This window comes from Juglans regia, chromosome 8, assembly GCF_001411555.2.
Source record: "Juglans regia cultivar Chandler chromosome 8, Walnut 2.0, whole genome shotgun sequence".
In the NCBI taxonomy this organism is placed as follows: Eukaryota; Viridiplantae; Streptophyta; class Magnoliopsida; order Fagales; family Juglandaceae; genus Juglans; species Juglans regia.
The window spans coordinates 4,595,676-4,656,410 of record NC_049908.1 but is presented as its reverse complement, the minus strand read 5'-3'; the positions used below and the strand labels follow the sequence as shown (position 1 = coordinate 4,656,410).

General features: G+C 32.3%; 5 protein-coding genes across 7 annotated transcripts; 1 reads left to right on the top strand and 4 right to left on the bottom strand.

The window, feature by feature from the left end:
- Positions 1–1,649: 1,649 nt before the first annotated feature.
- Positions 1,650–3,691, bottom strand: LOC109003823. The gene is made up of 3 exons (XM_018982131.2): positions 3,519–3,691; positions 3,267–3,341; positions 1,650–3,187 (listed from the first exon to the last, which is right to left on the bottom strand). The coding sequence occupies exon 3, from the start codon at positions 3,175–3,177 to the stop codon at positions 1,996–1,998; it is 1,182 nt and encodes a 393-aa protein (XP_018837676.2). The 5' UTR covers positions 3,178–3,187; positions 3,267–3,341; positions 3,519–3,691; the 3' UTR covers positions 1,650–1,995.
- A 9,439-nt stretch (positions 3,692–13,130) lies between these two features.
- LOC109003824 (TPR repeat-containing thioredoxin TTL1-like) lies at positions 13,131–17,704 on the top strand. Its single transcript, XM_018982133.2, has 7 exons — positions 13,131–14,309; positions 14,422–14,617; positions 14,740–14,912; positions 15,983–16,316; positions 16,413–16,617; positions 16,933–17,033; positions 17,201–17,704. The coding sequence occupies exons 1-7, from the start codon at positions 13,312–13,314 to the stop codon at positions 17,351–17,353; spliced, it is 2,160 nt and encodes a 719-aa protein (XP_018837678.1). The 5' UTR covers positions 13,131–13,311; the 3' UTR covers positions 17,354–17,704.
- Positions 17,705–18,647: 943 nt separating this feature from the next.
- Positions 18,648–19,957, bottom strand: LOC109003828. The gene has a single exon (XM_035692931.1). The coding sequence runs from the start codon at positions 19,796–19,798 to the stop codon at positions 18,791–18,793; it is 1,008 nt and encodes a 335-aa protein (XP_035548824.1). The 5' UTR covers positions 19,799–19,957; the 3' UTR covers positions 18,648–18,790.
- Positions 19,958–27,152: 7,195 nt separating this feature from the next.
- On the bottom strand, positions 27,153–33,901 carry LOC109003825 (endoplasmic reticulum-Golgi intermediate compartment protein 3-like). 3 transcript variants are annotated; one of them, XM_035693368.1, is made up of 14 exons: positions 33,075–33,434; positions 32,860–32,927; positions 32,547–32,620; positions 31,995–32,078; positions 31,583–31,663; positions 30,199–30,279; positions 29,748–29,840; positions 28,932–29,111; positions 28,713–28,780; positions 28,529–28,580; positions 28,267–28,320; positions 28,083–28,175; positions 27,854–27,920; positions 27,153–27,748 (listed from the first exon to the last, which is right to left on the bottom strand). In XM_035693368.1, exons 2-14 carry the CDS (start codon positions 32,882–32,884, stop codon positions 27,657–27,659), a joined length of 1,044 nt encoding a protein of 347 aa, XP_035549261.1. In that variant the 5' UTR covers positions 32,885–32,927; positions 33,075–33,434; the 3' UTR covers positions 27,153–27,656. The 3 variants fall into 3 exon arrangements, with proteins under 3 accessions (XP_035549261.1, XP_035549260.1, XP_018837679.2); XM_035693367.1 differs by having other exon boundaries at positions 32,860–32,977; positions 33,075–33,095; XM_018982134.2 differs by lacking the exons at positions 32,860–32,927; positions 33,075–33,434 and adding an exon at positions 33,496–33,901.
- Positions 33,902–49,692: 15,791 nt separating this feature from the next.
- Positions 49,693–53,017, bottom strand: LOC109003829 (probable trehalose-phosphate phosphatase D). The gene is made up of 11 exons (XM_018982143.2): positions 52,826–53,017; positions 52,567–52,707; positions 52,395–52,466; positions 52,201–52,293; positions 52,022–52,078; positions 51,532–51,633; positions 51,332–51,409; positions 51,104–51,173; positions 50,165–50,235; positions 49,920–50,012; positions 49,693–49,755 (listed from the first exon to the last, which is right to left on the bottom strand). The coding sequence occupies exons 1-11, from the start codon at positions 53,015–53,017 to the stop codon at positions 49,693–49,695; spliced, it is 1,032 nt and encodes a 343-aa protein (XP_018837688.1).
- Positions 53,018–60,735: the final 7,718 nt, after the last annotated feature.

The window sequence follows — 60,735 nt, the reverse complement described above, 5'->3', positions numbered from 1 at the left end:
AAAGAGAGAAGAAAGGATCATCATTGCTAAAAACCAGATTATTCCCTGGCAAGGGGCCACCGCGATTCCAAAGGAAAGAAAAAGGAAAAGAAAAAAAGATTACTAGATCTCATGTCACCACATGATCCTCTCAACGTACGTGTCCTGATCTCATTTATATACGAAAATCGATCGGCCTACATATGGCAGGCCAATAGTCTCTCCTCGATCGGCCTCCTGATCATCACCATCATCATATCGTTTCTTGGATATATATAGCTAATATATTTTCCAACCGATGATCATGATTATCGTTTTCCCTCATTTTCTCTTATGCTTAAATTAACATTCAGTCCTTTAAAAAAAAAAACACATTGGTCAGAATTGATTTCTAGGTCATGTGGCTAGTAGCTTGATATATAATTTGTTAACTATTTTATAATTAGACAATTAATCCGTACACAAAACCTTATAAAAGCAATATCTCTTCATCATGAACTGTGTTTGATCATATCCTCCATTAATATATATATATATATATATATATATTGACTTCACAGGCAGAGAAGTTCTCTATTCTCCATCGAATTGGATAATTTGCGCGCTGCATGTGGATGACAAGCTCGATCATGATCATAATTCCGTGCACTAATGGCAATATTTCATTCTAATTAATGCCAATGCGCACCGAATGATTTTTTTTATTATTATTATTGTTTTTTGATTGTCTCTATATATGCATGTAGTAGCTAGAAAGCTAGGTTTTAAATTTTCTAATTACTAATTAAATTTTTCATTCAAATAGTAAACAAGGGATTAATGAATGCTGTGGTGCAAATGACGGAGCTAGCTAGGCACCCCCCGATCGATATTCAGGGTTTTTTCTTTCCTCAAAAGCTCGGTACCACAGGCGGTCGATGATCTCAAACTCACTTGAACATAAGCTAGACCTAGCTAATATTAATTAATTATGAGATCCTTATGTATAATTAGAAATTAGTAACAATAATAAGTGGAAGCTCCAATTAATATCCTGTAAATTAAAGATTCTACGTACGATAAACCAGCGCGCGCGCACACACGCATATATATATATATATATATATATATATATGCAATAAGAACATGACATATTGATCAGCTGAGAAAAAGCTCATGATGATAGCTAGAAATGTAAAAACTTCATCCGATGATGAGCCCGTGGCCCGTGATTCTTGTTCTATCTCATTAAAAATAAAATTAAAAATAAAAACCCAAAAAAGATCGAACCATATATGTAGGGAGTGGGCACAACAGTGATATACATATATAGCCTTTTAATTTGCCATAAACTCAAGAGCAAGCTAGCCGTGCAATTTTCATATATAGCACCACGATCTCAAAGAAAGTTAAACAGTACTACTTGGACCACCCTTGATTAGAAACTTTTTTCTTTCTTTTCTCTAACAGATAGAGACCTTTGAGTGTGTGTTTGTGGTGTGAGATAAAGGTAAAAAAATTTACAATCTGAGGTCCTTGAATGAACGGCACCGGCACAGACGTGACAGTACTGTTCGTCTTCTTCTCCAGGAGATGAAGTACGTACGTACGTATGAGGAAGCCATGGATATATCCAAGAAAGGTGAGAAATAAGAAAACAAATTACAGACAAATATTAAGAAAGCGATAGAGGCCAGAAAACTCAGTTTTATATGCATCCGGTGCAAATATAATCTCAATTACAGCAAAGAAAGACGTAATATATATCTACGTACACAATTAAAATAATATGATGCCTTACATAATATTATTCTTTGACTAAAACTGAAAAGAAACATTAAGAAAGACATGAATATGATGCCGCAAGTTGGCTAAGGTCAAGCGATGGGCGGGTAATCAGGTTACTATATATCTCAAGCTAAAATGATTGACCAATACCACCACTACTTTTATCGCTGCAGCAAAATTAAACCTCTTCGTATCGTGCTTTTATTAACAGTACTACTGCATGTGATTCGTAGCATTCTATATTCTAATTTAATCGGAAGGACAAATCCACGAATCAACCGTACCTTCATCCCTTGCAGACATATTCAGAAAAACCTTCTCATGGTTGATGAAACCCGATGATGGAGATGCCGAGTAGTTCAACTTACAGCCACCAACACTGGCCGATTTACCGTAACTATCATCCAAAGACCTCAAATGATCTTGATCACTGGCATTGTTCGATCCAGCTAATACATGATTTGGATGCCCACTAAGGTTTGCATTGACACGTCCATGTCTCATACCCAATTCCTCAAGAAATGGTATCGCCACACTTCCGGGAGACGGTGCACCAAATCCAGACACATTAAGTGAAGGATGAAGATCAGATGGCTGTGGGAGAGACTGAAATGCCAGAATTGGGGTTTGGACGTTCCGCATATTTCGAGGCTGTCTTGAAAGGTTATTGTTAGCAGTACTACTAGCAATAGTAGAAGCATCACCCAGTGTGTTGCTCAACAAAGAAGGAGAAGAGGACAAAAATGAAGATGGGTGCGCTCTTTGGGGAGAAGGACGCAAAGGGTAATGAAGTACTCCCACTGGTCCCAAATTACCAGAGGACCGCAAGGCCGAGCTACTGCCAAAAAGATCAGGTCGGCGAGAGTAAGGTGAGGCTGAAAAGGGTGGTGAGGGAATCCCAGTGAATTCTTGCACCATCGCTCTGAAATTCGAGGTATCGGTGGTGAGAACAGTGGTGGGAGCTCGCCTTGTAGCTCTAGTTCGCTTCTTGGAGTTGCGGGCAACGTTGGGTTGTGTTGTAGCTCGTGCAGTACCATCGTCATGAACGGGTCTTATCTGCAGCGATGATGGACGTGAACCCTGCGAATGGAATTGGCCTGATAGTGATGAGGCTGCGGCTGGTAGGTTTCCAATGTCGTCTGTGCCATTGGCTTCAGATCTTAGGCCTCTGCATGGAACCGCATCGAGATTTAGCATGGAATTGGGGTTTGAGTTCACTTGAGATTGGGAGAAAGCATAATGATAATTAGATGAAAGATCCAACAAATCGGATTGGTGGTTTTGAGAAAAAATCAATGGCTGTGGGTTTGAGATGTAACTATAGTGGACAGGAGGATTCATGAAGGTCGGGGCTGACTCTGCCCGTGAATCGTACTCTTCGTCACCACCACTAGAAGACTGCATACAGCTTCCACTATCACCAGAATCCATAGCTAACGGCCTGTAACTTAAAAGTAAAAAAGTTAGGGTAGTGATCAAGGAAAAGGAAAACAAATATGAAAGCTAACAAATAAAGAAACCTGGAAAGCGAAGAATTAGAGGTTTGATGTTGGCAAAGTTGCAGAGAGAGAGAGAGAGAGCAAATTATGAGAATCCTGAAGCAAAAGAACCCAGGAAGTGAATGAAGATCAGAAACATCTTATAAACCATGGTTCTACATATATTTGAATCCCGGATCTGCAATGGAAGCGAATCTTTCCCTTGCAGTTTCACTAGGAACAAAAGTTTCTACAAAGATAACGGAGAATATGCGAGTAGATGTTAATCATCACCATAAGATCAGGTGGAGGGTCTCCACGAAGGCTATGTAAGATATGGGAGGATCTCGTTTTGTTCTGCGGTTTTTCTCTTTATTTCCCTAATCTACTGAAGTAGTACTAGGGTTTCAGAGTGGGAAGGAAAGAGAGAGAGAGAGAGGAGAGGTTATTTAACATTTCTGCTTCAGAAAAAGAGGGCTCAACTATAGATAGATCCTCTCTAGTCTCTAGAGAGTGCAGGGTGGGGTCACCATTTGAGTAGAGAGAAAATAGCTGCCGGTGGCTGGCAACGGGTCAAACTCGAAGTGAATGTGAGAGAGAGAGAGAGAGAGACCAATATGTTACGATCAGAGAGTGAAAGGGATCCAGAAAAAAGATATAAGGTAAAGCAGCCTCTAATGGATAGTTATAACAAAAAAAAAAATTAAAGCGAAAAATAAGCTATTCGAAAAGGAGCTGAATGGTATGAAATTATAAGATGGTGGGCGGCTAGCAATTAAAACGTCTACGCTACCACGGCATGCCACTGTTTAAATAAAAGATAATTAATTTTTAAATGAGTTTCAAAAAAGATTATAAGCGTATCATTATTTAATTAAATTTATTTGTTTTAGGTGTTGTCAGGCCTTAACCTTATCGACCACTACAGTCACATACGCTTCTTCTCTTTTAACCTCTATTTTTTATAGTAATCTTATATATAATTATAAATATTGTACAGTTATTTTTAAAAAAATAATCAAATTTATTATTAAAAAAATAATTTCTTTTTATATGAATCTTATATTTATTTATTTAATTTAAAATAATTACACAATATTTATACACTCAATTACAAATATGATTTCTCCTCTCCAATACAAACTGATTTATTGCTGGCTTGGATTTCCGGATCAGATTTCGCGGGTCGGATGGGTGATTTAACTCAAATGACGAAGATGTATGTTTAATTATTTATATTATATTATTATTATTCGTTATTTGTTGGTTATATTTCTTTGGATGAATGGATTTAATACGTTGAATATTTAATTAAGAGTTAGTTTACATATAATCTCAACATTATTCATGCAAATCTATACAGGGATATTTTTAAAAAAATTAAAATTATAATAATATATTTTTTAAAATTATGTTTTTTTTTTTTACCTCATTCATCAATGAGACTGTACACACAATCTTTTATTCAGAACTATAAATAAAATTTCTCTTTAATTAAATAAGATAGAGTATAGAAACAAAGTTCAAACTTATTATTTCTACTCTAATATCATGTGAAATCATTACTTGTCTCAAAAAATAAAATTGATAAGAAGGGGTAGATTTAGGTCTAGTTTGGTTTCACAAACTTTTAAAACCATCACATCTCATCTCAACATCTAAATAATTTAAACACGAATACTTTTTAATTTTTAATTTTCAACTTTTTCATATAATCATAAATTAATCATTACAACTTTCTCAAACTTTCAAAAAAAAAAACAATACAATTTTTTCAAATCTCAAAATAAAAATAAAAATAATACTAAAATTTATATTCCAACCTTCTTTTGACTTTGTAATTTTTTTATTTAACTCTTTCTCTTTCATTTTTCAAAATCTCATAAAAATTTTAACTCAAATCATTTTATTACTATTCATAAATTACTTTACTACTATTCATAAATTTCTCATCTCATCTTATTTGTGTAATCAAATCAGACCTTAATTATTTATATTATATTCGCACGGTATTGAGTAAATAATTATATAATTAAATAAGGTGAATGGTTTGCCTGTCAAATCACACTCAAATTGGCTATTAAAAATATTAATTAGTAGCTTAGCTTTTGTTTCTCAATCATCCATTGAGAAGTAATTAATGATAATAATGTAACTAATGAAAAGCAGGTCCAGGTTAATTAATAGAAAGAGGTGAGCAGGCCGTGCCGTGGAGGTGGACGGTGTGTGGTAGAGGTCTCTTTGTCATCGAATGGATCATGGACCGTGTCAATTATTCAGTTCTGTTTTGGTTGTGGGCCTGTGTCTATTAATCGGCCATGCCCTATTTGACCTGACCTGACCCATTCGGCGATTCTCATGGCCCCATAGATCCAAACCGAAAGAAACTCTCTCTCTCTCTCTCTCTCTCTCTCTGTAATATTCATTTAAAAACACACTCAGCCTTACTTGTGCAGCATTTGCTTCCTCAGATTTGGACATTTAAGATTTTTCTTAAATGTATTTTTAACGGTTTGGATTTACAATTCATCTCAACTTATCTCATTACTATTCATCAACTTTAACTCACAAATCTTATTACTATTCATAACTCATTTCACTACTATTTACAATTCATTTCAACTCATCTTCAAATTCAAACGAGACAACTTTTTCTAATATTTTTTACACCCATCTTCATGTTATCCCCCTAACATTGCATATCGATCCGAAGTGAATTACAGTTTGTTAGGAGAAAAATGGATTTTGTGATCAATAAATTATGCTACTTATAAATCCATGTGTAAATACATTATTTATTATAGAAAAAACTTGAATTTCAAAGGAATATGAGTAACGTGCATGTACATTTCCAATAAAAGTTGGATACTGGGTGATCATATATAGTTTCATAGTATTGTTTTTCTGTTTCATTTTTTAAATCAGAAATTTCTGTTCATTTAAAAAATAAATAAGTTTGCATTTTACACTACTTAAAATCTATTTCCGGATAACAAGTCTTTATGTGAACCTCTTCCCAACCAGACCAGGCCGAGGCAAAGCATAAGTGTTTTGTATGCTTACTTTACCTACTTGACGAGAGGGAACAAACTTTGTTCCGTATCCGACTTGTTGGATTTGATTCAGTCAGCGTGAGGACATAATCAAATGGAAGGAGCGACACTTTGGTTACCGGTGAACGCTTCAAAAGGCGACCACCTCGACGGTTAATGCTCTGTTTTAGAATTGTAATCTAGTCGATTTGAGTCGGTCTTTGACTTACGAATTCGGTTCAACTCAAAATACTCGAGTCCCAATTTGAGATTTTTTTTTTATTATTTATTTTTTGTTCGAGCTCGACTCGATAAGTTAAACTCGAGTTCTAACTCGTCCCACAAATGAGTTCGAGTCGAGTTGAGCCGAGCTCGAGTTCGAATTGTTTATTTTTTAATTTTTTGAATGAGATTTAATAATTAATAAATTAAACAAAGAAAAAATAAAATATCTAATATTGAATTTATACAATTAACAAGTAGAACTTCTATTGAATTATAAAATTTTAAAAAATTTATAAATAATTTATGTCTAACTAGTTGATATTTATCCAAAATAATAATATATTATATGCCTACATATATTATTAATACATATCATATATCATATATCTATTTCATATATGATTCACACATACTAGTATATGAAATTATTAAATTTTATCGACTAATTATTATACAAATTATATAGACATAAGTAATTAGATTATATATCATATATTTAATTATAAAAGTTGTATCCTTATATTATTAGCTAATACATATATATATGTATATATACATAGGTATATGTATATATTTATCAATACATGAATAAGTTTTAATCGAGTTGACTTGAGCATAAATGAGCGAGTCTTAACGAGCCTTAGCCGAGTCAAGTCAAGTTTTGTCGAGTATGCGTCGTTTACAAATCGAGCAGATATTTACTTTCATGAACGAGTTTTTTTTTTCACGAGTCGAATTCGATTTGATTTTAATCGAGCGAATACCAAACGGGCTATTCAACAAACTGGTTCATTTACACTCTACTCTATTTGAATGTTAAGAGTATTTCATATGATTTGAGTTTATCTGTAAATAGTAGTAAGTTAAGATCTTTGAATGAGTTTTTTGGATCCCATTAAGATATGTTGAACTTTTTTTTTTTAATGAATAGTTAAGAAAAATAATAGATGTTATCAATGATTAATTTTTTGTTGTAATTATAGAATAATAATAAAAGTCACATCAATAAATAATATTGAATTAAGATGAAATAAGTCGTTGGTGTTTAGATTGAGAGTATATTGATTTGTACGAAACTATATCAAATGATTTGAGAACACCTTAATACCCAAATGTGCCCTTTTAAGTAAGTAAAGAGTTTAAAGTGTCAAATTTTGAGATCACATTCAGGAGCCCATCCTTCGCTTTGATTACCGAAAGATTGGCCACCTTCAAGATCGGGCTGTCTGTCACAGTCTGTAAATTAACGAAATCTTGGGCCACTGATAAGAAATCGTCTTCAGGAGTCCCTCTTGGGCCGCTTGGGCTTGGGACTCTTGAAAGCCAACCCAAATATGAAGTCTCTGGCCAGATATAGGGGTGTAGTCTTTGGATTAAAGCATATCACGAATGCACATTTCTGCTTTTAGAAGGACCCAACCCATGGGTTTTATAAGCCGCTTAGCCTAAATGGTCATGTTCGCAAGGAATTTTGCATTAATTCTGCTCTGGTCTTTCTGAGTATTTTGTGGTTGAATCAACAGATGCATCTTCCTGATATTGTTGAAGACCTCGGTCCCACATGAATTTAGACCTCGTTTGAAGACTTTTGCGTGTGTGAAGGAATGATCTCTCCTAATAGTGTAAATAATTAATTACTCATATTATATAAATATCTATGATGAAAGTCAATGATTTTGGTGTTATTATTTCCCGAAAAGCTCAATCCATTAGAAATCATGTTGAAGCACATGGACACACCTCCACCTGTTTATTCTCATGTCATGAGTAGTAGGACATAAGATGTCCAAACCCTTACTAGCTAGCTGTCGAATTTTATATGTATATATATATATATATATATATATTTATATCGATCAGGATGATCAGGTGCATCATTCACCCCCTCTACATTGTCATTAATAATGAAGATCGATCGACCCCGATGAGAATTGAGATATATATGATTTGGTTTGGAACCTATGTTCCATTGATGTGACCACCTTAATCAATTATTTAAGATATCGACAATTTTAACATTTAAATGTTAAATATGTTTTGGTTTTTTATTATTAAACTTAATTTTTTAGACTTGTGTAGTGCACCCATTTCATAAAAATCAGATAAATCATCTGTTATTCGTTATCGGGATATGATCCCTAAGATTTCTCTTATTTAATTGCATCAAAGAATTCAAACTTTAAACTCGCAAATATAACGCAAGATGAAAGCCTAGCTTTACCAATCAATCCAATGCCTAGGGATTAAGATATAGCAATTCTTTTTTACGCATGGAATATTGCTAGTTTCTATAGATTTGTTGAGATTGATCCAAGGAGAGCTAGCAACCTGTTACAAGAAAATTACTTATTTGTTATCAGATATTTTTTTTAAAAATAATTATTTTTTAATTCATCATAAATACTATTTTTTTTTATATACTGAGTCCTAGTTGGGGCAGCTTAAGTTATGTTTGGATGTTGAAATGAGTTGAGATGATAAAATATTATTAGAATATTATTTTTTAATATTATTATTATTTTTAGATTTGAAAAAATTGAATTATTTATTATATTTTGTGTTAAAATTTAAAAAAATTATAATGATGAATTGAGATGAGTTGAAAGGAGTTAAAGAACCAAACGAAGCCTTAATTTCAAGAGAAATGATAAACTATCAACTAATTTCTAACTCTCAAATTACTATAGAATAAAATAATATTTTTTTAAAATTTGATTTTGCTTTTTGGTTTTGATTTGATGTATCTAAAATTTGAAAAAATTATATTTTATAAGAAAGTAATAGATAAATTATAGATGAGTTGTTAGTAAACGTAATTTTATAAGAAACTAATTTCAATGACCTTGGATCACGTAAGCACCTGTACGTACGTATTTCTTGATGTAAAAGGCAAAATACGAGGCGCTGTACGACCGTCAGGTGAGACGTACCTGTCACTCATCTTCCTCCTGAGCCTTGAGTTCCAAGCGGCATAAATGTGCCTGATGACTTTGCACAACATATACGGATCAGTTGCCCCCCTCCTACATTTCCACGTTCTTTCTTTCTCTAATTTCAAAGCTATTCCAGCGTAGATATGAAGCTCCTTGAATAAGAATTTCCACGACTTTTCCTTTTATAAAGGGGAAATGCTATGTATCTGCCCCACACCGGCATACACTTCATATTATTTTTTTTTTTTTTTTTTTTATACTCAATAGGTTGAGTGTGTGCCGGTGTGGAACAGATGCATATATTTTTCCTTTATAAAGACCATATATAAGATTTTTTTTCGTAATTAATGTGCTCATGAGGCTCGATCTTGGCCCAAAGGCTGGCTGTGCTTGACAACGTTGAATGGAATTGATCCCACCCATATTTTGTTCCGACACTATCCAATTAATAAGTTGTATAAATATTATTAGTTTTACATAGAATAAAAGGATCGTGCGCTAGCTTGTGATTTAAACACATGCGTGGCTCAGGTGGCCCTTGCTTGACGTTAATGTCAATATTCAGGTGCATTTTATGTAGTTTGGTGCAATAGAGAAGACATCTGTGATTGTGGTCGACAATCGAGAAACAGGGATGATCAGTATCCATGCCTCCTTAATTTATTGCATTATTATTCTGATTAGCTTAAAGGGTGGGAGGTCACGTTTTTTTTTTTTATGAAGAGGATAAATACTCTAATTTAGTAATTTTATTGATAGTCTTTATTTTTTATGGAAAAAAATTGTGGTTACAATCAGATATCTGGAAGTTCCAAATAAATATAAAGACCAAAACTCAGGTATCAAAAATTAAAATATCTAACACAAATAAGAAAGTCAAAAAATTACAAACCAAATAGGAAGAATAACTCTAAAAAACCAACATGTAAGAAATCACACATATAAAAAAATAACAAAGAGACGAGAAACAAAAACCAAGTGCCTCATTTTGATGACCTCAAATAAAAAAAATCAATTTTATCCATGTGAAGAATACCTCTTAACTGACTAGATAAAGTATCTCTATCATTAACTCATTCCGTACTTAAACCCCTAACATTACATTTGCGATAGATATGAGTAATTTTATAGTTAATGCGAAGAAGGCAAGTTTGGATCTCATCTAAATCAAGTTATTTATGTCATATAAGCATTTAATTATGAAAAATTATTCTCGTCAGTCACTATTCATTATCACACACCCTACATCTTATGAAAAATATCTTTACATTCTATGGAAAAAAAAATTATAAATATGAAATGTGAGAATAACTTATGCATTCCTTTTTAATTATATGTGCTCTGTCAACCTGCACGGACTTAATAATATAACTTTTCTTCAAAATTAGCAAGCAACCGGCGATCGTGAGGTTCTGATTTCCACTACCAAATGTCGCATGATCTTGGTTTAGAGGCTTAGAACCGTTTTAGCTATCTCTATTCTCTTATCTGTTTCGGCATTCTGTACATCAGTCTGCTACCGTTTTTGTCCAATTGTTGAGAAAAAAAGTGTAGGCACATTATAAATTTACATGGAGAATCGATACCGATCTCTTTCTAAAAAATTGTAAACTTAAACTACATTAAGCTTTTTCTTTTTCTTTTTTTAATTTTTATAATTGTGTATAAGAACTAACATAAATATTAGTTGAGTACGGTCGAATATCTCTTGATGTTAGTTTATGCGACAGACTTCTATATAAATAACGTGTTTAACGAGTCAATATGTAATCGAACTTGCAAATATATATATATATATATATATTTTTTGTTAGGATAAGATACAGCTGCAAAGAATGTGTTTTAGCTTGAATCCAAGAATTGAAAGGAACATAATAAACACTTAAATGTTGCCGTCTAGAGCTGGATGGTTAGAGACTTTATGAGTCTGTTATTGAGCGTTACAAGCCGGCACCGACTAATAGTACTGAACCAGACATGGGGTAGGTACATGAATGATCCATACACAAATAGTTTACTAAACTGTTCCAACATCTTTGCTTAAAGTAAGTGGTCCTAGAACATTGTATCTGTCGTCCTAACATTCACAAAACTACAATCTTATCACACAAAACGACATTTAAAAAACTGCTACAACCCCGAGAGAGAGAGAGAGAGAGAGGAAGGGAAGGTGCTGGCGGCAGGGGAAAGAAACTGGTCCATAATCGAATACAGCTGGTGCTGATCGTTCCAATTTGGGGTCCATGCCAAACAGTCCCTTGCTGGCGGTGCCTTACTGTTGCTAATAGGCTCCTAATCCGGGGTTATTCAATTACCCTTTTTCTTCTTTTTTTCAGTTGACTCACGCAATCCCAACAGGGAAAGTTGTTATAATCTTTCACAGAAACGTGCTCATCAATTTGTTTTTACGTCTTGGGGGAAAAACACTGAATAATCATTGAGTTTTTTGTGTTTTGGACAGTGGATTTACCAAAACATGTCATCGGGATCATCTCCACATGTTAATGTATCTGTTTAATTTTCACTTTGTTGACTATATCAGTGAAATATAATGCTTAATCTTAGCAGTTTAACTAAATAGCAAACATACGAAACTACGTAAATTGGATCATCGCATCAACTTCTGTGATCGAAAATGATAAAATTTAGAATGAAGAACGGTTTACCCATGTAGCTAGTGAAACACAATCATTATGGGCTATTATAACATTAATGAACACATTGTTTTTTTTTTTTTTTTTTTATCCTCTTTTTCACTTCTTGGGTAAAATGTTCCGAATTTTAGTGATTTAGGCAATGGATCTACAACATGAATCAAATATCATCCCATCCCAACTTCCAAATTTTCAATTTTCAAATGAATGACTGCAAATTTTCTTGAAAGGGATGACCATAGCAACCTAAAAAGTTAACAGTGTGAAATCACTACTTGTCTTAAAAGTTTAAGTCGATGAGAAGAGGTAGATTTTATTATTTGTATTATATTCTTAACATTCTCCCTCATGTGTAGGCCAGTCTCTTCTTTAATAAGTAGGTCCAACACGTGGAATATTTAATTAAATTGATAGAATGTAGAGTTATGGTTCGAATTCAAGATCTCTATTCTGATACAATGTAAAATCACTATTTATTTCAAAAGCTTAAACTGATGAGAAGAAATAAATTTTATTATTTGTATTATATTCTTAATAGACATATGCATCTTTTTCTAAGATAAGGCAAATCACAAGGAGGGGCTTGGTTTTGCAAAACGCCAGACAGGTCGGTCATTTCAACAACAAATATACAATTAATGACAAGTGCACGTTTCTATTATTTTCAGATCAAAGAACATAAAAATATAAATCGGGTGATTTATATTTGTTCAACCCATGTCCCTTGTCTTCTTTTATATATGTTTGAGGTTTTATTAATGAATATATTGGCATGGCATGATAATCAAAAACGGATGAACCTATACATATCACTTGAAGCCACCAAAATAGGCTAAAGAGGTATCTTGATTATAAGTTGCTTAGGAAAAATAAATCAATCAATCTTAGCTGTAAAAACTTCCGGTTCTCCTTTTTGTATCATGTGGGCATTATGATATTCATTGAAGTGATATTTTAGGCATCTTTATTTATACAGGGATTTGATTTTTTAATAATTTCTTTAATATGTGGTTCTTCCTTTGTAAGTCTTGAGCCCTCCCTACCTCTTCCCCCTCTCAAAAATTCCAAAGTTGTTTTCTTGGAAGCCACACTACCAGGCTGCGAGCTTTTATATACATACATGTTAATCGAAGTCTGCCTTCCATACAACATCCTTCATTTTCAAGCCTTCATTTGATTATTTTCTCTCCTTTTGTAATTCTTTCCAGATTCCATAAAATTTGTATACGATTTTGACTCCTCTATGGCGGAAATAAAGTGCAAAGTAGATGGTGATCACTTGGGTTGTGGTTTTATAGGGGGAATCTTCCAACGCCGGAGCTACTGGCCGAGAAGAACTTCTGTGCATTCACTTCCGGCAGACACTAGCAATGATGTAATCAATGCAAAGAGTACTGAAAATTCCAAGAGGCACAGAAGCAGCTCCGGTGTGTCTGCTCCCGCAGCATCAAATTTAGGTAAACCTGCACCAAAACTCAATGAACAACCCATCGCAAGGAACTCTATCTCGCTTCATTCCAGGCTTCCAGCCTCTCACATTCAAGGTCAAAGACTTTCCGATGCTCCAAGAAACTCAACATCATCTTGCAGTACTAGTTCAGGCCAAAGAAAAACGTCTCGGTTCCCGGACACCGGAGATGAAAGGAAGCCGAAAAGAGAGCCCCCCGGAGACAGTACAGAGCTGACTAGGATGGCAACTGATTCCCAGCAATTAAGTGAAAGCAAAGCCCTTGTTCGAGCCACATCAAGCAATGTAATGCTTTTAGGCCACCTCGGTAACTTGGGGCAGACAGGGCCAGGGAAATTGGTAGCAAATAACAGTCCCAATGCCACTGTTAAAACTGTGAATTACCTTTCCGGAAATCTTCAAGAGAAAAGCTCCATGCCTAACCCCAAAAATGGCGTTGGGAAAACTGGCAGCAATGCTATTATGGGCAACATTGTCAGGAAGAATAGTGATAAATATAGACAGTTTCGAGGTCCGGTGAATAAATTAGATCCTGAAGCGTTCAAGTCTCAGGGAAATGATGCATATAAGCAGGGAAGATTTGAACAGGCCTTAGCACTGTATGAACAAGCCATAGCTCTCGATCCAAATAAATCCTCCTATCATTGCAATAAGAGTGCCGCTTTGATAGGTCTAGGCCGGCTTGCGGAGGCTATCTTTGAATGCCAAGAAGCAATTCGGATAGAGCCTTCATATCATAGAGCTCATCATCGTATGGCAAAACTGTATCTCAGGTATTCACCTGTCATTCTCTCTTTTACTCGATAAGAATTCAGAAAGGTTTTTCCCGTATGTCATCCTGGTGAAAATTTCCATAGAGGAGACTATAACATGTGTGTGATGCAGAGTGGGAGAAGCGCAGAACGTAATGTATCACTGCAAACACTCTGGCGCCTATGCTGACTCGGAAGACATAGCCCAAGCTCAGTCTCTACAAAGACATCTCAGCAGGTGCACCAAGGCTCGTAAGCTAAAAGAGTGGAATACTCTGCTAAAGGAAACCCAGTCAGCAATATCTTCCGGTGCTGACTCTGCACCACAGGTTAGCCAGCTAGCTAGTGCTCTTGGTTCCCATTTCACATACATGCTGGAGGTTGATATTTGTCGTTGTTATTCCATTTTGGCACCTTTGGTATTCTGATTTCTGATTAAAATACATGAAAGGTCTACGCTCTGCAAATCGAGGCCTTGCTGAACCTTTATAGACATGAAGAAGCCTATGCTACCTACCAGAAGGCACCAAACTTCAGTATTGATTTTTGTACAAGGCTGTTTGGCACTACAGGTAGTGCTTACATAATGATTATTGAGGCACTGGTTTTCCTGGCAGCTGGCAGGTTTGTTGCTCTCATATCAATCTTGATGTTTGATCTCGCAAATATCTTCTCAAATTTTCATACGAATTTGAAGTCTTATCAATTTATTACTGTCCAAAAAACTCACATGAATGACAATAAATGCTGCCAGACACATCTCATGTGTTTATACTTTATATCTTTTTAACTTGAAGTTTCAGAAGCATCTTTTTACATGTCAAGAAATCTAGTGGCCGAAAATTGGTGGGTATTTAAATTGGAGTAATGTTACTATAGTTGTGAAATATATAAATATTATATAATTATTTAAAAGAAAATAACATTTATTATTAAAAAATAATTATTTTTATATAAATTTTATATTTATTTATTTATTTTAAAGTGATTACACAGTAAATTATAACTATTATTTCTTTTTAACCTGAGCAGGGCACAAGGTTTTCATATTTACACTTGTACATTAAAGTTGACCAGTAAAGAATATGCACAGTAAATCATATCAAGTCGTTCCTTTGAATTTGGGAATGTTTGTAAGTCTTGCAGTTTGCGTAGGAGTGCTTGGTCAAATATGTCGAATACCGTAATTTTTTGTTTTTCTTGTCCAGATTCTGCAAATTACTGTACTTCAGTGACCTGTTTTCTTATTTATTTGAAATGACTGTCGGTATCAAGAAAGTTCCTGGAAACTTCTCAAATTATGAAAGAACATAATTAAATTCATCTTTCCTATCGGTTTAAACTTTTTGGAGCAAGTATGATTACACAGAACAATGATAGTTTTGGTTTCAAAACAAATATAAGGAAGAAGTCACGTATGGAACCATTTGGTTGGACTGCAAGCTCATTGCACAAGACCCAAAACGCACGCCAAACAAAACAGAAATTATATTAATCTAGAAAGTCCGAACCTTTTTGGATTTGCCCAGTTCTTGTTGCTTTCGAATGACAAAGAAACTTCTCATTGCTCTTTATAACTCACTACCTATTAATTGGAAGAAAGGTTGATATGCTAAAGAAAAATCTATTTGTTAATGAATGTAGAAGCCTTCCACGTACGTTAACGTCGGTTAGCATAAAACAATGTTGGACAGGTTTGAGGATGCAGTGGCAGCATCTCAACATGCAGCTAGACTTGACCCAAGCGACAAGGAGGTGAATACAGTGGTTATCGGGGCTAGAGCATCAGCATCAGCTCGATTGAGTGGAAATCTGCTCTTCAGGGCATCAAAATTCTCTGAAGCGTGTGGGGTATACAGTGAAGGACTAGAAAATGATCCTTATAACTCAGTTCTGCTGTGCAACCGAGCAGCCTGTCGGTCAAAGCTGGGTCAATTTGAGAAAGCTGTTGAAGACTGCACAGCAGCCCTGAGCGTGCGGCCTTCTTACAGCAAGGCTAGGCTACGAAGGGCAGATTGTAATTCCAAGGTATTAATCATTGTCACTTGAAATGTTTATGTTATTTGCTATTACTTGCTTTGATATTCTTCTTCTTCTTTTTTTTTATGGTTTTTGTGAAATTAGTTGGAAAGGTGGGAAGCTGCAGTTCAAGACTACGAGATATTGATAAGAGAGACTCCCGGGGATGAGGAAGTGGGCAGAGCTTTGTTTGAGGCCCATGTCCAGCTTAAGAAGCTACGTGGTGAAGACATTAAGGACCTAAAATTTGGTCCAAATTTGATTTTCATCACTAGTCATGAACGTTTTAGACACTTTATAACCTCACCCGGTAAATCATTTCTTCTCGTCTAGATTTTGTCATTTTCAATCCTGTCGTGTTACATTTTAAATAGTTTTTAATTTGATAACTGGTACAGACACAAACTGATTACATAAAGTAAATTTATAAACTGATGTAATTTTATAGAATCTATTAAATCTACTTTATAATAAAAATAATTTTACACAATCTGACGTAGATTTACCATATCAGTTTATAAATTTACTTTTATATTATCCTTTTGTAACTTAAAGAATTTTCCTTCAACATTTATATATATAAGGATTTTAGACCAAACAACTTTATCAGTTATGTAAATGACAGGGATGTCCGTGGTGCTTTTTTGTAAGAAAACGACCCAAAAGCAAGTGTTGCGAGTCCTGGAGCAAGTTTGCCAGAAATTCCCATCAATCAACTTCCTGAAGGTTTGGATAGATCATATATAGCCAACTGCACCTTTAAGATAGATAGATATATATATATATATATATATATATTTTTCCTTTTCTGGTTTCATCCGAGTTGGGTTTTGTGAAACTTCTTTTGAGACGAGCATTAACTGATTTAGGTAGGTATTTGTCAATAAATCCAGGTTGAGATTGAAGACCACCCCTACTTGGCGAAATCAGAGCGTGTGAGGTCCGTTCCGGCCTTCAAGATATACAAGAACGGAACAAGGGTGAAAGAAATTCCAGGCAACGACCGTGAAGTGTTGGAAACTTCAGTCAAATTGTACAGCAGTTGAAGATACATATATTTGTACAAAAGCAAAAGTGGATATAATTTTGTGCATAGGCATCACGGGACAGGAAGCTTCTAATTTTACAAATTAAGAAGGAAGGAATTGAAGCCCCATTATATAATAAATTGGGCTAAGTACGTGCATGGAAATGTCTGTTACTTTGCTGATGGCATTGCACACTGAAATGGAAGAAGAGGAGTGAGGGAAATTAATCAGCTTGGTACGAAATTACAAGTGAAGTGAAACTTTAGGGTTTTCTTTGTACTTCAACGATTTTTATTTTCTTGCTTTTGAATGTGATCAATGCAGTACGTAACCTTTAAGCCTCTATTTATGTGTTAAAATAGATATTGATAGTAAGAAGGATGATCTTCACAAATATATTCCAATTGTGTGTCGTGAAACTGAAAGGTTGGACAGATTATCATCCATACAACACTTTTGGCTTTCGGCTATCATGCAGTTTGGTAAATTAATTTTAGAGTTTTTTCAAAAATTTTGAGATGTGTTTTTTATTGATGCATATATAAGTACAAGATATATAATATGGCCATGCATCACCCGACAAAATTTCAATAGATAGAAGGCTCAGAAGATACATTGGTTCCAAAATCGATTAACGCATGTAAAGGACAACAGGCACGCAAAATCCAATAACCATTTTAGTAGCATACCCTTAAACCAAATTCCACATGTGTATCTTTCATAGTGAAAAGAGGAGTGCTATAATTACAAATTAAGAATTATACAAAATAATCTTACAAATTGACGTGGCTTCATATAATTCATAGATTGTGTATCTTTCATAGTGAAAAGATGAGTGCTATAATTACAAATTAAGAATTATACAAAATAATCTTACAAATTAACGTGACTTCATATAATTCATTAGGTCTATTTTATAATAAAAATAATAATTTTACAATCTATTAATTATATCAAGCCACACAAGTTTGTAAGAATATTTTTATGTAATTTATTTATGACTAAAATATTTCTCTAATAAAAAAGACCCAGCGCTTGTAATATTGAAAAACAAATATATGTTCCTAAACAAAAATGCCCTGCATGCACAGTACTTAAGATCATATGCATGAGAAGGTTCTTAATTTTTTTTAAGGACATTAAAATTAGGTGGCAGTCTTTATTCATCACGAGAATGTACATGAAAAGCAAAATCTTCTCCAGGGAAAAGGAAAGAAAAGCTGTACAAATGTGATGTGATTCTCATGTCACGGCAGGAATATTAAAGACAACAAAGGTTACTATACTATAATGGGACTGTCGGATTTTTCAGTTTTCCCACATAAGATGGGGGCCGGAAAATAGGAAAAAATATATAAAGAAAACTTATTATTGAATAGGAAAAAAAGGTTAAAATATAATTGGGAAAATTTAAATTTAAAACATAACAGGTGAAGTCATGCACCAAGATCATGATCATCTTTTCCAACTTCGACTTCTTGAAATTGGATCTCTCATTCCACCGGCAATCCATGTCTCCTTTGCTACATCAGACGAGATTTTGCAGAAATCAGTGTCGTATTTCATCACAACCATGTTCTCTTTTTTCGTTCTCTTCTCTCCCTCCATTGAACACTTTAAACTCTTTGCTTTTCTCTCTCCTTTTCCTGTACCTTTTTCGTCTTCGTCTTCCTCATGCCTCTCTTCTTCTTCTTTCTCTTCCAACCAACCTTTTGCAGGAGCAGATCTACAGCGCATAAGCAACAAAGCATTTGGTGGAGGAGCAGCAATATTACATTCATGATCATCAGATGGTCTCTCTATCTCTCTTTCATCATCTTCTTTGCACAACATGTTATTCTGGTTTTCCTGTAGAACCACAAACCATTTGGAGAAGGCAGTTCTTGAAGCCTCATTGCCATCAGTACTCCCCTCAAAGCCCACTTGATTTTCCCGATATTCTCCATCTTCTTCGCCGTCTTCATCCTCAGTAGTTATATCTGACTTACGAAATGTCCCAAAGCACCGACAATCAAATCTTATGCTTCGTAAACACGACAAGAATTGCATTATATCTTTCTTAGCTTCAACCCAACTGGGTCTCTTTTTATGTTTTCCGTTGACATGAATTTTTTCAACTTCTTCCATGACTGATTGCCAGCTATTGCATGAACTGGTTTTGGACCTGACCTTGATCTGCCCGGCGCACGTGACTTTCGGGGACGTCGGTTCCGAGATCTCCGAGCCCATTGGCTTGGTTTTGGACCATAGCAGAGGGCTGTCCTGGACGCCACCTCTGGTGCTCGTTCTCTTCATCAGTTGGCCGCCGCGATGGTGCCTGTGGCTGTGGTGGCGCTTGTTCGTCTCGGAAGGTCTTGCTGGGCTGCATATGGGCTTGGGCATTAGTGTTAGGTGGGCTCGAGAAGGAAAACATACTAGCAGATCAGCCGAAGGAGCTGCTTTATTGGCTTCTCTTCCATTCATGGCACTTGCTTAAATCTCTTCTATCCTTTTCTTTTCTCTCTTTTATAAGATCTTCTGCTTGATGAATTACTGCATCTGCAAGTGGCTTTTGGTTATTGTAATTGAGTGTGTTTGGATGGTTTTTAAAAGAAAGGAGTGCCTGAGGGAGAGAGAGGCAAACTTTTGATCATTTGCTTTTATCTTTAAAATGGGATAGAAGAGTCAAAATACTGTGATCTGATTGGCATAACTTCATCTTAAAAAAATAAGATCTAGAATTCGAAATCTCTCTCATTCAAATCAAAAAAGTAAAAATGGGATACAAGAGGGCTACTTTCTTACATATAGCCTCTACTTTCTTTGTAATGCTTGCAGCTAAAACATAATAAAATACATATAAAGACAAGAGAGAGAAAGAAAGGTGAATGGAAAAGTTGAACCACGAGCCTCGTTTCATGATTCAAATTACACGACTTTTACGTACTGATGTTTTTATTAGTATAAATCTTAGATATTTATTCTCTTCTTGGGTAGAAGATATTAGCTGTATAGAAGCATGATCAAACATATATAATTGAGGGATGGGATCGATGTGTCTCTGATCGGTAGTATACAAGCAAAAGTTTGAGAACATATAAAAAAAAGTGTTTCCTAATACAAGATCAAGGTAAAAGGAACACCGAAAGTCGTAGAGGCGGCGGCGAAAACGGGACTAACTAAAGTGAGCTAGAATGTCATAATTAAGGGAGTAATGCACTTGAGAGCAATGGAGGATATGGCCCCCGCCCCAAACCACCCATGACCCATCATCATGATAATAACGAATATAAATCATAGACGCCAAAAACAAATTATCATAAACATAGAGATTAGAGAGTACAGGTATATATATTATAATTATATATATATATATATGCATTGCTTTGTGGGGGGACCTGCATGGTATCCTTAAAGTTTAATGTAGTTAAGAAGATTTTGGTGCTTAAAAAATTCAAATATTTTCGTTAAAGTTCAAGAAGGATCGAAGACATGAATTATGATGAATCTATTACGTGTATAAACTTGAATTAATGTATATATCGTTTTAATTTTGTTATCTGTATGTTTTTTTCTTCTAAATAGCCACCAAATTAGTATGGTGGTAGGCCACTTCCGCGAAGCAGGCAGGCCTAGAAAATTATTAGCCCAACCTTCTTTGATAATGACATGACCTTGACAAAAGGGAATTGTGCTAGAGCTAGCTTGATTCTTCAGTTGGTTTTAATTTATTCTTCAAAATAAGACTAGGGCATGCTTTCACAGCTCTTTCGATTTATTTTATTTCGACTCATTTTATCTTATCTCATTTCAACAGTCAAACATAAACCAATTTCAAATTTCTAACTTTTTCAACATTTTGATTTAATCATTATGTCCTTATTATAACTTTCACAAACTTTTAAATAAAATATAAAAAAATAATCTAACTTTTTTAAATTTTAAAATAAAAATTATATTAAAAAATTATATTCTAATATTTTTTTAACTTTATAATTTTTTTAATTAACTTTTTCTTTCTTTCTTTCTTTCTTCTAAAATCTCATAAAGTATTTTAATTCAAATTATTTCTTTATAATTTACAAATTATTTCATTATTATTTATATTTTTCTCATCTCATCTTAAGACAAATCGAAGGCCCAAAGGTTGCAACTTGCAGGGCGGGGAAGAATGTAATCGGCGAATGTCCTAACAAAAACTGAAAGAGTAATGAAAGAGGCGCAATCAATGAAGATATTTTTATAAAATAATAATACTTTTATGAGTTATTTTATATAAATTTTGTTTATTTAAAATAGATAAATAATATTTACAATTATAATTTGTGTAAATTTGACATTATTTATTTTTTAAAAAAAAATAAATATAAAATCTACATAAAAAAATTTAATTTTTTAATAATAAATCACACTATTTTTCAAAATGAGCATGTAATATTTAATACCTATATCTAATATTACTCTTTAAAATATCATAATTGTGTTAAAGGGTTGTCATGGAAAAAATTGTGTATTTTTCATTATCAAAACTAAAATAGTATGAAGAGTATAAAAAGGACAAGTAAAATTAAAGAGGAGAACGTGTAAAAAATGATAATTAACGACCGTCAAAGGAAGAGTTTTACTATACATAAATTGATATGTTAGTCTAAATTTGAATATATAAAATTATTTTATCTCATCTTATCTTATCATTATAATTTTTTTAAACTTTCACATAAAATATAATAAGTAATTTAATTTTTTTAATTTTAAAATAAAAATTATATTATAATAATATTTAATATAATTTTTAATAAAATATCTCATCTTATTTTATCTAAACTGAATAACCAAATAATAAGTTATCACTTATTATGAGATCTATTACAATTTTAGAAAACCCAAAACATTAATTTTTTAAAACATAAATAATGTAAAAGGGTTCCACGTCAAGAATGCACCGATTGTATAAAAAAGGAGGCTTGAAAATGAATATTTTCATCGAAGGAATGAGTCGGAGTCCAACGGTTGGGGTTTTAAATGGTATTATTATAAGAAGCTATGGGAGCTGGATTTGATCTGTCTTCCATCTATTCCTATTCCTATTCCTATTCCTATTCCTAGTACAGTAGAGTAGTACTCCTCTTTATAATTATTTAGTTCCGTTAGGACCAATTTGTCAAAAGTAAAATTGTCTATGTCAATGGTACTCATGATCGTTACGAAAAGTAGTTGAAATTAACAGTGCCGAAATCGAATCAACTTCAGTTTCACTCAAAACTCTTTTAAATCCCAACATAAAATATGGGAAATCAGTTAGCAAGACCCGAAAACAACGACAAATTAGGATAAAAGAGGTCATGATTCAGAAAATTAAATAAATAAAACTTCGCCTAACCATTATAATCAGTTGATTCCTTGGGATGTCGTTTGGTACAAATTTGCCGGAAAAAAGTATCAAAGCAATTGAAATCAAGGGACGCAACTAACAATGCCACATCCTCAACTACAGGCATGTTTGGAAACAAATCTTATAATATTTCATCTCATTTCATTCTCAAATATCATTTAAATATAAATACTTTCAAACTAATCATTACAAATTTTTTAAATTTTCAAACAAAAATAAAAAATAATTCAAAATTTTCAAATCTTAAAATAAAATTTATATTAAAAAAATTATATCCTACCAATATTTTAATTTTATAATTTTTTTATTCAATTTTTTTTTCTCTCATTTCTCAAAATCTAATAAATATTTAACATAAATTATTTCATTACCATTACCAAGAGCTTAATAGCCTGATGAGATATAACCCGAGTCTCCAAATGAAAATTTTGGTTTCGAACCCCCACATCCATTACCAAAAAAAATTATCACACTATTATTTACAAACTATTTTATTACTATTCACAAAATTCTTATATCATCTCATTTATCAAATATTTCCGTACAGCTCCCTACCAAACTCTTCAAATGAGTTTACAGCAATAATAATTTTCTATTTTTTTAATTCATTTTTTGACATGTATAAAAATTAAAACCGCCTATCTTGTAAGAAAGGGATGTTTGGGCTGTAAAATGCATATATATACCCATGGGCCAACTACTTTTTCTCAAGGTAGTTCGATGGGCCTAGTTGAAATGAACTCTTCATGAGATGAATTCATTGTAATTGAAGTAAAAAAGTCCACTAAGCATATCAGGCCTCAGCCTGCACTGGACTACTTTTGAAGAAGTAATGGGGGAGAATGTGACTAATTGACGGAGACCTCCATTCATGCATTGCTAGTAATGGTGAATTTGGTCTGGTCCGGTCGGTCTTGATGAGGTTTTGTGGACCGGACCGGACAAATTTGGTCCAGGATTTTCTCACCTTGGACCAGACCGAATAGGCATAAGGACCGGTCCGATCCGATCCAATTCGATCAGGCCTGGTCCGTCCTATTCGATCCAATTCGATCAGGCCTGGTCCGTCCTATAGCCCAACCTTATTCTTCTATTTTTTCGGCCCAATAGTGAAAGTTCCCTAACATTTTATTCAATTTGAAGCAAAAAAATACAACTTATAAAGCCACCCACAAAATGCTTATAAAAAAAATGCAAGTTACAAAACTCTTCACCGATAGTCTAAAAAGGAATAAATTACAAAGCAATATGCTAACTAAATTACAGTGAATAAATTTAAATAAAAGGTTCTACTACAAAAAATAAATTTTATCTATATCTATCAGAAACTTCAAAAAATGAATAACTACTTGATTTTCTTACTACTAATCCATCCAAACAATTTAAATAAGGTTAAAACTAAAAATTATACTTGATAATGAAATAAAATTGAAAAAACATTCCCAAGCAAATTTGGCTTCTAAATGAAAGAAAGAAAAAAAAAAAAACCATTCCCAAGCATAGATAATAAAAACTAAAAATCATACAGGTCTCATATAACTGAAAATTAAAAGCTCTAAATTCAAATTACAATTTACATCAATACAAATTATACAATTATTCTCCTGGCAGCTCCTAAGTCGTAGCTTCCTACATCTTTTAGCTTGACATACTTTTCAGTTTTCACAATACGCTGTAAAGTGTAAACAAAGAAATTATTAGCAAATAGCAAAAATGAATATTGAAAACTAATGAGCTAAAATACAATTCACCTCATTAACTTGCATTGGTTGTAGACATTGTATTTGAAACCTCCATAGAATTGTCACCGTCCCGAACAAGTTCTATACAATAAAAAAACAAAACAAATTATATAAATTTACATAACATATAGTATTATAGATCATAAAAGTTATAAAATGAAGTAAGTAAGAAACATACCCAACTGCCTCTTAAAATCCTCCACCTCATTCATTAAAGTCTTAAGGTTGATTGGAGTAGAAGAAGAACAAAGTCAATTCTATGTACAAATGAGAGCCTCAACCATCATCGGAGATAAACTACTTTGAAAATGATCAAGGACACGACCCGCCATGCTAAATGTAGATTCAAAAGCCACTATAGGTACTGGTATTGCGGGTACATCTCGTGCAACTTTGGAAAGTACATAATATCTAATTGAATTAACCCTCCACCAAATAAGAATGTCAAAACTTGGGAATGCCTCCTCACAACTTTCAGCTAGGTATCTATCAACCTCATTCTTGATTCCCAATGTGTTTTCCGACTGTAACCGTTGCTTGAATATGGTCATTCTTTCTGCCGTCCTACCACTACCATCTGTAGAATTTACTTTTTCACGTGGGGGACTTGTGCACTGCTATTGTAGATCAGAATTGTTGCCTCCCTCATTATGAGCGTATGCCTCATACATGTAGATTAAAGCATTTTTAACCTTCCAACTCAAATCAACAACTTTTGTGGGATAATTAGCATACATGCATTTCAATGCAAAGTCAAAATATCGCATCCTATACAGAGGATTAAAAATGATCCCAAATGTGGTATCGCATCTTATACTGAGTGACTCAAATCATCAAATGTGGTTCCTTTTTTTCAATGATAATTAAAAAAAAATTGATGGTTTGAAAAATTGATAATTATAATTTATATATATTTGTAATACATTTAAATTTTTAATAGACTATAGTGATTTAGTTATAGTGATTAGTGATTAGTGATTAGTATTAGTTATAAACTTATATATTAGTATAACTATATTTAATATTAGACTATAGTTGTATATTCATATTAGTTATAAACTAAGTGATTTAGTATAGCTATATAATATATTAGACTATATAATAGTATTAATATTATACTATTAATATAGTTATATATTAGTATTAGTTATAAACTTATAGTGATTTAGTATAGTTATATTATACTATTAGTATAGTTATATATTAGTATTAATTATAAACTTATAGTCATTACTCATTAGTCATAGTGATATTAATAATTTAATACTATATATAGTTATAGTCTTATAGATTTATAGTGATTTCTTTATAATTATAGACTATAGTTATAGTATTATAGACATAATGATTTAGTTTAGTTATCAATTTATAATTATATAATTATATTGATGATGTTAATTGTTATTTATTACTAACTTAGAGTATATTAATGTATTATAATTTATGAATTATGATAGTTCTAAGGTAATGCATAATGAGCTATTTACAATTTTTTACATTTTATATATGAAGCAATAACTAATAAGCATAAATAATTTAATTATCCATGATTCCATACATCCATACATGCTTTATATTTACTTGCAAGTTGCAACTTAGGTCATAGTCTCATAGATGTCACACATTAGTTAATTGTGAATTGAGAGGTTAATTGATAATATACGATTAATATAATATTAATTTGTAATTACATATTTAAAATTTTATATTCTAAAAGGGGATAGGTTAGATGAAAACTACATAATTTATTTTACAATTATTATATAAAATAATATATTAAAAAAAAAATCAGTCAGTCCGGTTTGGTCCGAGAAATCTTCATCTCGAGACTAGACCAAAGATCGAAATTCCCTTAATTACTAGACCGAAACCGACCATGCCTTTTTTCGGTCTAGTCCGGTTGGTTTCTCCGGTCTGGACCGACCGGTTTACACCCCTAGTAGTAGTGGCAGAATTCGAAGAGCAAGAAAGAGAGGTGGCTTTGCCTTTGCATTTGCATACCTTAGAAGTAGATGAGTCTACTGAGTGCAGTATTAAGGGTGATGCGGAAAAGGTCAGCACTCCGGAGCAAGCCATTGCCCCAGACCCAGTTTCTCGAGGTGGGATGGTTCCCCTGGCGATGCTTGGGGGTAGATATTAACAGCACTTTGTCTTTTGCTTGGTGGCACGGGAGACGCAGCAAACAAAATCGGTGGACTTCGGGTCAAGTCGAAAAGGTGGGTTTCAAGTTATTAAAATTAAAAACTGAACAAAATATTATTAAAATCTTTTTTTTTAATATTTTTAAATTTTAAAAAATTAAATTTTTTATTATATTTTATACAAAAATTTGAAAAATTTATAATAATTATATTAAGATAAGATATCATTTCCCAAACCAAACCAGACCAATTTTCTTTGAATTTTATTTCAATTTAAAAGTAAACATTTTATTCCGACTAACACCATGAATTATTAAGTAATCAAAAGAGTTATTCATATAATTAAATTATTTTCAAAACATATCTTATGATAGAAAGAGAATATCACTATCCACATTTTGAAATTACAAATTAAAATTACCGAATTTTATCTTTGGACTAGAAAAAGGTGCAATTTGCACTCCATTGCAGCTGGGGTATACCAGAATAGAGAAATTCCGGGAGATAGCTACCTATTTAGCACGAACTGCAAAACATAAGAGAGAATGCTGAGTCGGCCCAAAAATTCAAAATCAAATATCTGCAATGTATTTTAATTGTCTGGGTTTATTACCCAAGAAAGAAAGGGGAAAAAATCCCAAACATAATGACCATGTTTCAAATTCAGAGGGTAATTGAACTACAACTCACTTGTCCGCTCCCATTTCCACCAGGAGAATAATTCACAATTATACTTTAAAAAACTTGATTTATCCTCAACATGTCATAACTATTCATGAGGTATTTAAGAAACTCTCACTATCCAAACAGCACCTAACAGAGAAGTTACAAACAGGTAAAAATGGGCAAAAAGGAGCTGTCACTAAAGAATTCAACCTTCTGTGACCAAACACATATATGAGAACTCTTCAGCTGTGAATTGTGATCACAAGGGAGGGGGGCCCATTCAACAATTTGGAGAGAGTCCATTGCATAGTTCCTCTTCTCTTAATTTAATCCCTCTCCATAAAGCCATTGGTGGCCAAGCAACCAAATACAACTGCAGCAATTGCTAATCAAATCGATCATCAACTAAATTTGCCAATTTCCATCTTCTTCTTGATCGCCCTATGACCATGATATATAAATGAATCCAAGATTCCTGAAACAGTGAAAACTCCTGAACACAACAGTCAAACACCATTGTTATGCATCAAAACAAACATTCAAAAAGAAACATATTCTGCCAATAAACTCAAGAGCAAGGAGAATGTTTTGCAGTTACCTCCAATGATGGCGCACACATTAGTTAGGAAGTGTAAAAATGAAATATGCTCCTCCGTGAAAGTGACCTGCAGTTTGCAAGTCAGATACAAGAAAAATGAGCCCAAAAGTAAAAGTCCATGCCCCGGAATCAGACAGGAAAACTTTGCACACAATAGTTCCAGAACCATAAGTATCTTTGAAAATTTGAATGACCTTTCTTGTAAATTGCCATAACGAGAAAATCCCACCTTAATTGGAGAGAGATCATAAAAGAAAAATACTCCTGGAAGAGCTTGAAAGTGGGCTTGTTCAGCACTCATAAAATGTTCAGTTACTGAAAACTGCAAAAGTCAAATTGAAGTTCGTATCATGTCATGTTCTATACACAACAGAGAAGTCACGAATTAATGGCTTCTATGAGCTTAATTGCACCTGATTTGACTGGATAGTGTGCCCGCTCACATCCGTGTACACTGTAGGTACAACCTGCAAAATAAATAGCAAATGCGTAGAAGTCCTTAGAACCAATAGAGTTTCTCAATGATTTCATTAATTTTCACTCAATTAGCAGCATACATTTCCAACGGTAAGCTTGTTTAAATGTGTAAGCCTCCTTCCAAATCTAGAACTAGTATAAATGCACAAGACATTTAAAAATATTAACAAGGAGATTATTATCATCCAGGACACCAACCTTGATGAAATACTGATACATGCCACTTGGTGTTTGGTGTGTCCATAGCACACTGAAAGTTGGACAGAATAAAATAATTTCATTTCGACATATACAATGTGACATAGAGAAAAAGTAGAACTAAGTTTTTCGTACATGGGATGGCTCACTGGACTTGGATGAAAGAAAAGAAAAAAGTGCCTACCCGTCCAGAGGATTCACAACACCAGGGAAATAGTCTCCAAAAGTCAATCTATTGATCTTGTGACTTATCTATATCACAAATATCACATTTATCAGATGCTTCAGAAAGAATGGTGAAGGTAAAACAGATGAAGGTTAGACAAAGGAAAAACAATAGCAAAATAATGCATGGAGTGTGATCAATAAAAAATTATTAAAAAGCGTCTGGCTTATAACTTACATTGAAGCTATCCTTTTGAAACGCTAGCAGATCGTGTACATGAACACCAGATTGATAGAAGCTTTTTCCAGGTGCAAAATGAAAATTTCCAGCCACCTTATTGACTTCCAAGAATCCATTTATGTTACATCCTTCACCTTCTTCATCTTTAATCTTTTGTAGAAACCCTTCTCTTTTGCACTAAGTGTCAACAAGTATTAAAGAATCCACAAACCTCATAAGATCAAAACGAGAATTAAATGTTTCCATAGGAATATCTAACAAAACAATAATATGGATAAAGATCATTGTGTTATAATGCAGAAGTTGAATCAACCAAGCCAAGGCAAGACTTGTTCACTGCAATTGCATGGGTCATTATATTAAAGCTACAAAGAGAGGCCAGGCGGGTTGAAGCTATCTGTTTCAAGCATACCATTGACTAAAGATATAATACTAAAGAATCAAACAGTAATATGTATGCTTAATCAAATATCAGAGGAAATGAAAAGGGAAAAAATAATCTATAACTCCATATAAAAGTTTCCCAATAAGGTGAAAAATAAAGATACATATAGAGTACAATAGAAGTATCTAAGTCATGTGTATGCTTAATCAAATATCAAAGGAAATGAAAAGGGAAAAAATAATCTCTTAACTCCATATAAAAGTTTCCTGATAAGGTGAAAAATAAAGATACATATCGAGTACAATAGAAGTATCTAAGTCATGTTATTCTTCCAGTATCAAGCAATTTTCCCATTCTCACAAGATCATTACAAAATATTTGAAGATTCAAGATAGATATTTCCAAATAAGCTTCCAGGAAAGACAAACCTGATCAATCAGATCAGGGTTTGACATTCCCCAACCTTTCTTTCGATATGCTTCACGAACATCTTCACAGGAATTACAACATGCTTCATCTGACTGCAGTAACAGAAACAGGTGCAGGAGGGTGAGCCTAAAAACATAACAGAAAATATGCCTCGTGGAAACAAATAACTAGCAACCGTCCATATCCAATTGCATTTTTACTCTGAAGCCAGTGATTTCAAAAGTGTTAGTGTCCATAATCTAAACAAAATAAAAAAAAAAACTAGAGAAGCGTGTACTAAAATACTGAATTAATAGGTGGCATTCATCCACTAGTCCATATGGTGATATTCTCACAATGCACAAACAGCTTCCAAAAATTTATGTTCAACAAGCTACATACAAGATACAACTTCCAACGCTAGATTAAAAAACTCCATATCTGCAAAAGGGTCCACCCAGACAAACATACCGTTTCTCCACCGTAACAGGAGCCACAATATGTCTCATTGTGCTCGAGCCTACCACCATGTCTCTGTAATGGCTTTTCAATCTGAGTTGAGCAAAAAAGGAAATGAGCAGAAAGAAGGAAAAGACAAATGAAAAGGAGTGGAATTTTTTTTATATAATAAATTATTAAAAGTTGCAATCCAAGTACATGGGATGTATACAAGAAATATACATATCTAGAAAGAGAAAAACATAGAATAAAATCAAGGAAATTAAGCCCGTTAAATTGTATAGAAGCTGTCTAAAGGAGGATAGTATTGTAAAAGTAAGTCATGAATTCCACCATCATCCGTTCACGATTCTTAAAACTTTTATCATTTTTTTCCCTCTAATTACACAATATAAGGCAAGAACCATTTTCCACCCTGCTGGAATTTCTGGGCTACCACCTAACCCTCTCCAAGAGTAAAAAGGTTTACTATTCTTATGGGCATAACCTGAGCCGAGCCGAGCCGAGCCGAGCCGAGCCAAGCCAGCCCAACAAAAAAAATCACTCCACAAACCACTAGCCATCTCACAGTGGATTAAAAGGTGATCATGAACTCCCCACTCCTCTTACACATGCAGCACCAATTGATCACAATATTGACTTCTCTGTAGATTATCCATTGTGAGAATCCTAAGCAAAAAATGCAGCTCTCAAAGGTACCTTAGTCCACCACATACTCTTCCAAGTAAATTTTTATTTTTTTTCAAGTAATATTCTTCCAAGTAAATTATTATGACAAATAAAAACAATATAGAAAGCACGAACATTGAACATTCTTTTCTTGGAAGGAAGCCAAAGAAAGTTGCCTTCACCTCCTTCTCTCAAAAACCTGTACTTAGAGTCCAGAGTTAACCTCCACAAAGCCTCTCTTATTTTGATACCTCCAAAGTGACCCCCAGAGTCCCCAACAATGAATAGTTAGAAAGAACAAAGATGCATGAATAGAGATGCTGTACTAGTGATAATTGGAATAAAATTATCTGATTCCCACAAATTTAAATTTTAAGTGATCCTAGAGACAGAAGGCCACAAAAGATCAAAGCAAATAAATATTACTCAAGAAGGACCAAAGTGCCTAAGTGCATTTTCACAGAGAAACTTATCATATGATTTTGATTTTGGCAACCCAACACAGCATAGAGAGTTTCAATTCCTGGCTCATCTAGGTAAAAGGAAGGTAAGAAAATATGGGTACAAAAGAACTACTCCAGACACACATGGCAATAGTCACGAATCCGAGAGTCCATTAGATAAAATCCCTCCCGCCCACCCACAAATATAAAGCTCAGTTATATCCACAATAGCAAAACAGACGTTAGTGCCAAGAGATGAAATGAAGGAATACTGCATTACTAACCTTAGGAGCACCAATGCCATCTTGCCTTGATTCTATAACATTTCCATGAGCATCTAATCTTTTCTTGATTATGTCATGTTTCTGTAAGTAAAATAGACAAGCAATTAATGCTAATCAATGCTTTAACTAACACAAGAGACTGCTTAATTTAAGCAGTCTCTTGTGCTTTTCTGCACCTTGGTGCGTGTGCAGAGAGAGAAGGGGGGAGAGGATACACAATTAGAAACATCAGCATTTATAACTACATTGAAAGAAAAAGAGAATATACATACATAAACAGGTTGTATATACTCAATCTTCTTTTCGGAAGAGGCCAGTATCCCAATATCATTTTTTTTTTTTTTTTTAATAAATGGCTTGTATATACACAATCATTGACATAAAGTACAAAAATATGGCTTGCAAGGCCTACCACATCAAGGTGTTGCTCTCCACTTATGTCCATGGCATCAAGACTGAGTATAGAGCATGGAAGGGCAGGAAATGTGACATCAAACTGCAATTTCAAACATCATGTGGATCGCAAATCAATTACTCAAGAGGTTAATCGAAGTGCATAACAAAAGTACAAACTTTATTGGATAAATTACCTAATGATATGCAGAAAATAACTAATCACAGTCTCCAAGATTAGATCATTTTAATTGAAATAAATTTGTGTAATTTTTTTTATTTTTTGATCGGTAAACAAAAATCTATTGACCATAAGAATAGGCAAGAGCCCAAGCATACCGGACATATACAAGGGAAACACCCAAGTGTGCTAGTTTAGTGATACAACAAATTCATGAAAATCAATTACAATTGACCAATGGAGTAATGTATTGAAAAGAGATTTCTAAGCTCATTCATTGACCGCTCTCGCAAGAGAGCAAGATACAATCAGAGAAAGCTTATGCAAAATCCTAGGGTTTCTGGAAAGGGAGCAAGAGGCTAGAATTTTTACAGAAGACAGAAACATTACATTGATCCGTAGAGTTTCACCTCTGGAAGTATCTACTACAAGCTTTGTTTCAGTTACTGCATGAAGATACAATCCTGTAACCATTGCATGATAAAAAAGAATAGTTAGCAATTTAGACAAATAATAAACTTTTTATAAGTATTTAGACAAATAAGATACATTCTACTCTTTAATTAAATATATTAATAATGCTAAAGAAAAACAAAAGAAAGAAAGAGATGAAGGAAACAAAAGCTCTAAATATCTGCTTCGAAGCAACAACACACTAGACTTCTAAAAAATCAGACATTACTTTATCATTGGAAGTAATTACCTAAGGAGATGAAGTGTTCATTCATCAGAACATTGTTATCTGTATCAGTTTGATTCCGTCCTTGGTCACTGATGACCAATACGCAAGAGAATGCAACAAAAGAGATAAGCAAAACAAGCTAAGGGATGTGAATATGCGTCTGTCATTGCATCTATAAACAATAGTACATAGAATCCTCCAACTATTTTCGAATTGCAACGAAGGTTAGAACAAACCATCATTAGAACCTTCTGACTAAGTAGTTTTGTGGACCATTGCTTCCCAGCCAAACATTTTTCACTAGGAAGAACAGAAAAATGACGTCAAACCAATAAATCTAATATCATTCAAACCAATGCAAATTCTCCATTTAAAGAGAAAAATAGACTACATCCAATATATCAGAAATATGGCAGGGAAGAACCCTAAAAAAGATTCCGAGTCTTGGCTGATTATTCAATGATTCATCCTCTTGGTTACGACATACGGTAAAAAAATAAGGAAATTCCAGCCTGTATTATTCTAATCAATTTCAGATCAGGGAGAAGACGTGCTTGTATCACAAAACTACAAAAGATTTAATCAGAGCACGGAACAAAAATTGAAACCCTAACAAAACAAACAAACGAATATACGTAGAAATGGAAAGAGAGTTACGGAGCTCGGAGATGAAGAGCAAAAGCATGACAACGGAAGAGACGAGAGTGATAACGCCACCGGAGAGCGTACGTCTGTAGAAGTCCTCGTTGATTTTCGGGTACGCGTCCAGGCTCCGAAGCTTATTGATAAAACCGTCCATTGCTCCTCGATCTAATCTTTACGTAAATAGAACGAACTACAATCGAACGAAAATGAAGAAAAATATAGAAAATTCCGATTGGTGAGCTTTAACACCCTCGTTGGGACTGACAACGGGTTTTTGATCTGGGAATAACTTAACAGGGGCGTTGAGGATTGTGGGTGAGGAGGCCCGACGCGGGCGAGGAACAAAGAGAGCCAAGAGCCCCTATGTAATGTACGAAGTTCTATTGCTAAACTCCGACCGGAGTAACGCATTTTCCGTGTGATAACGTTGTCAAGTCTGTTCTTTCTAATTATAAAAGATATAAAAATTAGATAATCATAGAAAATCTTAATTTCTTTAGCTATTTCACTTGGTATTGGAATGTAAAAAAATATTTATGAGAATTTTTTAGGATTATTTATAAATATTTTGAGATGAATCTTTATTGAGTTTTGTAAAAGTGAATGAGTATTTTTTAAAATATATGTTATACTGAAGTTTGTAAAAGTGAATAGAGAGATCTAAAAATGTGTTTGAATAATATTTTTTTTAACTATTTTTATAATCTTATTGTTGTAAAGTTGAGCAAAAATAATAAAATAATTGAAAACTAATTTTTTAGGAACTTAATATTATTCACTTCAAATTTTTTTTGTGTCTTCTGAATTATTCTCAAGACACTATTTTATAGACATGAGAGGATAAAAGAAATAATTATGAAATTATGATACTTGAATTAATGAGATATATTGATGAATTTAAGAATATCAAAAGTTGATATATTGATTAGGTAGAATTCTAAAAGATGAAATCTAATAGTCATTCATGAAGTTCATGCATCCATTTATAACGCTTCCTATTAAATAACTATAAATAAAAAACATATGTCGTTAAAATATTGTCGAATAAAAATTCAATATAAAAAATAATGGCCAATGAAAAATAATACACAATTATTGTGTATATTAGAATGTTACAGGATTGTTTCGTTAAAAACTTGTAAATAAAAAATAGTACAATCCGTGTGATCAATTTATCTCTCTCAAAAGATCATTAATAGTGTATGATGAAAGATCATTGAGTTGATGCATTTTAATGTTGTGAACCAACTTCTTAAACGTTATAGTTGGTGATGCGTTAGTGAATAAGTCCATCAAATTATCACTTGATCGTCTTTGTTTTATATCAATTGTCTTGCTATTTTTCTTTAGTTTTATAATATTTATTTTATCTTTTCTGTTTTTTTATTCCTCGCTCAAATTTAGACAAATAATTAGGTAACTAATTGTTTGAAGAAATATATACAAAATTCAGGATTTAAAGATATTTTGGCCAAAGTTGAAAACTTTAAAAAAATTTACAAAATTAGGCTTAGTTTTACCAAAATCATCTCAATCTATCTTATCATTATAATTTCACAAATTATCACATAAAATACAATAAACAATTCAATTTTTTCAAATTTTAAAACAATAATAATATTAAAAAAAATATTATAACAATATTTTATTCAATTTTTAAGTTTCATCTAAAATTATTTCATTTCATCTTACTATTCAAACCCCACCTAAAAGAATTCATGTGACTAAGCATGGTCTAAGTTATTTAATTTAGGACTAGTTTAGATAGTAGAGTATTTTAAGAATATTCAATTATTATTTATTATTTTATTATTATTTTATATCTATTTATCGTTACTATTTAATATTTTATCATTATTTTATTATTATTATTTTATTATTATTTCCAGAATATTTAAAATCACATCACTATCCAAACGTAACATTAATTTCATTGCTTGCCCATCTTGTGTTCTTTTTCTAATGTTTTGTTCTTTTGTTCTTTATAGGTAAATAACCATTTCTTGATCCGTGTACAAAATACATCATTCATTTACAGAGGTAACATTGATCTTTTTCTCAAACAAGTGGCGGTCATATATGGGCTTGGCAATATGGTATAATTTGAGATTAATGTTACACATTTGAAAAAGAGCAGAGTTGATTATTAAAAATTAATTAATTTTATATAAATTTTATATTTACTATTTTTAAAAAATAAAAACTATGTGACGTAATGTTTATATATTACAAAATAAAGAAAAAATTTATTAATCATCTCAACTCTTATTATCCTTCTATCATTCTATAATATGATATTAAATGATAAATTTATAAATAAAATATAATAAATAATTTCTAATTATTAAATATCATATTATAAAATAATAAAAATTGAAATGATAAATAGCATTGCATCAAAATAAATTACGTGAATGATTGCCATGGCATCAAAAATATATGTCTCGTCACATCCCAAAAACTGAACCATAAAGAGGTCAGAGCAGGCCCATGCGTGCTTTCTTCTTCTCGAGGGGTCCATATGCCTACCCGAAATGTGACAGTTTCTATACAGAGCATTGTTACGTTCATCGAAAATGTATCTTTAATAAATATTTTGAATAAGTTATTTTATTTTATTTTTAATATTTTAATCATCATAAATATTTTTTTAAAAAATAAAAAATTTATAATATCATTAAAAAATATTTCCTTAATCATTAAGTAAAAAAAAAAAATAATTGAGGACACAAATTCAGGACAAAAAGTATTTCTCTTCTATATATTAACGTTTCTCTAAAATCAGAAATTTTCTTTCCACAAGACTTACATATCACATATCACAATTTATATTATTTATTAATTTTTTTAAAACTTTTTGTTAGTTATATTTTTTTTAAAACAATTAAATTTATGAGTAATTCTATGTACAACTGTGAAATGCGTAAACGCCGCGTAACCGCTTTGAAAAAAAGTGGGATTCACTATTAAAAAATTAATTTTTTTAATGTAGATCTCATATTTTATTCACTTTTTTCAAAACGATTACGCGACGGTTGCACAATTCACGGTTGCAAATATATTTTCTCTAAATTTATATACTCATCATTTATATATCACATATTTAATAAGAAAAAATAAAGTGTGGTAGGTGAGGCTTATGAATATAATTTTTGTTTCTATTTCGGACCAACTTTTTTAGAGGCTTATCTAAGATTCACCGGATCATTATAAATATTATAAAATTCATTTTATTGAATTTAATATGTTTTTAATTCTAGACCTTAAATTCCATAGTAAATATGATTTTAAAGATATGGCTTCATTTGGTTCATAAATCTATTTTAATTCATCTTAACTCATCTTTATAATTTTTTTAAATTTCAACACAAAACATAATAAATAATTTAATTTTTTCAAATTTGAAAATAATAATATTATTAAAAAATAATATTCTAATAATATTTTATCAACTCAACTCAATTCAATTCAATTCAACATCCAAACACAATAATATTCATTAAAAAGTTGTCTTTAAAAAAAGAAAGATATATAGTGAACCAATTTAAGCCAAAAAAATCTTGATAGTGTTTGTAGAAGCTCTATGTTTAAAATGTGGAATCGAGGTCAGCGGGTCCCATAAACCATAAATTTTTTTTAAAATAGAAGGTACTTATTTACAAAAATGTTTTGGTCCCGAATTTGGGATTCAAATAGTGTCTTGAATGAATTTTTTTTTTATTTAGTGATTAAAAATGTATTTTTTAATTATATTGTGAATGTTATTTTTAAATATTTATGATTAAAAAAATATATGAAAAAAAAGGAAAATTAAAAATTAAAATATACTATTCGTTAACTTATTCGGGACACAAATTTGATAACGGTAGCACCGCTCACTTATTTAATATTTAGTGCAAACCTCCAACCCAGTAAAGATACAGAAAATTGGAGAATCATCGACAGTGCCATCTATATCAGGCCGAAAATTACATTCCACAAGATTCATCGGCCGACCTAGTGAAAAATCAAGCGATAACTGGAGCACAAAGACACACGTGGCCATCTGAGTCCTTTCACCAACCCACCAACCGCTTTCCAGCGCGCTATTCCACCCTGTAACACATCTGCCGGCGTTGGGTTGACCAGGTGCAAGGAGCGGCGACGGCTAGGTGAGTTTGGGAAGAGAAGATGGAGTTAGGGTTCGCGTAATGGGGAACTAAAGTGCCGAAGTGAACTAAAGTGTTATGTGTGCATGTGTCTGAAGTGAAGTGAAGTGAGAGTGAATGGAGTCTTGGGCTGGGCCCAACAGCGTGGGCTTAAGGATTTTATACCTGGGTCGAACCTTGCTTGGATTCATCTAGTTAATTCCTTTAGTTATTTTCTTCATGCTTTGTTGTCAACTGGGCTACCCAGATGTTATTGTTTTCTTCTACTACAGGCCCATGGCCTTTATTATCGCACTGTAGGGTTCTGCTATGTAAGGCGCCGTCATGCGCCTAAGGAAGTCATGAAAAATCTGAGTAAAAGTTTAGCATTTTCTTCTCCTTCTACATTCTCTCTATTACTTTCCCTGAAAAGGCATTCCTCTGGGAAGCTTTTTCCAATAATAATTCCCAGAGTGTTACAAGTGGTATCCAGAGACACCGGTACCTGTGCAAAAAAATATTGCCTCATGGCAGAAGGTACTAGGCTAAGTCAGTTACAGGATGGGCTCAATGCCCTCAAAACATCATCAGAAAATCAGTATCAAGAGCTAAAAAAAGTTCACAGATTCAAGAATGTCTCATTTAGATACAGATATGGCAACATTAAAGAAGCAAAATGAGACTATAATGCAGCAACTAGCTATCATCACAGAGGGGATGAAAATAGGAAATTCTAGCTCGAATTCCTGGGAGTCTTTCTCAAGTGTACTAGGTGGAAATGACCAGGAAAACTTGCATCTACAGCAGCAGCAACAGCAACAACAACATCAGTTTCAATAGCAACAACAGTTTCAGCAACAACATTTCCATCAACAACAACAGTTTCCGCACCAGCAGCAGTTTCATCAACAGCAGCAGGGTGAAGTCCAGGCATGCACAGTGAGATTGGATTTTCCTGTATTCAATGGAGATAACCCATCAGGTTGGATTTATAAAGTTAACCAGTTTTTTCAATACCATAATACATTTCCACAAAGCCGTGTGAAACTGGCTTCCTTTCATTTAGAAGGAAGAGCATTGGTTTGGTTCCAAGATTTGGAACAAAGTGTGCACATCCAGGATTGGGATATGTTCACTAGAGCACTACTTGTTAGGTTTGGACCTAATGCTTATGATGACCCTATGGAGGCCCTTATAAGGTTAAAACAAACAACCACATTGGAAGATTACCAAGCAAACTTTGAAACCTTGTCAAACAGGTTGAAAGGTATATCCGATGCATGTAAGTTGAGCTGTTTTTTGAATGGACTAAGGGATGAGATCAGACTACCTGTGAGAATGTTTAGCCCCACCAACCTAATAACTGCCTACAGCCTAGCCAAGATACAAAAGGAAAACCTTAGCCTAGCCAAAAGAAATTCAAAGTCCATCTCACACTATTCTGGTGAACCAAATATCTTAAGGAACCACAACCATCATTTTTCCCACCAATCTGAAAATACCAAGCCAAACCAAAAACCCTCTTTAACCATACACAAAATCAACCAAAACCAAATGAAAGAGAGAAGAGAAAAGGGGTTATGTTATTATTGTGATGCCAAGTGGGTCCCTGGGCATAAGTGCCAAAATCCCAAACTATTTCTGCTGGAGAAAGTGTTGCCTAACAATGAGAGTAATGTGGTAATTGAGGAAATAGAAGCAGAAACTAGAGATGACATTCCAGCAACCGTAGATACTTGTGACAACCAAAAAAATCCAGAAATATCCTTCCATGCAATAACTTGTTCCCTTAATCCAAACAAAATGTGAGTGAAATGGAGGATTGGGAAGCAAGGGATTACCATCTTGATTGACACGGGGTCTACTCATAATTTTTTAGACCCCGCAGTATTAAGAAAAACCTATCTACCCTTGGATGAGAAGGAGAAGGTTATGGTGAAAGTTGCAAATGGAGAGCTAGTTCCTACCGCTGGGAAATGTAGTAAGGTGGAAGTCCTTATTCAAGGAACCATATTTGAGATGGAAGTTCATGTCATTGTGTTGGCTGGTTGTGATATGGTGTTGGGAATTAAATGGTTGCGGGAGTTGGGGAAAATCATGTGGGACTTTGATGAATTGTCAATGCAGTTTATTTATAAGGGTGAAAAGATAAAAATGCAGGGGTTAACAGCTGCCACGATGATTGAGGAAGGGTCTCTAAACATGCAAAATAAATTGGAGATAAGAGGGGTTATTTTACAGCTCATAGAAGGAGAAATTTCCACTGATTCTCAAGCTATAACTGAGATTCCAACAGCTATTATGAAGTTACTGAGACAGTTTGGTGATGTGTTTTCAGAACCCAAAGAACTACCACCCCCTCGAACCCATGACCACTCCATACACCTATTACCAAACACTGAGCCCATCTCTATGAGATCTTACCGTTACCCTTATTACCAAAAAGATGAAATTGAGAAAATAGTGCAAGAATTGTTGGCTACAGGAGTGATTCAACCTAGCCAAAGTCCTTACTCTTCTCCCGTGTTGTTGGTAAGAAAGGCGGATGGGACGTGGCGGCTATGTGTTGACTATAGGGGCTGAACAGTGTGACCATCAAAGATAAATTTCCTATTCCAGTGGTTGAAGAGCTAATGGATGAACTACATGGGTCAACTATATTCTCTAAGCTGGATTTGAGGTCCGGTTATCATTAAATACGGGTTAAGCCTAATGACATACCCAAAACAGCTTTTAGAACTCATGAAGGGCACTATGAGTTCCTAGTGATGCCATTTGGGCTCACTAATGCCCCCTCAACTTTCCAAAGTCTCATGAACGAGGTATTTCGACCTTTTCTAAAGAAGTTTATATTTGTTTTCTTTGATGATATTTTGGTGTACAGCAAAATAGAAGGGGAGCACACTCAACATTTATTGCTAACCTTAGAGACACTAAGGCAGCACAAGTTATTTGCAAAACAGTCCAAGTGTTGTTTTGGGTGTGAAGATGTGGCTGACCTAGGCCATTTAATTTCAACAAAGGGGGTACAAGCAGACCCGAAGAAGCTGAATGCTATGGTGGAGTGGCCCCTACCTAAGACCCTTAAGACTTTGAGAGGATTTTTGGGTTTGACGGGTTATTATAGCAGATTTATAAAAGGCTATGGTGAAATTGCAGCGCCACTTACCCAGTTGTTAAAAAAAAAGAGTTTTCATTGGAATGAAGAGGCAAAAATGACATTTCAAAGGCTGAAATGGGCTGTAACTCAGCCACCAGTTTTGGCTCTCCCGGACTTTTCCATACCATTCATAATTGAGTGTGATTAGGGGTGTAAATTTAAACCGGTAAATCGGAAAACCGGTCCGGACCGGACCGGACCAGACCGGTTTTACCGGTTTTGAACCGGTCCGGTCCGGGACCGGTTCTTATAATATGAAAACCGGCCAATTCCGGTCTAGTTCTGGTTTAGGGATTTTTTAGACCGGACCGGACCGAACCGAACCGGTTGATAAAAAAAATATTTTTATATATAAGTTTTATACAAAATATTATATATATATTAAATATTAATATATATAAGTTTTATATATAATGTATAATTATAAATTTATACATTAAATGTTAATTTATAATTTCATATATATATATATATATATTCATATATGAAATAATTTCATATTATAATTTATAAATGATTACATTAAATGTTAATACAATATATAAGTTTATAAATAATACTAATAGTCTAATATAGACTATAGACTATAGTTATACTTATAATTAATACTAAAAGTTTATAACTAATACTAATATTAAATATATAATTTATAACTAATATTAATATATAACTTATAACTATACCAATAGTCTTAAAAAAATTGGAAAACCAGACCGGACTGGACCAGACCGAAAACCGGTAAAACTGAAAGTACCGGTTTAAGAGAGTAACCGGTGCGTAATCGGTTTTGAAAAATACAAAACCGATACATACCGGTTCGGTCTTAGATTTTATCCAAAATCGGACCAGACTGGATCGGTTACACCCCTAAGTGTGATGCTTCCGGGACAGCAATAGGGGCAGTGTTGGTGCAGCGAGGAAGACCTATAGCGTTTTTCAGCAAGGCTCTCAAGGGCAACTCCCTCTCATTGTCTACCTATGAGAAGGAGTTATTTGCTTTGGTTTCAGCTGTATTAAAGTGGAGGCATTATTTGTTGAGGCGGACCTTCGTGGTTGAAACTGACGAACAAAGTCTTAAACATTTGCTTGATCAGAAAATTGGAACTCCTATGCAGCAAAAGTAGATCACTAAATTACTTGACTACGATTTCGTTGTGTAGTATAAAAGAGAGTCCGAGAATAGGGTGGCTGATGCCCTATCCCGTAAAGATCAGGAATCTGAAGGGGCACTAATGTTGATCACCTTTCCTAATGTGGAATGGGTGGATGACTTGAAGAAGGCCTATAAGGGGGATGTGCACTTACAAGATTTGATGAAGAGCTGTTCAGAAGGTAAGTTAAGTTATAACTATACCTTGAGGGATGGGTTACTGTTGTACAATAATAGATTATGTATTCCTCAACATGAGGAATTTAAAAATAAGTTATTGGAGCTGTCCCATTGCAGTCCGTGGGGGGGACACTCGGGTTATGACAAATCTATTCATCGGATGAGGAGGGATTTCTACTAGACGAGAATGAAAAAGGATTTGAAGAAATTTATTAGGGCATGTGATATTTTTCAAAGGGTTAAGGTAGATAACACTCTACCAAGTGGCTTACTGCAGCCATTACCCATACCATCTCAACCATGGACTCACATCACCATAGATTTTATTAATGGTCTTCCCATGTCACAAGGGTATGACTGTCTATGGGTTGTAGTCAATCGATTGACTAAGTATAGTCACTTTGTGCCCTTAAAACACCCATATACAGCCAAGATAGTGGCTGATTTATTCCTCAAAAATATCCTCAAGCTACATGGGTTACCCTGCTCTATAGTTTCTGACAGAGACCCAACTTTCACAAACCAGTTTTGGCAGGAATTGTTTTTCCTACAAGGGGTTCAAATGTCTATGAGCACTGCCTATCACCCTCAAACTGAAGGGCAGACCGAAGCCGTCAACAAAACAGTCGAGAATTACTTACGGTACTTCACAGGAGATAGGTCTAAAGATTGGGCAGTGTGGATTTCACTTGCAAAGTGGTGGTATAATTCCACTCAGCACACATCCATGAGGATCTCACCCTTTGAGGCCCTCTATGGTTACCCCACACCCCGTTGGCTGGATTACATTCCAGGAATAGCTCGGGTACACTCAGTGGACATCACTCTATGCAGCAGAGACCAGATATCAAAAATACTCGAGCAAACTCTATAGCAAGCCCAAATCCGCATGAAAAAGTATTATGATTTGAAGAGAAAAGAGCTACAATTTGAAGAAGGTGAATGGGTATACCTGCGCTTACAATCGTATCGGCAAACCACGGTAGCTCACCGGCGCAACCTCAAGCTTGCACCATGGTTCTTTGGTCCATTCCAGGTTCTGCAACGTGTTGGGGAGGTAGCATACAAGCTGGATCTGCCTCCACCATCTAAAATCCATCACACTTTTCATGTATCCCAACTCAAGAAAAAAATTGGAGTTAAAGTTTCGGCCAAACCTTCACTACCGCCGGTAGATGAGCAAAGGGTTCTATTGCCTGAACTAGAGGAAGTCCTCAGCCGTCGCATGGTCAAGGCGGGGAACAAGGCAAGAGCCGAGTTGCTCGTTCGCTGGCACAGGCAAGAGGCGGCAGACGCTACTTGGGAAAGTTATTCACAGCTGAAGGAACTCTTTCCCCACCTTGCGGGCAAGGTGTTCTGATGGGGGGAGTGTAACACATCTGCCGGCGTTGGGTTGACCAGGTGCAAGGAGCGGCGGCGGCTGGGCGAGTTCGGGAAGAGAAGATGGAGTTAGGGTTCGCATAATGGGGAACTGAAGTGCCGAAGTGTTATGTGTGCGTGTATCTAAAGTGAAGTGAAGTGAAAGTGAATGGAGTCTTGGGCTGGGCCCAACAGCGTGGGCTTAAGGATTTTATACCTAGGCCGAACCTTGCTTGGATTCATCTAGTTAATTCATTTTGTTATTTTCTTTATGATTTGTTGTCAACTGGGCTACCCAGATGTTATTGTTTTCTTTTACTACAGGCCCATGGCCTTTATTATCACACTGTAAGGTTCTGCTATGTAAGGCGCCGTCATGTGCCTAAGGTAGTCATAAAAAATCTGAGTAAAAGTTTAGCATTTTCTTCGCCTTCTACATTCTCTCTATTACTTTTCCTGAAAAGGCATCCCTTTGGGAAGCTTTTTCTAGTAATAATTTCCAAAGTGTTACACACCCATTTCCGGTATTTTTTTTTTAAATAATTGTGGTAAGTATTGCGTAATATTTAAAAAAACAAATTTTGAAATTTATTATTAAAAAAATTAAATTTTTTAATACGGATTCTGCAATTATTATTATTTTTTATAAAAGTTACCTAGTATTTACGCACCACAATTACAAATATTATTTTTCTTTTCTAACAAATATGCTTTATTTGCGGAAAAGATTAAAAAAGAGGACCAAAAAGATTTTATTTGAGCTCTTTTCAGCTTGATTCGTAGTCTTTTAGCTGCTCGTTAAATTTTAATATAAAATAATGAGTTTGCTTTGGCATTTAGACTTCATTGGGTTACGTAGTTCAGATAAATTTGATTACGTAATTCAAAAAGTCATATGTGAATTGAGTTTTGGTATGGATTGTGATTAGTAGGGAAAAAAAATTCTTGTTAGGGCATTTTTATCTTGTTTTACGATTGTAAACAGGTTTTTAATATTTGAAGTATAAAATGTGAACTGCAATAAATAATTTTCAGTTTTTAGTAAGAGAATTCCAAAACCTGAGCATTTATTAAAATGGTCAGGAAATTACTATTCATGCATTTGAGGACAAAATAAGAAGGAAAATAAATATAACAACATCAATATATTATATTTTAAGGTTATATTTTATTATTACAATTTTTTGGGCAATTGGTAGATTAATTTAGAAAATAAATTATAAGGGTAATACGTAGGCCCGGAATTATTTTTAACATAGTCTAATTCTCACATTTAAAGCCCAATAAAACCAAAGTGAAGCCCAAAGTCTTATATATAAAGCCCAACCCTTCCCAGTTAACCCCCCATACGTGATGAATGCGAAAATTCAGTCCTTATTACGTGAGTTCACGTTCACGTACGTCTTGCATCATGCCTACGTCTGACCACTATGCATATATTCCTTCTCAATTGCCAACTAAGAGCATCCTTATTGGCTTAGCCAAATGAAAAAGTTGGTTAAAATTTATATAATTAATGTCAAAAATATCACACATTAAATTAGATAAATCTAAAATAATTTAGATTTTTACTACAGTGGTTGGTTAAATATGAAGAACCACAATTGATTCACCAAATATTAAAATACTAATTTCTCACTCCAAACAAATATTAAAATATTAGTTTCTCACTTCAAGCAAAAATACTATTTGATTTGTAATTAAAAAATTTAGATAGAATTTTAAATGAGTTTAATCAAATATTTTTTTTATTAGTATTAATTATTAAATGACTTTTGAAAATATGATTTTTTAATATTAATTTAATAGAATATAATTATTATTAACATTTAATTGGTAGAGATATAAAATGTGATAAAAATAATTTAAATAAAAAATTATTAAATTAATAATATTTTATTATTATATAGAGAGTGAATGGATAATCAAATGTGGGGGTTGAATTTAAATTGAATAGGCAAATATAAAAAAGTGTGATATTGGCTAAATTTTGAAGATGAATTTGGTCAAGCCAATGAGGATGCTCTAATTACGCCTTATTTGAAAAACAATTTTTATTCTAAAATTCTCTCAATTAATTTTATTTCATCTTCTTAAATATCATTAAAATATAAATACTTTCAAATTAATCATTACAATTTTTTCAAACTAATTATTACAACCTTTCCAAACTTAAAAAAAAAAAAATTCAATTTTTTCAAATCTCCAAACAAAAATTATATTAAAAAAGTATATCTAACAATATTTTAACTTTATAATATTTTTTATTCAAAATTTTCTCTTTCATTTCTCAAAATCCCATAAAACATTAACTCAAATTACCTCCATATTATTTACAAACTATCTTACTACTATTCAAAAAATTATAATCTCATCTCACTCTCTAAACTTGTCCTAAATCTGCAGAGAAATAAAAAGAGAAATGATATTTACAGTCGTGGAGTGCGTAAATGTTGCACATTTTTTTTTAAAAAAGTGAGTAAATACATAACTCACACGAAAAAAAAATTAATTTTTTTAATAATTAATCTTACTTTTTTTCAAAACTATTGCATGACACTTATATACTTTATGACTGTACGTAGCATTACTTAAAAAGAGACTCGGAGGATAAAACCTACCTAGCTAGATAATCAAGAAAATTTGTGGCTTGGGGAGTAAGAACATGATTTTGGAAAAAATTATACGCAAGTTGTTATATTTGGAAAAAATTATATCTAACAATATGTTAACTTAATAATTACTTACGTACCTTGATCGAATAGGTTGGTAACCAATATTAATCATGAATTGATCCATCCATGCACATACATATTTTTACTGTCCCGAATCATGTTTTTCACGCGTCCTTCTAAAAAAATCATGTTTTTACTCAAAATCATGTTTTTACTACCCAAGCCACAATTTTTCTTGATTATCTAGCTAGGTAGGTTTTATCCTCCGAGTCATTTTTTGAGTAATGTTACGTACAATCATAAAGTGCATAAAGGTTGTGCAATCGTTTTGAAGAAGAGTAAGATTCATTATTAAAAAAATTAAATTTGTTTTTGTGTGAGTTCTATATTTATTCATTTTAAAAAAAATGTGCGGCGTTTATAAATTTCATGACTGTAAACATCATTTCTCTTTTTCTTTTTCTGCAAATTTAGGACAAGTTTAGAGAGTGTGATGAGATTATAATTTTTTGAATAGTAGTAAGATAGTTTGTAAATAATATTGAGGTAATTTGAGTTAATGTTTTGTGGGATTTTGAGAAATGAGAGATAAAATTTTAAATAAAAAATATTATAAAGTTAAAATATTATTAGATATAATTTTTTAATATAATTTTTGTTAGGAAATTTAAAAAAGTTGATTTTTTTTTAAATTTAAAAAAGTTGTAATAATTAATTTGAACAAATAGTAATAATTAGTTTGAAAGTATTTATATTTTAATGATATTTAAGAAGATGAAATAAAATTAATTGAGAGAATTTTAGAATGAAAACTGTTTTTCAAATAAGGTGTAATTAGTTGGCAATTGAGAAGGAATATATGCATGGTGGTCAGACGTAGGCATGATGCAAGACGTACGTGAACGTGAACTCATGTAATTATTCGTCACGTACGGTTGGAATATAACGCCAACCATTCCTGCCAAATTCAGGTAATTAAGTTGCTTGTAGATATAAATGCAAGTGAAATAAAGCACGCTTTTGGATAATTAAAGATTTCTCAGAATGTTTTTAAAGAATTTCTTAGGGGTGGATAATTTTGGATAGATCAAATAGAGAATATATACAAGTGACGTTTAATTTAGGCCTCGTTTATTTTTTTGTAAATGAAATAAGATAAATTAAAATTAAAATTAAAAATTGAATAAAATATTATTAAAATAAATTCTTATAATATTATTTTTATTTTGAAATTGAAAAAAATTAAATTTTTTATTTTATTTTATTTAAAAATTTTAATTATTAAATAAGATGAAATAAAATAAATTTTAAAAAATTCTAAAAACAAACATAGCCTTAATATTTTTAAGGACAGCATTGAATCATTTTCATGAATAACAGAATAAGTATTATATGATGACACGACCTAGACATTTCTTTTTTTTTTTCACTTTCGAGTTTCGTCCGTCATTTCGATGGAACTATTGTATTATATATTAATTGAAAAATGATATTTACGATTGTGAATGTGTAAATATCATATAATTATTTTTAAAAAATGAATAAATATGAGATCCACATGAAAAGAAATTAATATTTTAATAATAAATTTTATATTTTTTTAAAGTGACTGTACGGTATTTATACATTCTATGATTGTATGTAGCATTACTCATATTAATTTAGAACAATGATATACACAATATATTATATCACAATATATTATATAATATATTATAAAATAATATTATTTATATAAAATATTTTATAAAAATATTTTTAATTTAAAATATAATTATATAAAATATCGTAAAAAATATGAAATGTAAATCACTTTTTATTAATTTATATTATTAGAAGTCTATAACATCAACATCAGTCTTTGTAGTAGTGGTTCAAAATTGCCAGACAGGTTCTCGGGATCAACAAATTAGTCAAACGCCTGCATGCATGCGAGAAAATATATGTATTTTAAAATTCAAAGAGCAACCGACGTTAATTGCAAGTACTGTTGAAGATGCTTTCTTTTATGGAAAACACTACTGTACCTATTTTTTTTTATTTTTTTATTTAATAATTAAAGAATTGATTTTAAATGTATTGGTATATTATTTTTTATATTTTAAATTTATTTAAATATGTTAAAAAAATGTGAAAAAAAAAATAATAAAAATAACGCTGGGCGTAGTAGCCGCACCCTTCTTTTATTGAGATTTTAACACAGTACTACTTCCTGCGGACGGCGCACATGAGATATCACAGGTTGGTCATGAGACAAAACACTCGGTCCAAGAATTCACGATCGATGATCTGTTATTTGACTGCGTAGCAGTCTATGGCCATGTAGTTATTAGTACTATATATATCTGTAAACTAATAATTAATTGAAGAATGTAACTGAACTTTAGTAGGAAATATTGCCCAGAAAATGTGGTTCTCGCAGTTCTCAGGATCGTCTTCTTGGGGTACGTATTCCACTACTAGCTTATATATGCATGGGAAGACTCCAGCTTACAGCCTGTGCCTGTGCCTGTGCATGTGGGAGTCATGTGCATCTCATGTGTATCATGTCTTCTTCCCAGATAATTTACAACTAGATCGATATATATATATATATAATCTTGATGATCTTATAACACTTTTTAAATTACCAATATGCACAGTTCAAAACATTACTCTAAATGTTTACATGCAGTTCATGAATTATATATATATATATATATATAGTGCAGAAATGCAATGTTGAGAATTAGGTACGTAGAAATACATAAGTAATTAGGAATGTGTTTAAATATTGCATGGTTATACTAATTGACTACTCTATATATAGTCTATATGTACATGAGTTGATGTTGTTTGTTAAATCGAGACCGTTTAAACACCGTACGTACAGGTTCCATAATTTATCCAGAAAGCTAATTTTCATATGAATAAACTATTATTTATTGAAAAATATTTTAGACACAGAAAATTATATAAAATAATTTTACAAACTGACGTAAATTGATATGATAACATAAATTATAAAATTATTTTTATTATAAAATAAAAATAATAAATTAAATAAAACTACATTAATTTACGATATTACTTTTCTGAAATCCGTTTGCGACAACGTACAACATTCCTCTTATTTATTACCTTCTTCATGATGCTACACTTTGCTGAAAGCCCGGCCTGAATCACATGTAGAAGCTAGTACGTACTAATTATATCCCAAGTTTACCGTGTACAATTACCTAGCTAATGCACGCAGGCCGGCATCATGCTGATCACGTGCTAGCTTCTGCCGTAAAAGTACTACTTAATTCCAATAAGGGCATGCGTATAAATTATAATATGCTTGTGCATGTATCATGATACATATCATGTATGTATGAGAGAGAGAGAGAGAGAGAGAGTATGTTTCAACAATTCTAGGGAGAAATTCATAATTTCTCACAATTTTGGTCAATTACACTCTCTAAATTAAGAAAATACATTAATTAGTAAACTCAAGACTTAATTATTGTAACACTAAGCAAAAATTGATCCCACCCAAACATTATGGGACCAATAGTTGCTGTAGGTCATGTTTAATTAACCTTGCAGTAACCATCTCTTCCTCTCCACCAGTACCAAACGCCGCAAAAATTCCTTAACCTGCAATAATATTTGACGCGACGAAATATATATATGTCAAGCTGACATAATGCTACTTGATCGAAACCCAAACCAATATGTTTACGGCCATAAGGTTAATTAAAAGATAGATCAAACACAAAATTAGTGCATGCATGCATCTTAGTTTGGATTGAAAATCTTGCCTCAAATGGTTCTTGCAAAGAATAAGTGGCACTTGTTTCCTTTGCAACTCTAGAAACAAGGATCCCAAACCCTTGCCCTCTATCGCGCAAAACCTAATCAATTAATTTAGTGTAAATTACATGAAATGATAGCTATCGTACGTGTTTGAAAACATATAAATATATATATATATATATATATATATATATATATCTGATAACTTATAAGGAGAGGAACAGTAGTGTAAAGATATTCAACTATGCACCTTGAACGCATCCTCGTCTGTTTGGTCATCTCCAATATAGATAGGCAAAACGTTGCTAGAATTGGCATATCCTTATAAAGACAAACATTAATTGGGTTAAGAGATTAAATAGATCATGATCTGGACAATGTAAAATCACCACTTATCCCAAAAGCTTAAGCTAATGGGAAGAGGTCGATTTTTATTATTTATTTTATATCTTAACACTTCCCCTCACTTGTGGGCCAGACTTTCTCTCAATAAGTAGGTCCAACAAGTGGAATATTTAATTAAATTGGGTAGAGTGTAGAGTCAGGGTTCAAACTCAGGACCTTTACTCTGATACCATGTGAAATCACCACTTGTCCCAAAAGCTTTAAGTTTAAAGCTTTTGGGACAAGTGGTGATTTCACATGGTATCAGAGCCTGCCACAGGATGAATGAGGGCCCACACTACTTATTCCATGACAAGGATCAGAAAAAATACTGGCCTGCACGTGAGGGAGGGTGTTGAAAAATAATCTTACATTGGCTGTGGACAAGGTCTTGGACATGTTTATAAGTAATGTGGGATTATTCCTCAACACCCTTGTCCACAGCCAATGTGAGATTATTCCTCAACACCCCCCTTCACGTGCTTGCCAGTATTTTTTCTGGTCCTTATCATGAGATAAGTAGTGTAGGCCCCCATTCGTCTTGTGGCAAGCTCTGATACCATGAAGAAATTAATGGGTCTAACTCATTTCATAAAATCGGTTCAACAAGATATGATTGTTCATTACTTATAAACATGTCAAAGACCTTATCTACAGTCAATGTAGAATTATTCCTCAATAGACAATAAGTACTGATCCTTTAGTCACCTAGCTATTTATTTGACACCAAGCTAGGCCGGGATTCATGCATGTATTCCGACCTTGCTGTTTTTTCAAAAGAAACTGCTTCAACGACAGTACTCACCTAGCGACTCCAGCAAGAATTCGAGGGCTTTGCCCTTGTCCCACTTGATGGTTGGACGGATCTCCAGCACCTGTTAATTTAATAATATATTGCCCGCGGGCAGGCCAGGCATATTAACGTACTGAAAATTTGGCCACAGTTACAAAAATCTCTGGATTTTTTCTGTGTCGACTTGTACCATCGATCTTAACACGAGAATCGAGCTAAATAATATCAAAGTGTACGTACCTTCCTCCCTCGAGACAGTTTAAGTTTAGGATACGCACTGAGCACCATCTTAACTTGTTCTGTTAATTCAGCCCATCTCTGAGGCGCGCGCACGCAGGAAAATAAAAAGATCAACTTTGTTATTGTCGTTATACGTAGGAACTAATTAGCTAGGATGTATGCCTGGAAAAAAACAATCGAATAAAGTGGGTTTCGATTACCTTTTCTTCAACACAGCGGAAGTGTACGGAGATGCAAAACTTATTATTTTCGACCTTTGCTCCGGGGATGGAACTTGTTTTGTTTAACAAGGTTTTGCACACCTGAAGTAATACAGTCACTATATATTATATATATATATATATATATGAGTCTTCCAAACATTTAACTACCTTTTGATCTATTTTAAGTTGTATAATCACTATTTATCTCAAAAGTTTAAGCTGATGAAAACAGATAGATTTTATTATTTTATATCGTAACACTCATTCTCATTTGTGAGCCTGACTTTTCTTTAATGAGTATGTCTAACAAGTAGAATATTTAATTAAATATGATAGAGTGTAGAGTCAGGATTCGAACTTAAAATTTCTACTCTGATACTATATAAAATCATCGCTTGTCCCCAAAATTTAAACTAAGGAAAAGAGGTAGATTTTATTATTTTATAATAGATGATTTTTGCTTGGAGATAAGTAATCGGATAAAAACCTCGTTAATCATGGGTAGAAACTCAGTAGCAGCTTGGAAGATGACTGCTTGATTTCCCTGGATGATCATAAAATCGAGAAAAAAAATTGTATGAACGGCAAGAATTAGAACCAAAAAAAAAACAAGGATTATTATTACTAGGATACTTAATTTTTGTACAAACTACATGATCAACTCACTTTATTCCATTTTCGACGTTTGGATGGTCCCTTGATGTCCATTCCGTGGCTACCTGCATAGTATAGTTCTGCTAACCTTACAAAATTATAAACCTGCAAATTTGATTACCAACGAAAAAGGGGAAAAAATCAACAAGTACTGTGTATAGCATAAAAGACTTGAAAGAATTTTATATATAGTTCTGGAAAAAGACCTTATCCCTGCACCTCCCACTCACTATAGCCGTGGGGAAGTATGCAGCAACATCCCTTACAGCTTCTCTCATCTATTTAAAGAAAATGCGCATGACATTTGAGTTTACAAATTAATATGATCAACCAAGCATGAACGACTCGATAGAGATCAGGATATATAAAACTAATTACATCTTTCGACATAAATGCTTGATCAGGATCATCAACAATCGGAGAGAGGGTGCCATCATAATCCAGAAACATCACAATCTGCTTTCCCTTGGAAGCTGATATTATATGCTCAAAAATCTCTAATGCTGATGGATAACGGAGCTGTCGTCAAACCATTAAGAAACAAACACAATCCAAACTCACATGTAAATAAGACAAATTATAACGGAAGAGATTAATGCAGTAGGATCATTATCTAGAGAGAGAGACCGACACATACAGTCCAGGAGCTTTGCTCTTCCGTTTCAGGCGGGGAGGCCGTGGATTTGATTTGGGTAGGCGAGGAAGATCTCGCCGAATCAACACAGGCACTGGCCCTGGCTCCTTCTCCTCCAGTTTCAAGACTCTTCAAGAGCTGCTTTTGGCATATGGCGATGTGCCGGCCACCAAGTGCAACCAGCGGCTCCGTCATGGCGGGCAAGAACAGTTCTGACTTCGAGGCGGCCGCTCTAATTTTTCCGATACACGATCATGTGCAATCCTCAGAAACCATGCACCACATTCTGCTTAGTCATTTTTTTTAATATCTTCAACCCTGCATTTATAAACACAAATAACATATTCCGTAGATAGAAAGAAACTACAAAAAAACGTTAAAAATGAAACAGACCCCCATTGGAATGGTTTAACCTAACCCACGTAAGCTGTTGTGTTAATTCCTATACCTCACCGTTTTGAGTAGTTTCTGAGGAATGAGAGGTTAACGAACCAGAGGTTAGAAAACAGAGCTGGAAATGTGTGAGCACGATCTTGGGCTGAAACACATGTATTACAGAATAAATATCAAAAGCAAAGTAAAATAAGATGAAAATATTTTAACCATGAGATAATTACACGAAAATAAATTATAAATTGATTTGCCAGCTTAATGTGATGTGAAATTACTTTTATTATAAAATACATCTAATAAATTTTTGAATCCACACGCACTCCCACTGCTCTCCAAGTCGCTGAGTTAAAAAGGAACCGACACTGTCTAATCAATAGACAACTTGGTTCGCGGCACTAACCCAGATCATTGATAATGGACTAATCAAATATCAACATAAATTTAAATTTTAGCTAAATGTGAAAAAAAACCTTTAGATTGAACTAGTCAAAAATCTAAAATTTAAGACTTGAGTTACAATAAATCTTAAGTTCTCTCCAAATATGACTAGCTACTATTCATAATAAAAAGTAATATTTTATTATTTTATCACTTTTCTCTCTCTTTGAATAGTAAAACATGTATGACATGCACATTATTTATTTTACTGATTGAGAATATTGATATAGTAGATACATTATTTTTACAAAACATGAAGATCTAGGAAATATAGAAATTGTATTTGTAAAAAAAAAATTAAAAAAAATATATAATATTATATTATTATTTTAACTTTAAGATAGCTAGTCCAATATAGACTCATTTAGTCAAAAATTAATACTATAGCCAAAAGTTAAGATTCTAGCTAAATTTTAGACTTGACAATGGCTAGGCCATTGCCAATGCTCTAAGGGGCTCATTTGGGGGAGTAACATAAGATTAAAAGTTTGTTAATTGTAATAAAATAATTTATGAGTAATAGTAAAATAGTTTTAAGTTAAATATTTTTTAGATTTTATAAAATGATAGAGAAAAAATTGAATAAAAATACTATAAAGTTAAAATATTATTATAATATAGTGTTATAATATTATTTTCGTTTGAGAAATTAAGAAAGTTAAATTGTTCTTTATTTTTTGTTTGAAAGTTGGAAAAAGTTATAATGATTAGTTTGAAAAAGTTGTAATGATTAATTTGAAAATATTTATATTTAAATTATACTTAGGAAGAAGATTAGATGAGATGAAAATTTGAAGATGAGATATATTTTCGACAACGACGCCTTTTTTTTTGGCCCGTTCACTTTTTCCGACACCATGCAATAATAAACAATAAATAAGAGAAATGTTATTTATCTTTCTACATCACATATCAATATGTAATTTGTAATTTTTATATTTTTATTTAAATATATAATTACATATCAATATATATATGTTTAACTAGAGTGACAAAAATGGCAAATTGTGATGTTGGAAATGATAAGCAACATTTTTTTAATAAATATATACTATAGTAATAACCAAAATTTTGAATTTTGTACCGTACTGATCGGTATGGTCAAAATATTTCATTTATGTGGCGTAACCAGTAAAGAGAATGATATTGTTTTGTACCGGTTAGAATTTCGGCCATTTCGATCGATATTTCGGTATTTACTCTTCTTTTTTTTTATTTCTTTAAACTACAAACTCGTTATTTTATTCATAAATTTATACTAGACTATTTATATTATATATATACTTTATTTATATATAAATTATTATTTTAAAATATTTCGTACTGAAATATCTCTTTTTAATAATTCGATGGAAACGATCATCGGTAGAGAACCAGAGTAATCGTCGTCACATAACCGAATATTATCTGGGCCTGTTGCTGATATGTTAATGCACGATGAGCCAACCCATTCTAGAAACTTTTGTCATTTTTTTTTAAGACAAAATGATCATGTTGTCAAATGTCACGGTACATGACTATAATTCATTTTAACTGGTAGGTATAAATTATTTTTAAAATGTATCATATTAATATAATTATATATGATTGAAGACGATAAACTAAACTAAAATTAAGAGCATGCACTAGTATTGTTAACTATTTTCTTAAGAGAAATACTTTAGCTACAAAGAGATTACATAAAAATAATTCTACAAACTGACGTGGCTTGATGTGGTTCGTTAAATTATAAAGTTATTTTTATTAAAAAGTAAATCTAACGGATCAGATAAATTCAAGTCAGTTTGTGAGATTATTTTTATATAATTACTTTGTAAATGTAGCAGTCATATTTTCTTAATATCAAACAAAATTAACACTATTATACGGCCAATATTTATAGAATAGTTTCTTTTTATCTTTGCCAATGGCAAATCATCCATTTGCAAAATATTCAAAGTCCCAACTTGCAATGTCCTTTTTCATCGACAGTTGAGATAAGTTTCACCACTTTCTCATTTTCCTTTTATCTCCCTCGTTTCACACGATATATATAGTAGTGGTAATTAAAAGTGTTATATGTATATATATACACACACTAGGTCAAAATAACGTGTAAAGTACGTTTACCTAGTTAGATTAAACAGTTATTTTATAAAAATAATATATTTTTTTACAAAATTTATAAAAATAGTTGATAGCATATATAGCTTAGAATACATTGTTTCAACTTTTATACAAGTAATATAATTAGTAGAATATTATAAATAAACTTTAACAAATAAAATTAACTACTACAATCAGTACTTTAACAAGATGATTGAGTTTGTATCATCAAGATAATGGTATTTAATGGCGTGTTTTGGACTAAATGAGATTTATTTTTCTTTTTTCCTATATATTTTGGCTTTGTATTATATTTTGCTGGATAACTGTATAATCTCGTTGAGAATATTTCATTGTTGTGATTCTGTTTATAAAATTTGATACTTATGATTACTAAATTGTGAAATTTATGATTTGGATAGTTAGATACTCTAATAATTTTATCTCATTTTATTTTATTGCAGTGCTTTAACCAAATCATCTTCAAAACGATATTAAAAACTTCAAAAAGATATAAATATATATTAAAGTGTTTAAAAGCTTTAATTAATAGTATTTTATTCTAAATGTTTAAAGAAATACATTATGCACCTTGGAGTTATCATTTTTTTTAATAAAGTTGTATATATATTTTTATTTTTTCCCTACAAGCCATTATGCGCACGCACAAAAAGTTGGAGAGAGAGAGAGGAACAAAAGAAAAGGTAGGATTGTTGCCGTTAATTTTAATGAAAAAACAAAAGGTTAAAACAAGAAATTCTATCTCATATCCGTCTCATAAACACTTTATATATATCATAGATATATGTATAGTGAGGATCAAAGAAAAAAGATGGGGGGAAAGTTTGTACTCTGCTCCTTTGTGGATTTTTACCCTTGTAATTAATATAAATTACAATAATTAGAATAAGATTATAATAATATTCCTCATTTAATATATTGTTATATAATATATTATAAAATATATTGTAGGTGTATCATTACTCTTAATAAAAAATGATGCTTTGATGGCAAGGCAAACCCGTCCACGTGACAGAGTGGTTAACGTTTTCAAAGTTTAGGTACGTAGCTAAAAGTTAGTCAAAAAGAGAAGATAGTATAGCTAGGCTATCAAAATAATTAATTAAAAACTTTCTTTGGATCTCCATTATTGGGACGGTCGTGAAAGGAATCTTCGTAGGTGCCAGAAGCTGTTTTTGATTCTGGGATATTATATGGAATGAGAAATAATGTCTGCGCTTAGAGATTTTTATTGGCTTGATTAAATATATCTTTAAATTTTAATTAATATTACATAAATTTTTATTTATTTATTTTATTTAAATTCAATCTTTACATTAGATTAGTTATTTATTATTTATATAATAATAAAATATTATTATTTTAATAATTAATGAATTATTTTTATTTTTATCACATTTTATAATTATATCAATTAAATGTTAATAATAATTATATTCTAAATGTTAAATGTTAATTATATTCTAATTAATTTAATTTGTTTGTTCAGAGTGAGAAATTAATATTTTAATGTTTGATGAAGTAATTGTAATTAGTTATATTTAGTGAAGCACTGTAACTGAAATCTAAATTATTTTAGAAATGTCTAATTAAATGTGAGGTCTTTTTGACACAGATTATTTAAATTTTAACCATCCTTCAACTTTAGTCAAACTAATGAGGATGCTCTTAGTGCGTAAATCTCCATACTTTTTTAAAATAAACATGTAAAATCTGTGATTTGCATAAAAATATTATTTTTTTTAATGTTGAAATATTCTATTCCTTTTTAAAAATAGTGTGTAAAATTTACAATTTTAAAAGTATATCTAACAATATGATATTAATTATTCTTGAAAAAGTAGGAGATTTTAATTAACGGCGTTGGAATTATTTTATGAAAAATGCTAAGTAGTTCCTGATTTTGTCCTCAAAGTTTGACCATATTTTATTTATTTATTTTTAATAATTAAGGTGCAGTTTAAATAGTAAATTGAGTTGAGTTGAAATGAGATGAATTGAGATTAAAGTTAAAAATTAAATTAAAAATTATTATAATATTATTGAAAATTTTTAATTTTTAATTATATAAAAATTTAATAAAATTATAATAATAATATAAAACGAGATAAAATATTTTTACTATCCAAATTAGATCTGAAATTAGCTTTTAAGTCCAGCAATTACGTACCATGAGTCTATGATACAATATAAATACATTCTATTTTTATCTTATACGAAGCAGAATTTACTTGTGTTGGGAATATAATAAAGAGTCAAAGACAATTAAGGGCCGCCCAACATGTACCACTGGACATGTTTTATCTCGTACGGCTGGTGGTTATACGGTCGGGCTGTTGTAGTCTGTATGTACGACCGGGCTGTTGTGGTCTGTGGTCTCGTACGGCAGAAGCTACGGCCGGTGGTTATACTGCCGGGCTGTTGTGGTCTGTATGTATGCTGGGTGCTTGTTTCACCAGAGCTCGAAATGACGATGCTTGCGGTGGGCGTGTCGTCTGAGGTCTCACCAGAGCTTGTAGTCTTGTAGTTGTTAATGTGGTTTTTTTTATAGTTGTTTGTTAGTTTAGTTATGATAAAATAGAAATAGGCTTTGAATTTGATGTCCATAGCAGTGTCCCGTACTCTTCTTCTCTGGGAGGATAGAGAGGACCTTTAAGTTCTGTTTTTACAGAGCGCTTTCTCTGTTTCGAGTAAGTTTGATTATAAGTTAAGACAATGTCCACCGCAAATATATTTGTGTGTGGAGAAGCTACAAAACTGTTGAGTTAGTTGGCTTATAACTAGATTTTCTATGTATTGGAATTTATTGTATCGATAAGTCACATTTGTAACTTCGATTTATTAATGAGATGAGTATGTTTCATTCAAAAAAAAACATGTACCATTGGACTGGTCTTTAATGAATTTTTAATTTTATTCTTAAATATTTGTTAAACATATTGAAACATTTAAAAAAATACACACATTCACTAGTATTTACTTCCTTAGACTCCGTTTGAATTTAGGCTGCGTTTGGATATTGACATTCACTAGTACTTATTTTCTTAGGCTTTGATTGAATTTAGATTGTATTTAGATATTGAGCTGAGCTTAATTTTTTATGAATAATAATGAATTGAATAGTAAATAAAATTATGTGAAACTCATCTAAACTGAATTTAAAATATATTTGAATGTTAATATGAGTTTAATACTTTTTATAAGAATTTAAAAAAAGTTACGAGTTCCACGTGTAATGATGTTTTGAATTGAAATGAGTTTAGTAATTTGAAAGTTAGGTGTTTGTATGTTAGATTCAACTTAAAATTAGACTTAGCACAGCTGAATTTTACGACTAAACGCAACCGTTGATCTCAACTCATCTCATCTAATCATTATAATTTTATCAAATTCTCACATAAAATATATTAAATAATTTAACATTTTTAAATTTCAAAATAATATTAATATTAAAAAATAATATTCTAATAATATTTTATCCGACTTTTAATTTTCATTTCAACACACTTTACAAACCTAACCTAAATCATTTGTAGAAGATTGAAAATTAAAATTTTTATAAATTATTTTATCTCATCTTAATTCAAAAAATTTATTATTATTTAAAATATCTTATTTCACCTAAATTACGTAATCAAACTTATCTAGACTACGTAATCAAAGCAAACTCATTATTTTATATTAAAATTTAACGAGCAGCTAAAGCCTAAAAGGCTACGAATCAAGCTGGAAAGAGCTCAAATAAAATATTTTTGGTCCTCTTTTTTAGGTTGTGTTTGGATGTTGAAGTGAGTTGAGTTGAGTTGAGTTGAGATGATAAAATATTGTTAGAATATTATTTTTTAATATTATTATTATTTTAAAATTTGAAAAAGTTGAATTGTTTATTATATTTTATGTTAAGATTTGAAAAAATTGTAATGATGAGTTGAGATGAGTTTGTCATCCAAACGAAACTTAATCTTTTCCGGCAAATAAAGCATATTTGTTAGAAAAGAAAAATAATATTTATAATTATGGTGCGTAAATACTGGGTAACTTCTGTAAAAAAAAAAACTATAGAATTCATATAAAAAATTTAATTTTTAATAATAAATTTCAATTTTTTGTTTTAAATATTACGTAATGAGAAATGATTTATACAAGTTTCAAATAGATAAGTCTCACATAAGTCTTTATAAAAAAATAAATTATATTTTAAAAAAGTATAAAAAAACTATTATTTATTAATAAAACCTATTATTTTATAAAAAATTTGTATAAAATTTATCTATTTAAAATTTATATCTAATATTATTCTTGCGTAATATTTACTACAATTATTTTTAAAAAATATACCGGAAATGGGTGGAAGAGCGTGCTGGAAAGCGGTTGGTGGGCCGGTGAAAGGACTCAGATGGCCACGCGTGTCTTTGTGCTCTAGTTATCGCTTGATTTTTCACTAGGTCGGCCGATGAATCTTGTGGAAGTTAATTTTCGGCCTGATATAGATGGCACGGTTGATGATTCTCCAATTTTCTGTATCTTTATTGGGTTGGAGGTTTGCACTAAATATTAAATAAGTACCTTCTCTTTTTCAAAAAATTTCTGGTTTATGGGTCCCGCTGACCTCGATTCCACATTTTAAAGATGGAGCTTCTACAAACACTACCAAGGTTTTTTTTTTTTTGCTCAAATTGGTTCACCATATATCTATTTTTTTTTTAAAGACAAATTTTTAATGAATATTATGACTGTATTTTAATGTTAAGTTTGATAAAATATTATTAGAATATTATTTTTTAGTATTATTATTATTTAGAATTAAAAAAAAATTAAATTATTTATTATATTTTATATTAAAATTTTAAAAAATTATAATAATGAGTTTAGATGAATTAAAATAGATTTATGAACCAAACGAAACCATATCTTTAAAATCATATTTACTATGGAATTTAAGGTCTAAAATTAAAAACATATTAAATTCAATAAAA

What these genes read in the sequence shown, in the direction of transcription:
- LOC109003824 (XM_018982133.2), top strand. Translation starts at nt 13,312, where the DNA reads ATGGCGGAAATAAAGTGCAAAGTAGATGGTGATCACTTGGGTTGTGGT. An exon ending in GTGCTGACTCTGCACCACAG is followed by an intron (nt 14,618 to 14,739) that starts GTTAGCCAGCTA and finishes AATACATGAAAG; the next exon opens with GTCTACGCTCTGCAAATCGA. An exon ending in GGGCAGATTGTAATTCCAAG is followed by an intron (nt 16,317 to 16,412) that starts GTATTAATCATT and finishes TTGTGAAATTAG; the next exon opens with TTGGAAAGGTGGGAAGCTGC.
- LOC109003829 (XM_018982143.2), bottom strand. Translation starts at nt 53,017, where the DNA reads ATGACGGAGCCGCTGGTTGCACTTGGTGGCCGGCACATCGCCATATGC. An exon ending in TTCTACCCATGATTAACGAG is followed by an intron (nt 51,634 to 52,021) that starts GTTTTTATCCGA and finishes GTATTACTTCAG; the next exon opens with GTGTGCAAAACCTTGTTAAA. An exon ending in CAGACGAGGATGCGTTCAAG is followed by an intron (nt 50,013 to 50,164) that starts GTGCATAGTTGA and finishes TTAATTGATTAG; the next exon opens with GTTTTGCGCGATAGAGGGCA.
- LOC109003828 (XM_035692931.1), bottom strand. Translation starts at nt 19,798, where the DNA reads ATGAATGGAAGAGAAGCCAATAAAGCAGCTCCTTCGGCTGATCTGCTA.
- LOC109003825 (XM_018982134.2), bottom strand. Translation starts at nt 33,637, where the DNA reads ATGGACGGTTTTATCAATAAGCTTCGGAGCCTGGACGCGTACCCGAAA. An exon ending in ATGGCATTGGTGCTCCTAAG is followed by an intron (nt 30,280 to 31,582) that starts GTTAGTAATGCA and finishes TGCTCAACTCAG; the next exon opens with ATTGAAAAGCCATTACAGAG. An exon ending in ACACTATCCAGTCAAATCAG is followed by an intron (nt 28,176 to 28,266) that starts GTGCAATTAAGC and finishes TGACTTTTGCAG; the next exon opens with TTTTCAGTAACTGAACATTT.
- LOC109003823 (XM_018982131.2), bottom strand. Translation starts at nt 3,177, where the DNA reads ATGGATTCTGGTGATAGTGGAAGCTGTATGCAGTCTTCTAGTGGTGGT.